This window comes from Helianthus annuus, chromosome 5 (genome assembly GCF_002127325.2).
Source record: "Helianthus annuus cultivar XRQ/B chromosome 5, HanXRQr2.0-SUNRISE, whole genome shotgun sequence".
NCBI classification, from domain to species: domain Eukaryota; kingdom Viridiplantae; phylum Streptophyta; class Magnoliopsida; order Asterales; family Asteraceae; genus Helianthus; species Helianthus annuus.
In genome coordinates this window covers 176,183,150-176,255,238 of record NC_035437.2, presented here as the reverse complement: position 1 = coordinate 176,255,238, position 72,089 = coordinate 176,183,150, and the positions used below count along the sequence as shown (strand labels likewise).

The window sequence follows — 72,089 nt, the reverse complement described above, 5'->3', positions numbered from 1 at the left end:
CGATTATTTCAAGAATGCATGAATACATAATCAAGTTTGTAACTGATTGCAAAATCATGTATTATAAATTCATCCATTAATCATCATAATAAATTCTAAATAGCATTCACAAATTGTATTAAATACAACTCTAAAATATTCATGAATACATAAATTGATAGAAAGAATTCACCAAACTAGATTGTTCCATCCAAGTTTACCAAACATAATATTAAAATAATTTCTTATGAGCAAGGCTTTAAATTGTAAGTACAATTTATGGAAAAACTTGGATAAATATCACCGCAAACAAAAATTAATTTACGATGATGTCAAAATCATTTGCTAAAAAACAATTTGAATTGATTATCATATTAAAATGTTTTTAGTTGATTTTTTTTTACGACTAAGGAACTCAACTCCATCATCAACAGCGAATCATCAATATTGGATTTCATGATCGAATTTGATATAATCAACATTGCTCTGATACCACATGTTGATTATATCTATAAACATGGGTCAAAATATAGAACCTAATCATGTTTATTCAATCATAACGTAAATATAGATACCAAGTTAGAGACACTTACTTGTGGGAGTGGTCATCTTTGAAGACGAAGATAAGGCCATGATTCCCGTTATGGTACCTTAGGTTGATGGATCACCTTAGAGAGAATTTTTTTAGTATTTTAGTATTGGTGTTCTACTCTAGAGTTTTGATCACCACTTGTTATCAATATATAAAGATCAATGAATAATGGTCATGAATGGTGATCCGTTATAAAACTCTATGTTTTCTCTATTAATGGTACCTAAAGGGAAATCATAATTGCCCCTTAATACTAATCAATAATTACAATTACTACCATCAAGTAATTGTTGGGGACTAGTTATGTCATATTGGTAATGTTACCAAATGATCCCTAAGGCCACATCAACGGTAACAGGAACATCATTCTAGTCCAAATTATGTGTCTCTTCGTAATCATCCACAAGAAAATATAACTGGTTCAATTTCTGAAGGTGTTCAAACACGAAGTAAAACTGGGTTGTTAAACTTCTGTCTTCACACAACTTTTCTATCGCAAGATGTTCTAGCTTCCAGCCTTCCACTGAATTAGCTCTACTTGATCCCAGTTGAATATATGCTATGCAAGAAGAACTTAATTAGTTTAGAAAGTTTAAGGTGTGGGAGTTGGTGGAGCTACCATACGGTAGTGCATCCTTTTGCATGTTCGTGTAAAAAAATTTCAGTTTATCAATTAGTGCATCAAGAGATATTGTTGTCAAATCCCTAGTAGTCTTGAGCAGCCGACAGTAATCATCTTAATTCGACGGTAATGTATCTAACAAATTTTCATTTATTTCTTCGTTTGTAAGAACAACACCATAATTCTTCAACTCACTAAGCAGAGAAGAATTGGGGTTATCCAGAACTTAAGTAGGAAAACTAATAAATACTATGATGATTTGATTCTTTGACATGTATCTATATAAACTCTTTTACATGCGACAATATGTGATCGATGATGTTACTATTCATAAAGTTGCTTTTTTGTTATTATTAATTATGAATAATTAATAATTATAAACATAAAATTTGTATTTTTGCTAGTATAGAATTTTATTTAGGTTACCATAAAATTATATTTTAGCCACTAAATTGCAATTAGAAAAATCGATTAAAAGTAACATAGGTAATGATAAAATGATACAAAATGGTCAGAATTTTTTTTTTATCTATGACTATATTATATAGTTCAATAAGAGCTATCTATTAATTGAGCAATAAATTGTCATAGCTAATGTACTTAAATGCTCATTATGGAACAATGTAATTTATTTATATATTAAGTTGGAAATCTGTATATTATACTGGTTAAATAAATTATATATTAAATAGATAATAATGAATATCTATACAACCTAATAAAAGCCTTAATTAGGGGACACATGTCCACCTCCTAGGGCCTCCATACCTCATTTTCCCGCCAAAATTGACATCCCCTCATATTCCTTCATATGACCCGACACGGGATCCACCAAACAATTCGGGTCCTTAATATTCGTTCCTTATTAAACACAATAAACCGACCAACATTCCCTTTCGTCTTCCTTCTCTTATACTCCTTTTAGGGTTTTCTTATATGTCATTCGACTTTCGATTATTCATCTGTTGTAACAACGATTCTTGAAACATCGACGGTATGTACACCTTCTCATCAGATCTAATTTTTATATCTGTAATTTTATTTGTTCTTACATCTGATTTTAGGGTTTTTTTTTCCTTTTTGTACTTTGAATGTTCATAAGGTGTTATATTGATTCTTCGAACATACAAGGTATGTATGTTCTTCCTGTAATACGTAATCTTATATTATGTAATATTTTTTATCTATTCACTAATCATACTGTTTTGTTATTTCCTTTCTATTTTTCGATTCTTCATCAGGTGTTATAGCTATTCTTCGAACAAACAGGTTACTGATTCAGATTTTTTTTTATTATATTAAGTTGTTTTTGATTATATTTTTTTTTAAATTTAAAATGTTTTAATATGTAATCATATGATTTTATTTTTGTAACTGTTGTGTGTAGGTTTTGAATATGCCAGGAACTTCATCAAGGTAATATTTATATCTTATACAATACAATATGTTTTGTACTACACTTTTTAATTATTGTGGTAGATATGTAGATATGTATACAAATTTTTTATATTGGAAATTATGTATATTTTTTTGATTGTTATGATTTGATAAGTTTTTTATATGTCTAACATGTGTATTAGTAATTATTCATGTAAATTTTTAATTTAGCTTATTATACATATCATCTGTATAAATGCATTTTATAGTATTTTTTACATGGTTGTTTTTTAAAATTGTTTACGTTTATTGTAAAATTTCTGTTTGTGTTTAGAATCTATATAATATGTATGTCTATATTGCTGTGTTAGATATGTTTATGTTTATCTGAATGTAATATAATTTTTCTAATTCTAATCAGTAGCAGGGAGCCATCTTTCTGTAGGCATTTGAGTAGAGCCAATGAATTTATTATGGTAATTCATAATTTCTAACATATATCATATTTATTATATATATTATATATATATATATTTTTCCTTTTCTTTATATTCCTTTATTTATTAATTTTTTTTAATTAAAATTTATTTTCAATTGTTTTATTTATAAGGCTCTTCCCTCTCACGCGACGACTAAATTATGGGGTGTCTATATGGCTCCTACTAATGTTCATATAGAAACAGACGACGACCGTAAATTTACTGTTTACATAAGTGAAGCAAAAGGAATCTTTTTCCTTTTCCATGGTTGGTCTGACGTCATTACACATTTAGGAATTAAATCTGGCACTTTTGTAATCTTCACTCCTTTGGATTCTACAACATTCAAGTTAACATATTGTGTAAATGGTGTGAGTTCTATTTGTTTCTGGTCATCCATTGTATCTACAGCTTCTCAATTGACTGTAAGATTAAATTTTAATATATCTATATTTTTCTTATTTTATTATTAAATTTACAGTTTTTCATAATTGTTTACAAGTCTTATGTTTTTTTAAAATTTTTGTTATCATTTATATAGGTGATACCTGATTCTGTCCTTTCCAAGTCTCATGATTATACGGTTGCTGATATAATTTCAACTATGTATTTAGGCAATAAAGAGTTTCATGTTAAGGTTCAAAGTTTTAATGGTAAAGTCTGTTTTACAGCGGGAATTGATGTAATTGTTACTCAATATCAATTGGAGGCCGGTTCTTATTTTTTATTTACAAAATGGTTTGGTCATTCTTTCCATTTAAGAGTATTTGATAAAAATGGTATTGAAATGAACTTTGATCATGTACATGTCGATGATGTAAGTAATTTTTTTCTTTATTCTGTATATTTAAAATTTAAATTTAATACTAGATTATTTGAATGAATAAATCTAAGAAATGTTATATGTAACTTTCAGGTTGATATTGCACCTATTGATTCTATTCAAGATCTGCCTCCCACTGCTGTTGCTGAACAAGCCACTGGACATATTATTCGCTTTGTTCGAATGGCAGCTGACTATTTTGTAAGTTGTAATATCTTTTTAGTAACTACTAAATATTAAATATAATTTTTTTTTGACATAATACATAAATATTATAAGATTGATGTTCTTAGTAATTGAAATTTTTAAATAAAATACAGCGGCTTCCTGATGATGTTTCGAGAAAGGCTAAACTTGATTTGGGTGTTAAAAGTATCACAATCAGACTTTTGCATCTTAATCCTCAGAAGGAATTTCCTAATGGTACTATACGTCAAGAGAGACTCGAAGGTTATTGTTATGCTTTAAGTAGTTGGTCGAGATTCATGAACATTGCTGGCATTAAGGTGGGTGACACGGTTTATTTTTGTTTTGATGAAACTGAACAAGTTTTGAGTGTAGAAAGGGTTGTTTCTCCTGTGAACCATAGTTAGTAGTTATTTGACATTATGGTTTTGTTTTATGTGGTTTTTATATGATATAAATATTAATTACTTATGTCTATACAAATTTATCACAAAATTTATAATTTTAAACTTTAATTTATTACAATTTATATTATTTTACCTATGGTTTGAACAATTAGTTTCTGTTCCCATTATTGAATTGCCCGTTATCCTAATATCAAGTCATATTAAATTTTTACTGTGTATGATTAGAATAGAAAAAGAATGTTAAAAAAGATTGATCCAAATAAACCATAAAGAAATAAATTTTACAATATTAATCCATATTACATATAGAAATCATTGGTTAATAACTGCTGCTAACATCATAGTTAGTAAATATAAATAAACATATTAGCATATTTTACCATGTCTGTTTATGACTCTTTGTTATAAACCTAAATATTTTGATTTAGATTATACTATTAAAAAAAATGTAAATCGGAAAAGTGAATCATATATATGTCTTATTCATACTGTTCGCTCTTATCTATATAAGCTGAATAAAAAATGTTTACCTCATTTCACAACTTCATGGTAAAAAAAATTTTAATTTTCACTGAATTTGTATTGTATGCACCATAATTTATTTAAATATATTGTTTTTAATAGAAGATATGTTTGATTTGTTTCTTTTTTGTTCATTTTTATTTTAATTTTATCTTGTATCTGATTTTCATTGAAGATCTGTTGGTTTTTGATAATTAACATTACTGTTGATTTTCAATATAAAATCTTATCTTTAATTCGCATTCAAACCTGTTTTTGTAGGTTTATAGTATGCCTGTGCCTTCTTCATTAACGTATACATTAAGGTATATGCTTTTTTATTAACGTATTTCATTATAATATCCCTGTGACTTATTCAGTAACTTATATTTCGCGTTCAAACCTGTTTTGTTAAGAAGAAACATTCAGTTGAAAAAAAAATCAGGCAAAGTGTTTTGCTTGGAACATTGAGGCGTCGTTGATGTTGCCAAGGAGTCTAAGGAAATGTTAAGTTATATAATTTTCTTACACTCCTCGGCAATGTCAACGACTCCTAAAAAAAGTTCCTTCGAATATCTCTGACTGATAGCTTCATCGACAAATTGTTTCTTTTTCTCATCACAGATTTCCTCTATATTCCCTTGAATTCCTTAACCGCCCTATTTTCATTATATATTGAAAATTGTTTTTAATATAATGTTTCAATCGTTCACTTGAGAAGCGTTCTCTTTTTTTTGTTCCTCATCAGACATCCAAATACAAGCATCGGTAAGTATATTGCACCTCTTTTTTACATTTGTATATTTTATTATATATAACCACAATTGTCACACCCCGAATTTCCACGTGTCACCGGTGGGCCCGGTGTGGGGTACAGTGACGTAGTTGGCATCGTCATAGACAATCAACACAATATAATAATGCACAGCGGAAGCAGAATAGAAACATTTCAACTTTTAATAAAGTGTAATAATAAATATCACAGTCGTTGAAATGGATCCACAGGCGGATCAAATAAAATAAGATAAAACAGTTCAACAGATAATTGTCGTCCGAGTTTGCGAGACTATTGTGGACGCTCTTTAGGAAACAGCCAGCCTATTTTCGTGTAGTACCTGCACTTAATCTTTTGGAAAAAATACGTCAGTTTACACTGGTAAATACAAATCGACTGACTCATTTTGAAAATGATTGAAAATTTATTTAAATGCACTAGGCATAAATATTTTTATTAACTTGGGATAATTATATAATATAAACTTGTGAACGAATTACATGCACTTATATCTCTGGTGGCCCGGGATCTACTGTCCGGGCTAGAGATTTAATTGACACACCACATTAAAGAGTTATACACGACGGGTGTACGCCTACACCCCGTGCTCTGGTCGTGGCCATCTCGTAAGATAATGCCAAGGATATCCGGGACACGGTCAACAACCCCCCCAAAGCCTTTTAAGTAAGACAAAACTGTTTAAACGAAGTCGCACAAGCTATTCAAGACTGAACACCTATAAGGAGCAGGACTTGTGCGCCCGATCAAGCGGTATTTTAAATACCGTACCCCAAGCCCGTATAGGGAAAATAAGTCAAAATGTATTTACCTGAGCAAGTATAAGTCTCAAACGATAAGTGGTGGTAGCTTTTACCGGGCCTCCTAATCTGGAACAAAGGTTTATAATTAACCTATTAGATTCCTAACGGGTCTTTTATTTAAGCCTAAGCTTTGACCGGTTAGTTTTAGGAATGATACGGTTTACGCACGATTAAGCGAAAGACCGGATAGAATGTGATTTAGACCCGACAAGTTTGAATACTTGTATAATCTGGGTATACTAAATACATTCTGGATTTTGAAATAAAAATGATATCGTTTGACCCGTTTCGGTCAATTTACGCAAACTAGTTACGTAAACCGAACCGAACGCGAAAAGGACGATACGGGTAGTCAAATGATTCAGATGCAAGTTCCCTGAGATAATATGCTTAAAATATGATATTATATCAGTAAGTTATGTTCTATATTGCCCGGGATAATTTTAAACTCAATTTATGCCTTAGAAGGGCATTTTGGTCATTTAAAAGATAATAAAAGGGTAAAATTATAAATCTGGGTTTCGGGTCTGGTTCATACAGTAAATATACTTAATATAACATATTATATCAGTAGGGTATGACCCATATATCAAATTTATCATTTAAAACCAAACTATGCACCGTAGGGGCAATTTAGTAATTTCACAAGGGCTAAAAATGCCAAAACTGGAAACCTGAGTTCAAATTATTATACTTACTGTTATTATATGAAAATATGTAATTTACATCAGTAGGTATAGGTCTTAAATGTTTAAAACAAGTATAACGCTTACTATGCGCTTAAAACGCTAAATATGCGATTTAAGGGCGTTTTCGGGTTTTCACAATAAATCTGAGATTTTTATATTTCCAGAATACTTAAAATAATTTATTTAACATTTAAAATCAGTAGAAAAAGGTTTCGGGTCAAAAGGATGTGTAAAACTCATTTTATGGCCTAAACGGTCAAAACCGACATAACCCGAAATAGCTAGGCGATCTGGGATCCGTTCAGCCAAAAATTTATTAAAAATCATCAAAATTCCCAGAATATTATAATACATCAGTTGGTAAAAAGTTTTGCATCAAAACGTGGCCAGAAACGGGTTCTACGCGAAAAGGGCCGTTTATGTAAATTTATAATATAGTTTTACGCTAATGGCCATAACTCACAATCTGGACCTCCAACTGATCCGAAATTTTCGGTGCAAGTTTATATAATAAAAATAAAGATTTCTACTCTTTCACTTTTCCAAAAATCACGTTTTATATCAAAAAGGGCAAGATAGTCAACTTTATGCATAAATCGGAAACATGCATTCGAATAGGCTAAGCATAGACTTTATTAACAAAAATTCCAGAAAGTTTAACCAAAATAAAAATGGTCAAAAATGCTTTTCAATACAGATCTCGAACATGCATGTATGAATCCGAATCGATAGTCTACGAAATAATCGTTTTACAAGACTTTCGGTTCCGATTCGTGTCTATACTATAGATTGTCGAGTTGATGATGATTAAAACACATTCTTATATGTATTACAAGTTATTTATGATGATCAATCAGATTGCATGTCATCTATATCATTATTCATGTCATTTTTCTCAAAAATCGTTTCTGTTGACTTTTTAGAAATAGGTTTGACTCGACATTTAACATGCATGTAGTGGGAATCAGAGAGTACCCTTTAGAGGGTTTGTTTCCCACATAATTACCAATCTATAACAAGTTTCAATTCGAGAAATGACTGAAAGAAATCCGTTTAATCGGAAAGTCAAAGGTTATGAACACCCAGTTTGACTTTTATCAATAATCACAACAAGAACGGATTAAAGAACGAATTGAAAGCTTACAAAGGTCCTATTGATGCCTAGATAACACTTGGAGGCTGCCTTGACAATCAGATTGCTCCTGGAAATGCTTGAGAGTTTTTTGCAAGTTGTGGGTGTTCTTGTTTCTCTAACTCAAGTGCCCAAAATGTGAGCTTTGATCTGAATTATAAAGGAAATCAGATGTTGTAAGGAGTCTACATGTGTCTATACTTGCATGTCCATCCATTGGTGCATAAGGGAGGTGATATTAGCTGTCAAACACTCAAAATTTCGGACTTAACAGCAGCTGATCGCAATTCTGCACCTGGGGCTGCCAAACTTTAATTAAAATTGGCAGCTTTGGTCCCTGTCTTTGCACGCGAGGTTTCGGCTATTTATTTTGACTCGTAAACCCCCAAATCTGGTTTTTAAGAACCTTGGGACATTTACCAACATGGTAATGTCCTCGGATAACTTTGCGCTCAACCGAAAAGCCCTGAAATTCGACGTTGACGCTTTTAGTCCCTTAAGTACGGTTTTGGCCATAACTTTCTCATATGATAACGAAACTTCATGAAATTTTTACCACATATTCTAGTGAGTATATTTTAGCTTTACAAAGCCTCGGGTCTGCCAAAAGATCACTCAGAGGTATAAATTCAACACGTTGACACTTTTAGCCCCTATAGTTACGGTTTTGGCCATAACTTTCTCATACGTTGACGAAACTTCATGAAATTTTAACCACACATTCTAGTGAGTATATTTTAGCTTTACGAAGCTTCGGGTCTGCCAAAAGTTCACTCAGAGGTATAAATTAAACATGTTGACACTTTTGGCCCCTATAGTTTGCAATACTTCACTTTTGTGCAATTTCCGCGTCGTATGATCCATGAACCATCCGTTTAAGGTTATAAACATTATGTAGGGTTATCATAGAGCCTATTTATCCATTGTTGACACTTTGGACCCTTACGTTCCATAGTTTTCACTGTTTGTCACTTTTAGTCCTCCTAAAGTATGTTTTCACATACCGGAACCTTATGACACGTGTCAAGACATTATTGGACGAAATTTTTCGAGGTGTTACATCCTCACCCCCTTAAAAGAAATCTCGACCCCGAGATTTATTCAAACAAATGGGGATATTTTTCTTTCATCGTGGATTCCACTTCCCACGTGTATTCGGGTCCTCTACGGGCATCCCATTTGACCTTAACAATAGGCACGTGCTTCCTTCGAAGCTTCTTTACCTGTCGATCCTCAATCGACAAAGGTTTTTCAACAAACTTTAGACTTTCGTCTATGTGTATATCTGTATGCGGTATAACCAGTGAATCGTCAGCGAAACACTTCTTCAAATTACAGATGTGAAATACATTATGAATGGCACTAAGCTCTTCAGGCAAATTTAACTTATAAGCGACTGCCCCGACCCGTTCGATTATCTCGAAAGGTCCTATGTATCTCGGGCTCAGCTTGCCTTTCTTCCCAAATCTCATCACACCTTTCCAAGGTGATACCTTAAGCAACACTTTTTCACCCACATCGAAGTGAAAATCTTTGCGCTTAGGATCCGCATAACTTTTCTGCCTATCCCTGGCAGCTTTCAAACGATCACGGATCTGAACAATCTTGTCTGTCGTCTCAAAGACGATATCTGGTCCAGACAACTGGACATCTCCAACTTCTGCCCAACAAATGGGCGATCTACACTTTCTACCGTATAGGGCCTCAAAAGGCGCAGCCTTTATGCTGGAATGGTAGCTATTGTTGTAGGAGAATTCAATCAGTGGTAAGTTCTTATCCCAACTACCACCCAAATCAATCGCACATGCGCGAAGCATGTCTTCCAGAGTTTGAATAGTACGCTCACTCTGACCATCAGTCTGAGGATGATAAGCCGTACTAAAATTCAAACGAGTGCCCAACGACTGTTGGAAACTCTTCCAAAAATGTGACGTATATTTAGTATCTCTATCAGAGATAATAGATATAGGTATACCATGTAGCGCTACTATCTTATCGACGTATAATTGAGCTAACATATCTGAGCTATACGTCTCTTTGATGGGTAGAAAATGAGCTGACTTAGTCAGTCTGTCAACTATGACCCATATGGTATCATTTCCCTTTTTCGTCTTTGGTAACTTGGTGATGAAATCCATCGTCACCATTTCCCATTTCCACTTGGGAATTTCAGGTTGCTGAAGCAAACCTGACGGCTTCTGATGCTCAGCTTTGACTTGCGCACAAGTCAAACATTTGGCCACATACTCGGCCACGGACTTTTTCAAACCAATCCACCAGTAGTTTGATTTCAAATCCTGGTACATCTTATCAGCTCCAGGATGAACGGAATATTTTGAGCTGTGGGCTTCCTGGAGGATAACATCCCGAAGTCCTCCATATACTGGAACCCATATTCGTCCGTTTAGTCGTAGCATTCCATCTTTGTCGTGGGATAACTGCTCCTCAGTTACTCCCAACTTTTCTGCGGGATAGTTAGCTTCCAGCACAGCTTCCTTCTGTGCAGCTAACACCCTTTCATTCAAGTTATTTCTTATTTCAATGCGCTTGGCATTGATTCTGATCGGTTTCACCCTTTCCTTTCTGCTTAAGGCGTCGGCAACCACATTTGCCTTGCCTGGATGGTATCTGATTTCACAGTCATAATCATTTAGAGTTTCCATCCATCGCCTTTGTCGCATGTTCAATTCCTTCTGATTGAACAAGTGCTGAAGACTCTTGTGATCTGAATAAATGATACACTTGGTTCCATACAAGTAATGTCTCCATAGCTTCAATGCAAATACAACCGCACCCAATTCCAAATCGTGGGTGGTGTAGTTCTTCTCGTGCACCTTTAGCTGGCGAGAAGCATAGGCAATGACTTTGCCTTTCTGCATGAGTACACAACCCATGCCCGTATGTGATGCATCACAATACACCACAAATTCATCTATACCATCGGGCAATGTCAACACTGGCGCATTGCTCAGCTTCTGCTTCAGAATGTCAAAGGATTCCTGCTGCTTAGGGCCCCAATCAAACTTAATCTTCTTACGGGTTAACGAAGTTAGGGGCGCAGCAATCCTTGAAAAGCTCTCGATAAATCGCCTATAATATCCTGCCAATCCGAGGAAACTGCGAATCTCAGTAGGAGTCTTCGGTTCCTGCCAGTTCATGACTGCTTCGACTTTAGCGGGATCTACTTGGATACCACGCTCGCTCACTACATGTCCAAGGAATTGGACTTCTCGAAGCCAAAATTCACACTTCGAGAATTTGGCATAAAGCTTCTCTTGATTCAGAAGTTTGAGAATACAACGAAGGTGATTCTCATGTTCAGCTTGGCTCTTCGAGTAGATAAGAATGTCATCAATAAAGACTATGACGAACTTATCTAAATAAGGTTTGCAGACGCGATTCATGAGGTCCATGAACGCGGCTGGTGCGTTAGTGAGCCCAAACGGCATCACTAGGAACTCGTAATGTCCATAACGAGTCCTAAACGCGGTCTTGTGCACATCTTCATCCTTGACCTTCAGCTGGTGGTAACCTGACCTGAGGTCAATCTTGGAGAAATAACTTGCCCCTTGCAACTGATCGAACAGATCGTCGATCCTGGGTAACGGATACCGATTCTTGACAGTGACCTTATTCAGCTCACGGTAGTCGATGCACAGACGCATCGAACCATCCTTCTTTTTAACGAACAAGATTGGTGCTCCCCAAGGAGACGAGCTAGGTCTAATAAAACCTTTAGCTAAAAGCTCATCCAACTGCGTCCTCAACTCCTTCATCTCCGTTGGTGCCAATCTGTATGGTGCTCTTGCTGCAGGTGCAGCACCTGGAATGATATCTATCCGAAACTCTACTTGTCTATCCGGTGGTAAACCGGGTAGCTCTTCAGGAAACACTTCAGGATATTCCGAGATAACAGGAATATCTTCAATCTTCGGCTTCGGCTCATCAATGGTAACTTGTGCCATATAAATGACACATCCCTTCTGCATGCATCTGGATGCTTTGAGCATGGACACTTGCTCAGGCAATCCATGCTGGGTATCTCCTTGAATAGTAAGTGACTCACCAGACGGAGTCTTAACTATTACTTGCTTTCTATTGCACAGAATCTGGGCTTGGTTACTCGACAACCAATCCATGCCTATCACTATATCGAATCCAGCTAGCTTAAAGGGAAGCAAGGATAACGGGAAAGAATGATTCCTAATGGATATAACACATCCATCTAGAACAGTCGAGGCGGTTTCTAAGGTTCCATCGGCTAATTCCACCTCATATTTCACGCTTAAGGTTTTAACAGGAAGGTTTAACAGTTTACAAAACTTATTATCTACAAACGATTTATCAGCTCCTGAATCAAACAAGACTCTAGCAAAAACATCGTTTACAAGAAACGTACCGGTAATGACGTTATCGTCAAGGACTGCTTCCTTTGCGTCCATTCTGAAGACTCTCGCATTAGTCTTCTTTCCTTCCTCGGCCTTCTTCGCAAACTTTGGGCAGTTGGGCCGAATGTGCCCTCTTTCGTTGCAACCAAAGCAAGTTGCATCCTTCATTTTCTTGCAATCCACAGCTTTATGGTCTGTGGACTTGCAGATCCCACATCGTTTCTCCGAAGACTGGGATTTTGTTTCTAACCGACACCTCCCAAAGTGGTGTCTCCTGCAGATCTTGCATCTGGGTTTCTCACCCGACTGTTGATCATTTTTCCTAGACCCCGACCCTTTCCTGTGGTCGTTGTTCCCTCTATGTCGCTTTTCAGATCTTCGTGAGGTGTCATCCTCACGTTTTCGTTTGTTTTCCTCAGAGCTCCTCATAGCTCTCAATCTAACCACGTCTTGAGTGAGGGAGAGGGATAGATCCGCTACGGATCGAAATGTTGTAGGTCTTGAAGCTTTGACACTAGCCTTTATCTCCGGTGCCAGACCCCCAATAAATCGAGCAATCCTACGCGGCTCCGGGGTCACCAAGTAAGGCACTAAACGAGACAGCGTGTTGAACGTAGTAAGATACGTTTGACAATCGAGGTTCTTCATGACTAAGGATACAAAATCCGATTCGATTCGCTCGACCTCGTGCTGCGGACAGAAGTTCTCTTTAATCAGGGCCACAAACTGTTCCCATGACAAACCGTACAGTGTGGCCTTACCGGCAGCTTGTAGGAGTGACCTCCACCATGCTAACGCATCTCCTTTGAATGATTGGGACACGTACTTAACGACGTCCCTATCAGCACACCCGCTGATATCAACTACAGTGTCCATCTCGTCGATCCACGTCATACAATCGACGGCTCCCTTTTCCCCAGTGAAATCTCTGGGCTTGCAGGATACAAAATATTTGTACGTACAGGACCTGCTGTACGTGTCATGCTTCAGCTCAATCTCCTGCTTTGGAACGCTGCTGTGGTTGGAGGAATGATTATCATCCTCAACTTTCTTTGGCTCACTCTTTTTAGACGGCGGCTTACTATGAGCCCCAGAATGAGTCTTAGCCCTGACGTGCGTCACTGAGCGGGTTCTACTCTGAGTACCACTAGATTCTTTGAACTGCCTATCCATAGCCTTGGCGACAGCATTATCTATCAGTGCTTGCAATTCCGCACCGGTAACGTGAATCTTTGCATTATCTGAGCGTTCCCCAGAATGACTGTTGGTTTCTTCCGATTTGGCCATTGTAGCTTTAAACTACAATAAGGACAAGGTCTAATTTAGAACCTAACAGTATTATCGTCCTAGACGATTTATTAACCATGGTATCAAAAACCTTAGCAGTTAATTTAATTAATTTCATTCAGGCTTTTATTAGCAATCAAGGAATGAAAATATATATATCGGCACCATAGGCCTAGTCACAAGGACAATCACTAAATTATAAAATTTAGATTTTTGTAGGACTATAAATTGTATAATTAAACAAATAATCCTTTACTAGACAGAGAGTCATAAACCACAACTGTCTTTATATAACATAGTTATAACCCGTAGGTATCAAGCCATTAATAGACTTGTGTACATATATAATCTGTAGATAATTCTTTACTAGGCAGGGAGTCATAGACCACAACTGCCACTGTATGACATAGTCATAACCCGTAGGTATCAAGTCATTAATAGACTTGTATACAGATAGAATCTGTAGATAATTTATTAAAAGGGTGGCTTGAGTGATTTTACAGATCACGCTTGGCCAGGAATGCTAACATGTTCTCAGATGTTAACAGGGAGTTGAATCCTTTCAACCAGGTTTTACCATCATGGCCAGGCCTGTTAATAAGGCATTCAAGCTAGGTTATACCTTACTAAGATTCTTATAAAATGGCAAATCAAATAAAAATTGATATTTTCCATTATTTTAATATTATTCATGCATATAAATAAAATGATAAATTCAAACTAACCATTTCAAATCTCAAATAAAATACCAGTACATATTTGCCCTAAACGGGACTTTGAAATAACATGAATAACAGGGACAACATGCCCACGCAGGGGCTAAACAACTAACAACAATAACAAAATAAAACAAAGCAAACCCACGCAGGGGTTAACAGAATATCATACCCACGCAGGGGTAGAATAAGATAGATATACCCACGCAGGGGTAGAGTACTGGAATAAATGTCCGCGCAGGGACATGAGTACATGAAATAATAATCGAAGGATTCAACGATCCTTCTTGCTCTTACCCTTGAGCAAATCGAATACCTTCTTAAACATGCCACTGGTGCGTCGGCGATCCTCTCGCATATTGTGCTGAAACTCGCGTCGCATGCTATCAATCCCCTGCAGGATCTCCTGAACCTGCGGTGGCAACATCATAGGCGCCGGTGGTGGTGGCTGGTAGTGCTGCGGCTGCGGCGGCTGGTAAGGCTGCGGCTGCGGTGGCTGCTGGTAACCCGGAGGGTAACCAAAAGTAGATGGGCCAGCAGCCCAAGGGTCTCCAAGTGGACCACTATGCGGGAGTGAGCTGTAGTTCACAGCTTGCCAATAAGGGTCTCCCGTGTAATCATAACCCTGAGGGAATACCTGCTCGAACGGGTTGAACTGAGCGGCACTAGCATAAGCCGGAATCGGCTCTCCAAAATTCTGCGGCGGCAGAGGCGGAATCGGAACAGAAGTAACCTCCGATACGGGATGCTGAGACTCCCCTGTCTCAGACTCCCCGGGTAGAGATGTGTAGCGGCTGCTACTAACACGTGGAGGGGTGCCTATGCGAATCCCTCCGCGCGTAGACATGCGCGCATTCCTCCTAGGCCTCTGAGGCGGAGGAGGTAAAACTGGCGGCGGCGGTGGTGACGGAGTGATCACGTCACGCCACAGGGCCTCAGATAGGTCCTGCGGTAGAGGCGGCTGCTGCTGAAGCTGCTGCGAGTGGTGCTGCGAGTGCACCGGTGAAACCTGGTGAGACTGGATCATTGGAGAGTTGTGGCTGGGGGTGAAATACCAATCTTGCTGCTTAAACCTCTCCTGAAAGCTGTCCCCACCATTGTAGGGTGATCCCCTAAATGGCGACCCATCCGATATCTCAATCGGATGGTTAGGCGTACCTGATGGCGGTAGCGAGGGGTCCGTATCCTCGTCGACGTCCATCTCGTGACCACCAGAAAAGTGGTCCCCCGGTCCAAGTGGGTTATGACCCACTGGCTCATCCCCAAAAGCGTTAGGGTCATACAAACCCTGGTAGACTGGTGCTGGATACTGGTGCGGTGACTGCTGCAATGGTATGTAGGATCCATGCGAACCATGGGGCCCATTCTCCGAGTGGGGCCCAAACGAGTGGGGTAAAGACGGTGAAGTGCTGGCGGATACCGAGTGTCTAGCAGGCTCGGCGAAAGACCTCCAAAGGTCATTGGCGGCTGTGTTGTGCGTGGCGGATGGTGCTCGCCTATGTGAGGGCCCTGCCTCATGGTCGTGAGACGTAGCAAATCCTCCTCGACCTCTCATTCGTGGCGGCATAGTGATCCTGTCAAAAGTCAAACAAGTTGCACAACAAATATATAAGACAAAGCTAAATAATAAAAATAAATTAAACGAAATGTTGAACATTTCCTAAGTTCTTTGTCTAGACTCGAAAATCGAGGAATGTGCAATTGTGTAACTGAGATTAAACACATTAGGATAGTGTTTAATTCACTCAGCGTTGGCTCTGATACCAACCTGTCACACCCCGAATTTCCACGTGTCACCGGTGGGCCCGGTGTGGGGTACAGTGACGTAGTTGGCATCGTCATAGACAATCAACACAATATAATAATGCACAGCGGAAGCAGAATAGAAACATTTCAACTTTTAATAAAGTGTAATAATAAATATCACAGTCGTTGAAATGGATCCACAGGCGGATCAAATAAAATAAGATAAAACAGTTCAACAGATAATTGTCGTCCGAGTTTGCGAGACTATTGTGGACGCTCTTTAGGAAACAGCCAGCCTATTTTCGTGTAGTACCTGCACTTAATCTTTTGGAAAAAATACGTCAGTTTACACTGGTAAATACAAATCGACTGACTCATTTTGAAAATGATTGAAAATTTATTTAAATGCACTAGGCATAAATATTTTTATTAACTTGGGATAATTATATAATATAAACTTGTGAACGAATTACATGCACTTATATCTCTGGTGGCCCGGGATCTACTGTCCGGGCTAGAGATTTAATTGACACACCACATTAAAGAGTTATACACGACGGGTGTACGCCTACACCCCGTGCTCTGGTCGTGGCCATCTCGTAAGATAATGCCAAGGATATCCGGGACACGGTCAACAACCCCCCAAAGCCTTTTAAGTAAGACAAAACTGTTTAAACGAAGTCGCACAAGCTATTCAAGACTGAACACCTATAAGGAGCAGGACTTGTGCGCCCGATCAAGCGGTATTTTAAATACCGTACCCCAAGCCCGTATAGGGAAAATAAGTCAAAATGTATTTACCTGAGCAAGTATAAGTCTCAAACGATAAGTGGTGGTAGCTTTTACCGGGCCTCCTAATCTGGAACAAAGGTTTATAATTAACCTATTAGATTCCTAACGGGTCTTTTATTTAAGCCTAAGCTTTGACCGGTTAGTTTTAGGAATGATACGGTTTACGCACGATTAAGCGAAAGACCGGATAGAATGTGATTTAGACCCGACAAGTTTGAATACTTGTATAATCTGGGTATACTAAATACATTCTGGATTTTGAAATAAAAATGATATCGTTTGACCCGTTTCGGTCAATTTACGCAAACTAGTTACGTAAACCGAACCGAACGCGAAAAGGACGATACGGGTAGTCAAATGATTCAGATGCAAGTTCCCTGAGATAATATGCTTAAAATATGATATTATATCAGTAAGTTATGTTCTATATTGCCCGGGATAATTTTAAACTCAATTTATGCCTTAGAAGGGCATTTTGGTCATTTAAAAGATAATAAAAGGGTAAAATTATAAATCTGGGTTTCGGGTCTGGTTCATACAGTAAATATACTTAATATAACATATTATATCAGTAGGGTATGACCCATATATCAAATTTATCATTTAAAACCAAACTATGCACCGTAGGGGCAATTTAGTAATTTCACAAGGGCTAAAAATGCCAAAACTGGAAACCTGAGTTCAAATTATTATACTTACTGTTATTATATGAAAATATGTAATTTACATCAGTAGGTATAGGTCTTAAATGTTTAAAACAAGTATAACGCTTACTATGCGCTTAAAACGCTAAATATGCGATTTAAGGGCGTTTTCGGGTTTTCACAATAAATCTGAGATTTTTATATTTCCAGAATACTTAAAATAATTTATTTAACATTTAAAATCAGTAGAAAAAGGTTTCGGGTCAAAAGGATGTGTAAAACTCATTTTATGGCCTAAACGGTCAAAACCGACATAACCCGAAATAGCTAGGCGATCTGGGATCCGTTCAGCCAAAAATTTATTAAAAATCATCAAAATTCCCAGAATATTATAATACATCAGTTGGTAAAAAGTTTTGCATCAAAACGTGGCCAGAAACGGGTTCTACGCGAAAAGGGCCGTTTATGTAAATTTATAATATAGTTTTACGCTAATGGCCATAACTCACAATCTGGACCTCCAACTGATCCGAAATTTTCGGTGCAAGTTTATATAATAAAAATAAAGATTTCTACTCTTTCACTTTTCCAAAAATCACGTTTTATATCAAAAAGGGCAAGATAGTCAACTTTATGCATAAATCGGAAACATGCATTCGAATAGGCTAAGCATAGACTTTATTAACAAAAATTCCAGAAAGTTTAACCAAAATAAAAATGGTCAAAAATGCTTTTCAATACAGATCTCGAACATGCATGTATGAATCCGAATCGATAGTCTACGAAATAATCGTTTTACAAGACTTTCGGTTCCGATTCGTGTCTATACTATAGATTGTCGAGTTGATGATGATTAAAACACATTCTTATATGTATTACAAGTTATTTATGATGATCAATCAGATTGCATGTCATCTATATCATTATTCATGTCATTTTTCTCAAAAATCGTTTCTGTTGACTTTTTAGAAATAGGTTTGACTCGACATTTAACATGCATGTAGTGGGAATCAGAGAGTACCCTTTAGAGGGTTTGTTTCCCACATAATTACCAATCTATAACAAGTTTCAATTCGAGAAATGACTGAAAGAAATCCGTTTAATCGGAAAGTCAAAGGTTATGAACACCCAGTTTGACTTTTATCAATAATCACAACAAGAACGGATTAAAGAACGAATTGAAAGCTTACAAAGGTCCTATTGATGCCTAGATAACACTTGGAGGCTGCCTTGACAATCAGATTGCTCCTGGAAATGCTTGAGAGTTTTTTGCAAGTTGTGGGTGTTCTTGTTTCTCTAACTCAAGTGCCCAAAATGTGAGCTTTGATCTGAATTATAAAGGAAATCAGATGTTGTAAGGAGTCTACATGTGTCTATACTTGCATGTCCATCCATTGGTGCATAAGGGAGGTGATATTAGCTGTCAAACACTCAAAATTTCGGACTTAACAGCAGCTGATCGCAATTCTGCACCTGGGGCTGCCAAACTTTAATTAAAATTGGCAGCTTTGGTCCCTGTCTTTGCACGCGAGGTTTCGGCTATTTATTTTGACTCGTAAACCCCCAAATCTGGTTTTTAAGAACCTTGGGACATTTACCAACATGGTAATGTCCTCGGATAACTTTGCGCTCAACCGAAAAGCCCTGAAATTCGACGTTGACGCTTTTAGTCCCTTAAGTACGGTTTTGGCCATAACTTTCTCATATGATAACGAAACTTCATGAAATTTTTACCACATATTCTAGTGAGTATATTTTAGCTTTACAAAGCCTCGGGTCTGCCAAAAGATCACTCAGAGGTATAAATTCAACATGTTGACACTTTTAGCCCCTATAGTTACGGTTTTGGCCATAACTTTCTCATACGTTGACGAAACTTCATGAAATTTTAACCACACATTCTAGTGAGTATATTTTAGCTTTACGAAGCTTCGGGTCTGCCAAAAGTTCACTCAGAGGTATAAATTAAACATGTTGACACTTTTGGCCCCTATAGTTTGCAATACTTCACTTTTGTGCAATTTCCGCGTCGTATGATCCATGAACCATCCGTTTAAGGTTATAAACATTATGTAGGGTTATCATAGAGCCTATTTATCCATTGTTGACACTTTGGACCCTTACGTTCCATAGTTTTCACTGTTTGTCACTTTTAGTCCTCCTAAAGTATGTTTTCACATACCGGAACCTTATGACACGTGTCAAGACATTATTGGACGAAATTTTTCGAGGTGTTACAACAATTATACTTATTTGCTTTTTATGTTCTATTTAACTGACTCGATTATACATTAATTAAAAAAATGTAATCGAAAAAGTGATTAATATATATGTCTTCATCATACTTTTCGCTCTTATCTATATAAGCTGAATAAAATAAGTAAAATAGGTTTATTTATTTTTAGAAACAATATGTAATTATTATGAAGGGTGATTACTATATTATTTAAATATATATAATAATAACCGTACATTGTGTTTATGTTATTAATGATACATTTAAAATCTTCATTTATTTTAAGGAAGAAGTTTCAAATTGATTTTATCAATAATAATTCTTTAATCTATTTTTTTAAATAATATTCAAATTGATACTGTCCATATTCATAATTTTAATATTTTTGGTATTGATTTAGAAGATGTTATTGATTGGTTCTTGATTGCTGTTTGCTGATGCTGATTGTTGATTCTTGATTGTTCAATATTTATCTTTTTTGTTATAATCATTGATTGTTTCCTTATATACCTTTTCATTTTGGTACTATAAATATTATTTCAAAACTTCATTCATTTCCGCATTGTGTCATTCATATTACTGCATTTATTTGGTTACGTTCTAATTTTTCATCTTACAATTCTTATAGAACCATATGATAAACATCTTTGATTTAAAAGAATTTTTTTAAACTTTATCTGTCCTTCGAAAATGTTTCTGCATTTTGTTTGTGTTACTTTGTTTCATTCTTCTTTAGTTATCTTGATTCGTGTATTGAAATACGTTTTATGCCGTCTGATAGATTTAATGGAGAACCATAACATTGCTATGTTGAGAGCTGTTGATGCCTTTCAAGAGCAGTTTTCTGTCAAGGTTAGGGTGATCAGGGTTTGGGAACACCCTGAAAGGAGGAATCCCAGTCAATTATACTCATTTGACATGATTATAATGGACGAAGAGGTATATTTATTTTTTTGACCAATTTATCAATATATATATATGATTTTTTTTTAAATTTTATACCTTATTAAGTATAGTTTTCATACGTTATACAGGGGACAAAGATGGAGGCAGCATGCTTGAATAGAGTTTTACCACAATTTCGCCCGTCATTAGTTGAAAAGAAATGTTTGATTATCAGGAATCCAACTATAGGTTTTAATAACTCTACGTACAGGTATGTTGACAATCAAAATAGGCTATGTTTCCAGGGGACAACCGAAGTTATTCCATGTGAAGATATTGGTGGATCACCGTATGGTTTTGATTTCTTGAGTTTTCCGGACATCTTGAACAGTAATGCTATTTCAAACTCTACAGTTGGTATGTATATTATAATATTTTTTCAAAAGATGTTATTGTTTTTTTCATTAATATTTTTATTTTCATTTTGTATCCTCATCTTATTGATCGATTTTGTATTGTTGTAGATGTTATTGGTTATTTGATTCGATCATTTCCTAAAGAGACTGTTAATAACAAAGCAACTGGAAAGCAAGCTGTTAAGGTTACTATAGAGATATCTGATCTGGAGTAAGCATTTAAATATTTTATTAGAATCCAGTATACATATTATTGTTACAATTGATAGGAAACATATGTTTGTATATTTTTAGCATACTTATATAATGAAACTTATGCAACTTTATTTTTACCAATTTGTTATGAATTTGATTAATTACTTAGGGGTCGGACGGTATTTCTTACTCTGTGGGATCAATACTGTGATAAAGTTTTGTCGTTTTTTGAGAGTATCAAAGGAAAAAATATTCATGCAATCATTATATTGCAGTTTGGCAAGGTCAAGTGGTGGAATGGTTTGTTTTCTTTCTTTAGTAACTTCTATTTATTAAAATCTTACTTATATTATATATTTTTTATTTCTAACTTTCCACTGTTTTTTTCTAGGGGTTGCGTATGTTAACAATTCATACACGGTTAGTCGTCTTTTTTGCAATCATGATTGTCCTGAAGTCGATGAGTTCAGAAACCGGTATGAAAAAAGATTCTACACATTATTTCTTATTTATCTTATCGATTGAATTATTATCAATATCATGATGAATCTATAACTTATTAAAATATACATTATTTTTTTTGTATTAAACAGTTTGTTTGAAAATTCGATTGAAGTCTCTGAATCCACGAGCCTTGGTTCCATGGCAAAATCTGTTGAAGAGGAAATCTTGCAAAGCAAAGATTTTTTAAATATTTGTGATGTCTTTTCGCTTAAGACGGTATCATTTTTTGATAATTGAAAACTTTACCCTACAATTTTACTTTATATATTTTTATGTTGTCATATAAATATGCAGGTTTGCAAGGTCATTGTTCTGGGTAATATACTGGGTGTTTACAAAGATGAAGGATGGTTCTATGAGGGTTGTAATAGATGTAACAAGAAGATCAAAAAAGTTGTTAATCTGAGTGAGGATACCCAGGAATCAGGTTCAGCTGTTACAAAGGAGGTTCTTACCTGTGTATCTGATCGTTGTGCTTTTAAAACTATAACTTCTTCTCTCAAGTAAGTCAATACACCTTTTGAACCCTCAAATTTTCATCAATAATATTTTTTTTGGTTTCAAAATATGGACTTATGATTTCAATAGGTTTAAGATTCAACTTAGAGTTCAAGACCCATCAGCTTCTGTTACACTTACTTTGTTTGATCGTGAAGCACGGAAGTTGTTAGGAAAGTCTGTTGATGATATTCTTACTGCTAACCCTGAATTTGTAAGTTTTATTTTTGTATTCGTATTGGTTATGTTTTATATTTAAAAAGAAATTCATATTTCTTCATAAATGATTAAAATTATACTATTTTTCAGCGTTCTGATTCCATGAAGATTCCTGCTGAAGTAGACGCATTGGTTGGCCAGACTGCTGCTTTTAAAATAGATGTTACTGGCTACGTCTTGAAGTATAACATCCATAAGTATGGTATACTGTCACACCCCCAAAATCCACCCGCGGATGACACCCGCTTTGAGGGCGTGACTGACCAGGATCCAGCCACCAATTATACTGAATAACTAAATTGATAACAAAAGTAATACTTACTAACCATAAGATTAGCAAATATCAAGTTCAGAGTTTAAAGTTTCAAGTTCAGAGTAAAATGTAGCGGAAGCATAATTAACGGTTTTAAACATTGTTCATAAGGTAAACAAGGTAAATGCCCAACACACGGGCAGACGACCACTACACATCCCAAGCAGCTGCTCCAGTCACTGGCCACCTGCAAAGCATGCAGTAAGGGGGTCAACAATAATGCTGAGTGAGTTCACTAGTTGTCCAGTTTTAATTTCCAAAAACTTGTTTCACCAGTTAATTTATCCGTTTATACATGCCATGGGGAGCTACCCCAAAAGTTAGCGACTAAACTGTTTTTCCAATACCGAACACTAGGTAACCGTTTGCGTTTCCGCAGGATGCCCCGATGTCAATGTTCTATCATCATTGACGGATGCCTGAGTACATTAGTTCACGACCGATCCCATACCATGGCACGGTGTGAGGCTGGTAAGACCTAAATAGCGCTATCAACTAATAACCCGTTCGCCTGGCACCGGCGACTAATCGGTATTATGTAGTAGGGACTTGAGTGATAGAGTTGCGTTTAGTGCCGTTGATTGCATTCCGTATAAACAGTAATTAACTAAAAAGGTTTCCCAATACAAGGGAAGATAAAGTAAGTTTGTTCCCAATACTAGGGAAGGAATGTAGACGGTATCCCCCTTACAAGGGGATAGGGTTGTTTTAGTCTCGTGTCCCAAACCACCGGGACGCATGCTTTTAAGTTGTGAACTCACCTTGGGTTGCTCGGTAAGATACGTTACTTGGTTAAGCTTGTTGGTTACCACGTCCTAGCATGGTTACCAAGCATGGGTCAAGTCGGGTACAAGTGAACACGTATACATACAGTAACATGTAGACATACAAACAGTAGCAGATCAGTAAACAGCCCAAACAATAGATGGCCCAACCGTTAAGGCCCAAAACAGCAAAACAGTCAAAGCCCAATACACAAAACAGCCCAGTCGAAACTAAGGTGGTTGCGACTCGCAACCGAGGTTGCGACTCGTAACTGCGGTCTCGGTCCGTCACGTTTTGGTTACGACTCGTAACCGGAGATTGCGACTTAGCAGGTGTGGTTGCGACTCGCAACCAGGTTTGATGGTGCTGATTGCGACTCGCAACTGGGAGGTTTCGACTGGTCATGCGTGGTTTCGAGTAGCAACCAAAGGTTGCGACTCGTAATCCGTGATAACGTGCATGGCAAACTTCTAGAACCTGCAGTGTACTATCCAATGAAATTGCATTTTCATGTAAATGTTGTACTATGCCACTAAACATGTCTGTTGGTCGTTTTGTGCACAAATTTGGATCAAAATCAGCATTTTCAAAATATTTAACACATTCAAACTGTTCTTCATGATGTTCATACCATAATCAAACAACATTCAACCATAAACAACACAAAACCTTGCATAGAACCTCCAATCGGACCCTCATCCTAAACGAACAACAACAATAATCCGAACATGCAATAGTAATCTATCTAAACCCTCATTATAACAACCGAATATCACAACATTTTATAAGCTATCCGAATCATCCAAAATATGTCATTATAACCGACTATCATGAACTTCTAACAAAAACCAAAACAAATCGGATATCATGCATTTTCAACATAGACCAAGCATTTTTAACCATCATTTAGCTACCATCACATTATTAACAATAATCAAGCATCATTTAGTAACAACACAAACAATCGAAGCAACTATAGGGATGTTTATGCTAACCGGTTGTGTGAAGCTCAAAGATCCGAGAGAAGAAAAGGGAAGATCCGATTGCGGTCTTGTTGTGGGTCGATCCGAGAGGGATGAGAAGAGTGGTCTTGGTTGCTAAAACTTTAGGGTTTTTGTGTGAGAGATGAGAGTGTGAGAAGAGAGTGTGTAAAATGGTTAAGGGAGGTGGGGTTGGGTTTATATAATGTACCGAGTTGGGCTAGGGGGGGTTTCCGGGTTGGGTTCTCGGTTACAAGGCCCAAACGGCCCAATCCAAACAACCGGCTCCTTTTGTTGTTCACGGTTCACTCGAGACCGGGTGGTCTCGAGTCGGGTCTCGGGTTTGGTTGTGGTTTCGGGTTCCGGTTCATCTCACATACACACCCACTCTCTTATATCTATATATATATATATACATACGTATAACACACTAGCACAAAGATCACATAGAACATCAAAACAATACACAACTTTTTCATTTAATAGTATACGTACACGCATGTTACATCGAAAGATTGTCCTGGAAATTCCGAAGTGTCACATTATCCCCAAGTTTTAGGAACTTTCGTCCCGAAAGTTAAGGCAGCCACTGTCAAGCTAGTGTAAGTGAAAGCGTTTCAACGGGGTGTCACATCATCCCCCCGTTAGTTTGAAATTTCGTCCCGAAATTCGTTCGTAGCTTCAGTGCTGGGATTTTCGTTAGGGAACAGCTGGGGATACTTGTGCTTCATCTGGTCTTCCCGCTCCCAGGTATACTCTGGGCCACGTCGCGAGTTCCAACGGACTCGTACAAGAGGTATCTGGCTACGTTTGAGGATTTTGATCTCTCGATCAGTGATCTCAATCGGTTCCTCAGTAAAGTGTAGCTGTTCGTCAATCGTTAGTTCCTTAAAAGGAATCACAAGTGTTTCATCCGACAAACACTTCTTCAGGTTGGATACGTGAAAAACGTTGTGTACCGCACTCAGTTCCTCAGGCAGGTTTAATCTATACGCAACCTTACCGATCTTCTCGGTAATTTCGAATGGTCCGATATATCGCGGATTAAGCTTGCCCCGTTTACCAAAGCGAACCACACCCTTCCAGGGTGAGACTTTAAGTAGAACCCGGTCACCGACCTGAAATTCCAATGGTTTCCTACGCTTATCAGCGTAGCTCTTCTGACGGTCACGAGCTGCCGCCATGCGTTGTCTGATCTGGGCAATCTTTTCCGTTGTATCTACCACCATCTCTGGGCCTGTGATTTGACTATCACCGATTTCTGCCCAGCAGAGAGGTGACCGGCATTTACGACCGTACAATGCCTCAAAAGGTGCTGCCTGAATACTAGTGTGGTAACTGTTGTTGTAAGAGAACTCCACTAGCGGTAGATGCTTCTCCCAATTCTTGCCAAAGTCGACCACACACGCTCTAAGCATGTCTTCTAGGGTTTGGATGGTGCGTTCGGACTGTCCATCCGTTTGTGGGTGATAAGCAGTGCTCATATCCAAACGTGAGCCAAAGCATTTGTGCATAGCTTGCCACAGTTCCGAAGTAAATCGAGCGTCTCGGTCGGAAATAATTGAGGTTGGCACTCCGTGCCTCGAAACTACTTCCTTTAAGTAAATCTCCGCCAGGGTAGAAAACTTGTCCGTTTCCTTAATAGCCAGAAAGTGCGCGGACTTGGTCAATCGATCTACGATTACCCAAATAGTATCGTTTCCGCGTTGAGATCTAGGTAACCCTGTAACAAAATCCATGGAAATTTGCTCCCATTTCCATTTCGGGATTTCTGGTTGTTGGAGTAGGCCTGCCGGCTTCTGGTATTCTGTCTTGACTCTCGCGCAAGTCAAGCATTTGCTGACGTATGTTGCTATGTGGGCCTTCATGCCGGGCCACCAGTATGTAGTCTTCAAGTCGTGGTACATCTTGTCCGAACCAGGATGTACCGAGTAGCGGGACTTGTGGGCTTCGTCCATCACGAGTTCACGTAAATCTCCATAGAATGAAACCCAAATGCGCCCTGTTACATAGTAAGCACCATCTTCTTTCTGTTCTAGTTGCTGTCTCGACCCTCGCAGAGACTCAGCCCTGATGTTTTCCGGCTTCAATGCTTCAACTTGAGCATTTCGAATCTGGGTAGGGAGGTTAGACTGGATGGTAAGTTGCAGCGCTCGCACGCGCTTTGGTACGGTGTCCTTTCGGCTGAGGGCGTCTGCCACGACATTGGCTTTGCCCGGATGGTATTTGATGGCGCATTCGTAGTCATTCAAGAGTTCGACCCATCGATGCTGTCGCATGTTCAATTCCTTTTGCCTAAAGATATGCTCGAGACTCCTGTGATCGGTGTAAATAGTGCACTTGGTACCGTACAGGTAATGTCTCCATATCTTAAGAGCAAAGATCACTGCTCCCAGTTCCAAGTCATGCGTCGTGTAGTTCTTTTCATGCGTCTTGAGTTGTCGAGAGGCGTAGGCAATAACTTTCTCGCGTTGCATTAACACGCAACCGAGTCCATGAATAGACGCATCGCAGTAAACCACAAAGTCGTCAGTACCTTCAGGTAGCGAGAGAATAGGAGCGCTACAGAGGTTATCCTTAAGCCTCTGAAAAGCAGATTCCTGTGCTGCATTCCACTTGTAGGCGACGCCTTTCTGAGTAAGAGTCGTGAGGGGTTGTGCAATCTTTGAGAATCCCTGAATGAATCTGCGGTAGTAGCCTGCTAAACCCAAGAATTGGCGAACTTCAGTGGGAGTCTTAGGCGTAGGCCAGTTCTTTATCGATTCGATCTTAGCTGGGTCGACATGAATTCCGTCCTTATTAACTACATGGCCGAGGAAATGGACTTCCCGAAGCCAGAAGTCACATTTAGAGAATTTGGCGTACAACTGCTCGTTGCGAAGGAGTTCCAGAATAAGATGTAGGTGCTGTTCATGCTCTTCATGACTTTTCGAATAAATCAAGATGTCGTCGATAAACACAATCACGAATTTGTCGAGGTAAGGCTTACATACGCGGTTCATAAGATCCATGAACACTGCCGGCGCATTGGTCATTCCAAAAGGCATGACGAGGAACTCGTAATGACCATAACGAGTCCTGAATGCAGTCTTGGAAATATCTTCATTACGAACTCTCAGCTGATGATAGCCTGATCGCAGGTCAATCTTTGAATAGTAGCTCGATCCTTGCAACTGATCGAATAGGTCGTCGATGCGCGGGAGAGGGTAACGATTCTTGATGGTAACCTTGTTCAACTCACGATAGTCGATGCACATTCGGAATGTGCCATCCTTCTTCTTGACAAAGAGCACTGGGGCTCCCCAGGGTGATGAACTAGGACGGATAAATCCTTTATCCAATAGTTCTTGTAGTTGCGTAGAGAGTTCCTTCAGCTCTGCAGGGGCTAAACGGTACGGTGCACGAGCTATGGGTGCTGCTCCGGGAGCTAGCTCGATTTGGAATTCGACCTGACGGTGAGGAGGGAGTCCAGGTAGTTCCTCAGGAAATACCTCGGGATAGTCGCGTACTACAGGAAAATCTTCAATCCTCTTTTCCTCTTCGTGGGTGTTGGTGACAAGTGCTAGGATAGCGGTGTGCCCCTTTTGTAAACACTTCTGGGCTTTTAGAAGCGAGATAATGCCTGTGACCTCTCCACCTTTGTTGCCTTTGACGATGAGGGGTTGACCAGAACGACGAGGTATACGAACTGCTTTCTCTTGACAGAGGATCTCAGCGCGATGTTTGGATAACCAATCCATACCAATGACGACGTCGAAGCTTCCAAGTTTGACAGGGAAAAGATTGATACTAAACGTATGGCCAGACAATTCTAGGGTGCAGTCGTGGATCACATGCGTGGCCTCGATGTTCTTACCATTAGCTATCTCGACGATGTGCTTAGAACTTAATAATGCGGGCGAGTGCTTAAGTTTCTTACTAATGCGAAGGGATACATAACTGGCATCGGCACCAGAATCAAATAACACAGAAACATAACGATCATCAAGTAGGAACTTACCCGCCACGACGTTGGGATCGTTCCTTGCTTCTCCAGCTCCAATCACGAAAGCTCTGCCCCTTGCATTCCCAGCATTGTTGTTTTGCTCATTGTCCCCAGCCCCCTGATTGTTGTTGCGATTCTGATTCAGTTCAGGGCAATCCTTTCGCATGTGCCCTGTTGCCCCGCATTTAAAACATGCCCGGTTGTTTCCCTGCTGCTGCTGCTGTTGGGGTTGTTGCTGATTCTGCCTTGCCGGGAACTGACTTCTACAATCCTTTGCTTCGTGTCCCATCTTGTGGCATCGCTGACACTGACCCTTGTTGCATGCCCCATTGTGGTGCCTGTTACACTTGTTGCACTTAGGGTAGTTTCCCCGGTAGCCACCCTGTTGCTGAGTGCCTTTGTTGTTGTCAGTTTTCCTTTGCTGAGCTGGGGCTTGAGTAGGGTTAGCATCCTTGCCCTGATTTCCATCCCACTTTCGTTTGCCATCACTAGAACTTCCTTCCGCAGCACTGATCCTTTTGGGCAACCTGCCCTCTTCCACAGCCTGATCAGTAAGTTTGTGAGCAAGTCGAACGATCGGCTGAATGGTAGTGTGGTTGGCTGAAGTTACATGGCTTCGGATTTCTGGAGCCAGACCCTTGATGTACAGTTCGATCCTTCGATACATAGGTCGAGACATGTTTGGACAAAGAGCAGCATAGTCGTTGGACAGCTTGGTGTAGGTCTCAATCTCTGACCCAACCATCTTGAGTTCATAGTACTCATTCTCAAGCTTGTGGATGTCATCCCTGTGACAGTACTCTTCCTTGATCATATCCTTGAAATCTTCCCACGCAGTAGCGTTAGCAGTCTCCAAACCAAGCATTTGAATTTGCGCCTTCCACCATGAAAGTGCGCTTCCCTCAAGAGTACCAGTAGCAAACTTCACCCAATTAGCAGGGGGACACTCGCAGACAGCAAAGACAGCTTCGACCTTCTCAATCCAGTGTAGGAGTCCTATGGCACCCTCAGTGCCACTGAACGGAAGAGGCTTGCAGTCCATGAAGGTCTTGAAGGTACAGACACGTGGTTGCACAGGTGCAGGCTGACCTGTTGTGAGGAGTGAAGCGAAATAGGTTTAGAGGCGAAAAGACGATGTGGCGGTAGGATCTAAACATCCTAAAACAACAAGTTTACCTATAGGGTGAGCTGCGAAAGCTGCAGCCACAGTGTTGAGCAGGTTAGTAAACTGAGCCTGAGTCATGTTGACGTTTCCTCGTCCGCGTCCACTCATTGTCTTCATAACCAGAAAACATAGTATGAGTGTGTGATAGCGAGAATAAGATAGAAGAGAGAAGATGTATCTATCTAATCCGGCAAACCAGTACGTATAGTAAAGCAGAAGCATAAGACAAACAAACAAGCAAATATGGGTCCGAGCTATGAGGTCAGATAAGTCGAGCCTTGTACTTGGAGTGTAGTGTCGTCACGAGTCACGGGTTATAGTCTGGTTTTTCTCAAAAAGATTTTTCCCCTTTTTAAAACCAAGTTCACTATAACCAATGGCTCTGATACCAATCTGTCACACCCCCAAAATCCACCCGCGGATGACACCCGCTTTGAGGGCGTGACTGACCAGGATCCAGCCACCAATTATACTGAATAACTAAATTGATAACAAAAGTAATACTTACTAACCATAAGATTAGCAAATATCAAGTTCAGAGTTTAAAGTTTCAAGTTCAGAGTAAAATGTAGCGGGAGCATAATTAACGGTTTTAAACATTGTTCATAAGGTAAACAAGGTAAATGCCCAACACACGGGCAGACGACCACTACACATCCCAAGCAGCTGCTCCAGTCACTGGCCACCTGCAAAGCATGCAGTAAGGGGGTCAACAATAATGCTGAGTGAGTTCACTAGTTGTCCAGTTTTAATTTCCAAAAACTCGTTTCACCAGTTAATTTATCCGTTTATACATGCCATGGGGAGCTACCCCAAAAGTTAGCGACTAAACTGTTTTTCCAATACCGAACACTAGGTAACCGTTTGCGTTTCCGCAGGATGCCCCGATGTCAATGTTCTATCATCATTGACGGATGCCTGAGTACATTAGTTCACGACCGATCCCATACCATGGCACGGTGTGAGGCTGGTAAGACCTAAATAGCGCTATCAACTAATAACCCGTTCGCCTGGCACCGGCGACTAATCGGTATTATGTAGTAGGGACTTGAGTGATAGAGTTGCGTTTAGTGCCGTTGATTGCATTCCGTATAAACAGTAATTAACTAAAAAGGTTTCCCAATACAAGGGAAGATAAAGTAAGTTTGTTCCCAATACTAGGGAAGGAATGTAGACGGTATCCCCCTTACAAGGGGATAGGGTTGTTTTAGTCTCGTGTCCCAAACCACCGGGACGCATGCTTTTAAGTTGTGAACTCACCTTGGGTTGCTCGGTAAGATACGTTACTTGGTTAAGCTCGTTGGTTACCACGTCCTAGCATGGTTACCAAGCATGGGTCAAGTCGGGTACAAGTGAACACGTATACATACAGTAACATGTAGACATACAAACAGTAGCAGATCAGTAAACAGCCCAAACAATAGATGGCCCAACCGTTAAGGCCCAAAACAGCAAAACAGTCAAAGCCCAATACACAAAACAGCCCAGTCGAAACTAAGGTGGTTGCGACTCGCAACCGAGGTTGCGACTCGTAACTGCGGTCTCGGTCCGTCACGTTTTGGTTACGACTCGTAACCGGAGATTGCGACTTAGCAGGTGTGGTTGCGACTCGCAACCAGGTTTGATGGTGCTGATTGCGACTCGCAACTGGGAGGTTTCGACTGGTCATGCGTGGTTTCGAGTAGCAACCAAAGGTTGCGACTCGTAATCCGTGATAACGTGCATGGCAAACTTCTAGAACCTGCAGTGTACTATCCAATGAAATTGCATTTTCATGTAAATGTTGTACTATGCCACTAAACATGTCTGTTGGTCGTTTTGTGCACAAATTTGGATCAAAATCAGCATTTTCAAAATATTTAACACATTCAAACTGTTCTTCATGATGTTCATACCATAATCAAACAACATTCAACCATAAACAACACAAAACCTTGCATAGAACCTCCAATCGGACCCTCATCCTAAACGAACAACAACAATAATCCGAACATGCAATAGTAATCTATCTAAACCCTCATTATAACAACCGAATATCACAACATTTTATAAGCTATCCGAATCATCCAAAATATGTCATTATAACCGACTATCATGAACTTCTAACAAAAACCAAAACAAATCGGATATCATGCATTTTCAACATAGACCAAGCATTTTTAACCATCATTTAGCTACCATCACATTATTAACAATAATCAAGCATCATTTAGTAACAACACAAACAATCGAAGCAACTATAGGGATGTTTATGCTAACCGGTTGTGTGAAGCTCAAAGATCCGAGAGAAGAAAAGGGAAGATCCGATTGCGGTCTTGTTGTGGGTCGATCCGAGAGGGATGAGAAGAGTGGTCTTGGTTGCTAAAACTTTAGGGTTTTTGTGTGAGAGATGAGAGTGTGAGAAGAGAGTGTGTAAAATGGTTAAGGGAGGTGGGGTTGGGTTTATATAATGTACCGAGTTGGGCTAGGGGGGTTTCCGGGTTGGGTTCTCGGTTACAAGGCCCAAACGGCCCAATCCAAACAACCGGCTCCTTTTGTTGTTCACGGTTCACTCGAGACCGGGTGGTCTCGAGTCGGGTCTCGGGTTTGGTTGTGGTTTCGGGTTCCGGTTCATCTCACATACACACCCACTCTCTTATATCTATATATATATATATATACATACGTATAACACACTAGCACAAAGATCACATAGAACATCAAAACAATACACAACTTTTTCATTTAATAGTATACGTACACGCATGTTACATCGAAAGATTGTCCGGGAAATTCCGAAGTGTCACATATACTGAAGCTGACTGTGGATCCTAACGTTATATCTGTACTTCAAGAGAAGCAATCCTCTTCACAGATAAGTGTATGTTGTATAAATTTTCTTACTTTATTGATTTACGTTTAAAATATTTTACTTTCCTGGACTTTATATTTTGTTTGTTTATTTTTATTTTAAAAAATATGCAGTCTTCTCAGAATATGTCTCTCAATATTGATGCTTCAGAATTTGAATCTCAGACATCTGATGGTTTCAAGGTATTCGTGTGAATTTTTGTTTTCTTCGTCTTTGTTTTATTATATATATGTTCAACTATGATATGCGTTTCTAACCTGTTAAATTTGTCTTTTGTTAGAACTCTGCTGCCAAAAGAATCGAAAACAATACTCCTGTCTCTAACATGGCGAGCACCGTTTCACCTGTTTCATTGGATGTTACTGATACTCCTGATTCCATGTTAGCTAAGGATGAAGTGAAGCGAAACTTGGTTCAAGTCTATGATGTTGAAGAAGATTCTCACACATCTGCAACGAAGCTCCAAAAGTCAGGAGATTTTCAGGATTTCAATAGTGCAGAGAAGAGGAACCTCTTAATTCCTAAAGTTGAGAAATAGTTTTTAAGTTTACATAACATTAAGATATTTGGTGACTTTTGAGAAGTTGGTTTTTGTTGATGTCGTCTAAAACAATTGATTGTTTGAATTGGTGGTTTTGTTTTATGGTTTTTATTTGTTTCTTCCGGACAATACATGTTTAGAATTTCGAAAGTTGTGATGTTTGGTTATGAGAAATAATCGTGATTTTAATGTACCTGTTAATTTTATTTCGTTTTTAATGTCTTTTTTTTACATTTCTTTTAACACTGACTAATAGTATATGTGTATTTTGTATGTGGTTTTTATTATAACTAATCATGTAAGTTGAACATGTATTATGTTAACATATATCGAAATTTTCCAATCTTTAAAAAAAAAGAAATAAGATTATTTTAAATATATTTTTTAGAATCATATATGGTGTCCACTATTAGTTACTAATAATATTTTAGTTAAATATGTTAAGGTGTGATAATTATAGAAAGCATACCTTTCGGATATATAATTTTGCTACATTCCATATCTATTTATGATCCAACTAATAAGTTATGTAAAAAACGTCTAATTACCTTAAATGCATCTTTCATAAATTTAGGGAACAAAATAATGCAATATTTCTTAATTACTATCAATTAAATTTATATCCATATTTAAGGTTATTTCCTTTTCACTACTTGAATACACTCTCATATATTGTTATTTATATGTACATCATTTGTTATCACAACAAAGAACATCATCATCTAATTTGACAAAGTATGCAAAAGTGTTCTATTATACTTACCGGTTTCACGTGATATAAGGTACGTGTTCTATCCTCATTATACATTTACTTTATCAATCTTTATATATTATATATAACTTATGTGCAACTATACATGACAAGTAATTACATTTTTCATTTTAGAAAATGTCTCACATTCGTAAAGGTTCATCCGCATCAAGTCCCGGTTTACGTAACATAAATGTGACTTCAGAAAATCCTTTGTCTGATATATCTAACGGTATGTTCTTAATTTTTTTTTTTTTGAGATATTATTAATTCAATTATCTTTTCAATTCATTTCATTGTTTTACTAATTCATATATCATCTCAGTTGATATATGCAGCAACACTGACAAACCTGAATCTGTTCAAAGAACAAAAGCTAGAAGAATACATTCCAACAGTAAAAGATTCAATACAACCTCATCGCAGACTCAATCCACACTAAATTATTCAACTCATAATAATAAAGAAAATTTAAGTTCATCCACATCTACCATGTATAACAGATCATTTTGTAGCCGTGGTATAAACATCAATTTTTCTTCTGCTTTATCATATTCGGATATTCATAATACAAATCTTCCTTTTTCAACATATCCTTCACATGATATTTCCAATGGTATTTTCAAATCTATATTACTTACTTTATTACAAAATTTCTATTTATATAAATTTAACTAATGTATATGTCATTTTAGTTTCTATACGTAATGTAGACAAGGATGAGGCTGCAAAAAGAAGGTTGGCTAGACGTATATATTTGAATAGCAAAAGATTGAATAAAAATTCAACACAGACTCAATCGACATTAACTTCTTATACTACAAATAAAGAGAATATTAGTCCGAACACTACTTTTACGTTGAATAGATCATCTTTTAGCGTCCTCTCAAGTATCAATGTCTCTTCCGGTTCATCTAAATTCACTTCAGGTAAGACGCGAGTAATGTTGTTTTTATCATATTATGAAATAAGATTTTTTTTTCTTCTATCATCAAGTGTTTTAAAAAGCATAACAAATTTATTTCTATATAATTATACTAATTCATGTCATTTAAGTACATTAATTTTCTTTTAGTTAACAATATTATTATCAAACTTTTTAATATATAGTTAACGAAGTTATATATTTTTTTAAGTTTGTTTTTTATTATATGATTTTATATCATTTGTTATAATAATTTTTATAGGAAACATTGCATCTTCCAGTGGTATTCCAAGAAACATTACCAGCAACTCAGCATCAGACATGATACCTTCTTCATCATCTACAATTCCACTAAATACTGTTATAGCATCAGACGAACCTTCACCATTGATAAGAATGTCATCAGGAAAGCGTAAATTAGTAAGAAAACGACGAAACTTAACACCTATACCTATTATTGATTTGACAACAGATGATGATAACGAGTTTGCTGATATCATTGATCAACATTTAAAAGGTGTTTCAAAAGGTAAAGTTAATCCTCTTTTACTTATTACTGCTTCACATGTTTATTTTCATATTGTTTTTTAACAACATAGATTTATTATTTTTAATAACATTAATCTTTTAACTGAAATAAAAAAATGTACAGACTACTTGGATCATGGTGACCAGATAATCGTTTGTCGAACGTGTAGCGCAAAGCTATGGAAAGCAGAGGTGGATAGGGGAGAACAGAAGCGAAATAAACCTAACTATCTCCTTTGCTGTTCATACAGTAAAGTTTTGTTACCTGATTTTAAGCAGCCTCCTGAAGTTTTGAAAGATCTATATGTTGGCGTCAGTGCGAAGAGCAAATTCTTTTTAAAAAACATTCGGCGTTATAATTCTATGTTCTCATTTACATCTATGGGAGGAAGGATTGACAAAACTATCAACCGTGGAAATGCACCTTATGTGTTTCGATTAAGTGGTCAAAATTATCATACTATTGGGAGTCTATTACCTGAAGATGGAAATGAGCCAAAATTCAGCCAGTTGTATATATACGACACAGATAATGAAATATTTAATCGACAAAATGCTGTTGGGTATGTATTAATTTCATAGTCTTTATAATTACCTATATTTGTCGATTTATTTTATATGATATTAATGTTAGTAATACATATAAAATCGCTGTTAATCCATACATTTTGTTAATTTTATAGGGGCTCAAACACTTCTTTTACAATAGCTGAGTCAGCTTTTGATGTTCAGATCATTGAGGAACTTACACTTATGTTAGACACTAACAACGCTTTGGTTAAAATTTATCGACAAGCTAGAAATTGTTTAAATGAAAACCCTTACATCGACTTGAAGCTTTGTCTAATTGGTAAAAGATCCAAAGATGGTAGGACATATAACCTTCCTGAAGCTTCTGAAGTTGCTGCATTAGTTATTGGAGATCTGACTCAAGCTGTTGAGAATCGTGATATAGTAGTGAAAAGAAGATCTGGTCGGATTGAGCGCATAAGTGAATTACATCCTTCTTATCTTTCTCTACAATACCCTCTTCTATTTCCATACGGAGAAGATATGTACAGGGTTGACATTCTTCATAGAGGTCTCAATCCAGACACGAACAGCAAACGTGCAATGTGTACTATGCGTGAGTTCTTTGCTTATAGATTACAAGATCGTGTCGATAAGTTTTCTTTGATTCATAATGCAAAAAGACTTTTCCAACAATTTGTTGTTGATGCTTACACTATGATTGAGAGTGAAAGGTTGTTTTACATACGGCGACAACAAACTCATTTGAGGTCAGAAACTGTTCAGAATATTCAGAATGCAAGTAATGCTGGAAAAAAAGATATGTCAAAAATTGGAACACGTATATTTATTCCATCTTCCTTTACTGGCGGTTCTCGATATATGATGCAAAATTACTTAGATGCAATGTCTTTGTGCAAATGGTTTGGGTATCCAGATTTTTTCATCACTATTACGTGTAATCCAAAATGGCCGGAGGTGCAAAGGTTTTTAAAAGATACGACGATAAGGCCTGAAGATAGACCGGACATTTTGTGTCGAATTTTCAAGATAAAACTAGATTCCATAACAAAAGAATTGAAAGAAGGCAAGTTGCTCGGTAGAGTTAATTCTGGTATGTTTATTTATACGATAACATTTAAAGACTACTGTTTTTAAATAACGTTACTTTATATTTTATTACTATTATTATTATTAATCTATATTTAATGTTGATAATATAAGTTACTTTATTTTTTTTTCTAATTTATTATATTTTTGTTGTTGTACTCTGTAGTTGTCTATACTGTTGAGTTTCAAAAACGCGGACTTCCTCATGCACACATATGTGTATTCATGCATCCTGACAGCAAGATTCTATCTGTTGACCAACTAGATCCAATCATTTCTGCCGAAATTCCAGACATAGCCGAGGATCCAGAGTTATATAAACTTGTGGCAGACTACATGATTCATGGTCCGTGTGGTCCTCTCAATATGAATTGTCCTTGCATGATCGATCGTAAGTGTTCCAAAAAGTTTCCTAAGAAATTTGTTAACGAAACATGTTTGGATAAAAAAGGATTTCCAGTTTATCGTAGAAGGGATTCTGGCCTATCTGTTGTTAAATCACGTGTGAACGTAGACAATAGATATGTTGTTCCATATAGTAAAGTGCTGTTAAAAAGATACCAGGCGCATATTAACGTTGAATGGTGCAATCAAGTTGGTTCTATCAAATATTTGTTCAAGTACATTAACAAAGGCCCAGATAGAACTACTCTTAGAGTTGTTGAAAGTGGTAATCAGGATGAGCAGGAACCTGTAGTCGATGAGATAGAAAAGTATTACGATTGCCGGTATATTTCTGCATGCGAATCTGTTTGGAGGATCTTTTCCTATGATATTCATTATCGATATCCAGCAGTTATTCGATTGCCGTTCCATTTACCTGGTCAGCAAAACGTAGTATATGGCGCAGACGATGACATTGACGAGGTTCTTAACAAACCATCTGTTGCTTCTACTATGTTCTTATCTTGGATGAAGTGTAACGAAAAATTACCTGAGGCACGTAATCTTACTTATGTTGAGTTTCCATCAAAGTTTGTTTTTAAATTAAGAACTCGCAGTTGGGATATAAGGAAACGTCATCCTTCAATCGGTAGGATTCATTCGGTGTTTCCTTCAGCTGGTGAAGCGTACTACCTCAGAATATTATTGAACAAAGTAAAGGGACCAAAATCTTTTGAAGATATTCGTACTGTAAATGGTACTTTGTATCCAACTTTCAGGGACGCATGCTATGCGCTAGGGCTTTTGGATGATGATAACGAGTACATTGAAGCTATCAAAGAAGCTAATTTGTATGGAAGTGCTACTTATCTACGGACGTTATTTGGAACAATGCTGATGTCTGGTAGTTTGTCTAGACCTGATTTTGTATGGGAGAAAACATGGACGTATTTATCGGATGACATTTTATATAGACAAGAAAAACATTTGAATGTTGATGGTATGTCTTTTTTTTAAATTTTGCATGTTATCTAATATTCAATTAATATATTTATTAAATTAATTATTTTTTGTTGATATTTTTTTTTATCTGAATGAAATAAAAAGAACTTCATTTGTACAAATTTTTTTTTTATTTACACTTCAATTTCATTTATATCATATTTACCAAAATATACTTTAATATTTGACAGTAATAAAGAATTATTGTATTATTAAATACATCTTCAATTTTGTTTGCAGATTTAAATTATTCTGACGAAGAAATAAAGAATTTGGCGTTGTTAGAGATTGAGAAGTTCTTACTTCGTAATAATTCATCTCTGAGGAACTATTCAAATATGCCTTATCCTGATGATGAGTCTATTTCTTCGTCTAACAATCGATTGATCAACGAGGAGTTATCTTATTTCGAAAATACCATGGAAGATGAGTTGAATAATATGTTACTACTTTTAACAGATGAGCAACGTAATGTTTTTGATCAGATTATGGAATCTGTTAGAACAAACAAAGGTGGTGTCTTTTTTGTTTACGGATATGGTGGCACCGGTAAGACCTTTCTTTGGAAGACATTGTCGGCAGCAATTCGAAGTAAGTCTGAAATTGTTTTAAATGTTGCTTCAAGCGGTATAGCTTCTTTGCTACTTTCTGGAGGTCGAACAGCCCATTCTCGATTTTCCATCCCTCTGAATCTAAATGAGGATTCTCTTTGCCGCATGAAGCCTGGATCTGAACTTGCGTGTCTTTTAAAAAAAAACACAACTTATTATATGGGATGAGGCTCCAATGATTCATAAACATGCCTTTGAAGCATTGGATAGAACCTTAAAAGATATATTGATGCCTGATTGTTCAAATAGCGAAGCTTTACCATTTGGAGGAAAGGTAATTGTATTTGGTGGTGACTTTAGACAGATTCTTCCTGTTGTTCCTAATGGCTCTAGACAAGATATCGTGAATGCTTCCCTGAGTTCGTCATATATATGGAATAAATGCAAGTTACTAACGCTAACAAAAAACATGAGGCTCACTGTTGGCATGAATCATGGTGATATTGACAAGACAAAAGAGTTTGCTAAATGGCTTTTGGATATTGGCGAGGGAAAACTTGGTGGTCGCAACGACGGAGAAGCTGTTATTGATATACCTCAAGAATTGTTGATTACTGAATCCACTAACCCTATTGGTAATCTGATCAACTTTGTGTATCCTTCGATACTTGAATCGTTCAATGATCCAAATTATTTTCAGGAAAGAGCCATACTTGCTCCTAAGAACGACGTTGTTCACGAGATAAATGGTACCTTATTAGCAATGTTTCCTGGTGATCATAAAGAGTATCTAAGTTCAGATTCCATCTGCCAATCTGAGAATGTAACTGACCATATTCGACACAATGTTTACCCCCCCGATGTTCTAAATGGTCTTAAGGTTTCAGGAATGCCGAATCATAAATTGGTTTTAAAAGTTGGTGTTCCTATCATGCTGTTACGTAACCTTGATCAGAAAAACGGTCTGTGCAATGGTACAAGATTACAAGTCGTAAAACTTGGTGATCGGATTATTGAAGCCAAAGTGATTTCTGGTAATAATATTGGTACTAGAACTTTTATACCAAGGATCAATCTATCCCCCTCTGACAAACGAATACCTTTCAAGCTTCAAAGAAGGCAATTCCCGATAGCTGTGTGTTTTGCAATGACGATAAATAAAAGTCAGGGACAGTCGTTATCTAAGGTTGGTTTGTTTCTAAAGCAGCCTGTTTTCACTCACGGACAACTATATGTTGCAGTTTCAAGAGTCAAAAGCATGGATGGTTTAAGGATGTTAATATTAGATGTTGAGGGGAACGTTACTAATAAGACTACAAATGTTGTATACAAAGAGATATTCTCAAATTTATAGTTTTGATTTATAGTTTCATTATTTTAATATTAATATCCAACTGTCATATTATTTATTCCTTTACTCCGAGATTTATATTTCCATTTTACTTTATATTTTTTTATACATTTCATTTGTAATATATATCACATACAACTTATAAAAATAATCTTAACCACATATAAACAAACACAAGTTAGTTTGTAAATAGATATATTTAGACATTGAAAACCAACAAGTACTTATGCACGATACCAACTGTTAATTACATTCAAAATTATGGTACTTTGTTGGATGATATAATAGTAGTTGTCTTTAACCATAAACTACCTACTAACAAAATAAAACATCATAACCATAGAAAGTTTGTCCAAAAAAGAGTAAACCAAATAACATGATCACAAAACAGTCATCATTTGTTCAACACAAACACCTTCATCATTAGATTACCTGTTAACATGCATTAACCCCATCCACATTTGACAAGATCAGGAGATTTGATGAACTTACAAATGTGAAATGCAGTCTATCACCCAAACAAAGTCCATTCTCCTTCATGAACATCGGCCAACCTTCGATTGCATACCTTACAGCATTTCCATTCTTTTGGCACCTAACATTCATTTTGATTGTTTTTCCCTTCATGTTCCTCACGTTTAACTTATGAGATTTATTTCGGAATCCGGCTGCTCTTACAACATTAGCAGGCATTCTCTGCATGCAAATCCGTATTTAAGAACTCATTCAGCCATATTCATGTTAAAATATTTCAGTCTATGATTTTTATGTCAAAAATACATACCATGCGGTTTTCTCCTTTCATTGTGAAATCATATTTTCCAATTTTCTCAACAGTAGTTGTTTTTGCAACAACTTTTCCTTCAACCTCCACTATCTTCAATCCATGATCATCCCTATTTCTTTTTTCCTTTACCTTTGTTTTGAACACATACATTATATTTAGAATAAAATCTAAGTTAATAATAAATGTTGATCACTACATATTGTTTATTTATGATAAACGTACCATCCGTTTCCGAGTTATCTCTCCATCTGTTGAGACCTTTTCCATTTCAAATTCTGTCCTGCATATCAGCTCCTTACTGACCTCCGCATGACAATATGCCTCTACATGTTTTCCTTTCTTCGTAACCTATTAAGATAAAACAAAAAAACCTATTAAGACAATATGCCTCTACATGTTTTCCTCTACATGTTGAGACCTTTTCCATTTCAAATTCTACCTTTGAGTTTTCTTTTCCAGCAATGTTCTTAATCACTTCCTGTTTTTTACTACTTTCATGAATCTGTGTATCATATTTAATAAAATTACAACATCTGATTGTAATGTGTTTTAATCTACTTAAATATAAGGTTATTACCTCAGAAATCATCTCATCTGTGGAGTCATCATCATCATCACCGAAGCTCTGTTATACAATAAGATATTAGCAAAAGAGACGTAATTATTAGTAAACTGTTATAGTTTAAGTTGATAATACTTACAAACTGGACGGTTTTGTAGTATGTGTCTTTAGGTATCTCCATCACAGACTCATCTTCACTTTCTTCTTTTTTCTTCAAAACAACTTCAACTCCTCGACGATAAATCTTTATCTCAAATTTGTTGCTGTCCGTCTTCATCAACAACATTATATCATCATCTTTTATCCCAAGATCATCAAATAGTTTCGGACAACCTTTCGTAAAAACATAATTATCATTTATTTTGTCCGTCTCAACTTTCCAAATCTGACCTGCTGCACATATGTTATAATAATCGTTGACTGGCGTGTAAGAGTAACATTTTGTAACATAAGCTTCGGGAATCACCTGAAAAGTTTAGTAGCATTTTACTCTCAAATATATATCTATATCATTTATTTTACAACTATAAAGGAAAATATATTAATATATAGTTGTATACTTACTATTATCTTTAAAATGCCGTGACGGTTTACTGTTACGAAAGATTCACCACATATGTTGTTGACGAAACAATCAATGTGAATATCTTTATCTTTCATTATCCTTAAGCGCAACAATGTCTGTTTTTTCAACTGAAGATCCCTTACGACATTTTTCCAACCATCAGTTATAACCGATTCCCCGCTTATACTTCTCAAATAAACTGTCCAACTTCTTTCACTTTCATGATGTATCACTACTTTAGTTCTTTGCCAATAATCACCGTATACACTCTTAACAAAGTCAATTGGCAGTACCTGTTGTTAAATTTATGTTAAAGATATTAACTAACACAAATTAGATTTACTTTATTTTCTAACAATTGTAACATACCAGTTTCATCGAGTAATCATCATCTAACACAGTTATGCATGAGGAACTCATCTTTATATACCTGTAACCAATGATGTATATATTTGTTTACAATATAGTATAATACAATATACAATATACATATAAACAATAACAAAGCAACTGTTATCTCATCATCTAACCATAATTTTTTTCACAATAGCATTCACAAACTATATCAACCAAATAAGTATAGTAACCTAAATTTTATACTTTCAAAGACAAACAATTAAATGTAATCCGTTTTAGATAAACATAAGGTACACAATAAATAACATTGTTATTCAAGTTTTTTAATGTTATAACCTAATCAATGATCCAAAATACAATGTTAATCAAGAATTTTTAATTTTCACAATAAGATGCACAAAATATATCAACCAAATCATCTTATTAACAGAAATTATATATTTTCAAACACATGCAATACGATCTAATTTATTTTAGATACACATAAGATACACAACATTTAATTTCATAAAACTGAAAAACCTGATTTCATGTGTAAACCGTCAACAATCACCGGAAATACTTCGGTGAAGTCACTTAACCCGGAAATTGGCGTTCAACTCAGATGATAATAAGTGTGTGAATCAAAGAGGAGATTTCCGATAAAATGATCGGAAAATATGGATGTAAACTTACTTTACCAAATTTCTTCTTCACCGTCGGTTTAGGTTTCTTGAGACAAGTGAATGTTGATTGAAGGTGATGGAGTGTTGCAGGATCTTTGATATGATATGTGATGATTATAGTTTATATTTTATTTTTAATTTAAGTATCGATTTTAATTTTTGACATATATCCGTTATTTATGTAATAATATTAAACTAATGTTTTTTATTTTACCCATTATGTATTTGAATATCATACAAAAATATATATTCACTAATTAGTACTAATATTTCGTAAAACCTTTTATTATGTTAAATTTTTATTACTAGCAATATTTTGTAAATCTTTTGCTATTTTTAAAACACATTTACAATAATTACATTAATTTCTATACTTTTGTACAATATTGAGTTTATTATTATTTACATAAATAGTTATAAGAATTTTTGATTCTATAGTATCTTAAATTTTATTTCCAATTTTCTCATATAAATACATGCTGATATTTTTTTCTTTCATTCTATGTGTTGCTATTAGTATTCGATTGTTAGTATTCTTTCTCAACTGTCGTGTTTGGGTGAAGATGTATCGTCATGGTCCGTATTTCATCATAACTCTACTTGATCCACTATCCCTTCAACAGGTACATAACTTTATAAACTATTTATTAGTATTGTTTGATGTTTGATATTTTATTCTAAAGAAATTTTCCATAAATTTTTTTTTTTGGTTTTCAGGCTATACCTATATGTATGAGTAGATTTATATGGACGAATAAGTTACAATCCTCAACTGTTAGCCTTAAATTTGATGAAAAGCATTCATGGCGTGTTCGCATCAAATTATTAGAAGATGTATTCTACTTCACGGATGGATGGCCTGAGGTTTTAAATTACTTTGGCCATGGATATTTCTTTATTATTTTCAACTATCTTGGTGATCGTACTTTTAAGTTCAAGCTTTTCTGTCATGATCCAAATCAAGAGTGGGGGAAACCGTTTTGTAAAATTATTCAAAATCCTTTACAAACTCCAATGGTACGTACTTTTATTATAGATTTATATTGTTTTTTTCTCGATTTATGTAAAACATAATACTCATACATTTTATAATAATTAATTTCTTTACAGGTTATACCAGATACTTTTCTTTCAGAACATTTTGATTATCCTTTACCGGATAACAAGGTTATACTTAACGTATCCGAGATTCATAAATGGGAAGTCCGTATTAGAAAGATTGGTCCAAATTATTGTTTTGCTGATGGTTGGTTTAAATTTATTGAAGATCTCAGGTTAAATCCTGGCGATATTTTGTGTTTTAAAATAAACGACGTGAAAGATTTTAATATTACCATATTCAATAAGCACGGTCGTCAAGTTTTGTTAAACAACACTCCTTTGATTGAGCAAGAATATGAACATATCACCAATGTTGAAGGTTATCGACAAGTTAGTGACGATCCTAACTATCCTTTTTTTGCAATGACAGTATCTAATGAATTGGTATTCTACTATGCTTTTTTATGTTTAATTTTTTTTTTATTTTTAGTTTTTTTCATTTAATAACATTAACATATTTTTAATGTGCTTACAAAATGTAGATCCTTCCCAAATTGATTACTGACATAAGTGGTTTAAATGAGTTTTCTGAAGTAAACATCAAAGTTGTTAAAGGAAATACTTGGGTTAAGAATCTTCGTACACACAATATTGATGGTCAAATAAGGTTTGTCAATCAATTTATTATCTTATTTATTATTTAACTTTCACTGTATTCGTATATGAATTAGTAACATTTTTTTTCATATTTTATCTAACATAGGTACGGTGTTGTTGGATGGCATGATATAATTGAAGCTGAACATATTTCCTTAGGTGACGATTGTTTCTTCAACTGGTCGAAAGCGAATTCCAAGTTATTGGTTACGAAACTCCAGCAAGCATAAGTGCTATAGTAATAGGCTTTCACTTTTTATTTAAAATCCGAAAAAACAATTACCTTACAATAACTTTTCGATCACCCTTTATTTACGTTTCCGGTACAATGCGTTTGTTATTTTATCTATTTTAAAATCAGATTGCCATTATAACCAGAAAATCAAATCGTATCAACTTCAAATTTCAATAGTACGTTCATGCATACAGTTTTTTTATCATCAGTATAATCGTATTTTTTTCAAAAAAAAAAAAAAAACATATCATTTCTCAACACCGCGAAATTCGCGGGTATTAGCACTAGTTTTGGAATATAATATGATATTTAATGTTTGCAACTAAAAATATTTGAAATCTTTTTTATGTCGTTGGATAATAGTTGTAAGAAAGGAAATGAAATCAAAAACCATTTTGAGTTTCATAAAGGTTTAAAAAACTTTCTAAAATTTTTAATTTAACTATTTTGGGTGAAATAAGAATAACAGGAACATCCTTTTATTGTGCCTACAAAATTGTAACACGTGACACTGTAAGATACAACCAAAATATAGATTATAAAATTGTTAATCAACAATAACTTTTAACAATGTTTTTATTGGAAGACCAATCAATAAAATAAAATCCCATCATATTATAATGACTAAATTTTAAAGTTTATGTAGACTTGGTTTGTACTGTATTGTTTAATATCTATTATATATCTACATCGATCAGTTAATTATAAAAATTATATCTTTCATACTTTAACCAAAATAAGTTTTAAGACTACAAGGTATGGTGATAGACCATCCTTGGAGGATGATCCGCTACGTAGGCGGCACGTCACATTCCTCTCTAAGATGGTCCATCCTCCAAAACTAGAGGGCATGGTAGGATGGTCCTAGTCATAGTCCTCCACCACTTTTTATGTTTTTTTTATTTTTTTTAGTATTCTATTTTTTTTTAACATTTAACAAATATACTAACAAAATATTTTCATTAATATTAAACCCACATTACATAAATATAAAAAAAACATAAAAAAAAAACAAAGACTTAATAAAAATAAACATAGAGTTAAATAATTTGATGTTTTTTCATGATGTCGTGTTGTAATTTTTTCAACATCGAACGTTTCGGCTCAGGTTCGTCCTCGACATTCATCGTTATTATTTTCCATTCCTTGAGCCGAATTTTTTCATCGGAAATTCGGATTTTCTCATTCGCCAATCGGACCTTTAAAAAATTACGAACCTTTTATCGGGTTGTCAGAAGTGCCAATGAAAGCCTTAGCTAAGGCTTCTTTTTCGATTGGGATCCACTTAGTCGCCTTCGGTTTCGACGGTTGATCACCCACCACTTGTTTGCCTTTGTTTCGTTTTCCTTTCCCTTTAGGCGGTTGGGTTTCGGGAACAATCTCCACATCGTCTTCGGGTTCGGATTGGGTCGGGATCGGTTGAGGTTGAACGGGTGGTGTGGGGATCGGTTGAGGTTGAACGGGTGGGAAGTTCCAAGCACCCCGCATCATCATTTGTTGAAGGGCTTGATTTTGGGAGATTTGAGCGAATTGGTTTGGCGAGTGTTGGAATGAAGCAAACGCGTTCGATGAATATTGCGAGAATTGGTTCGGTTCTAGCGTTGGATAATATCCCGGAATCGAAAAAACATTAGGTTGGGTCGGATTGTTGGGAGTATTCGGGTTGTTCGAAGTGTTCGGGTTCTCCGGGTTGTTGAACGGATCCATGAAAATTATGTGGAAGAAGGTTTATAGAATAGTGGAAGAAGGTGTATAAAAATTATGTGAGAAAGAGGTGAAATTTTGGGGTTAATTTGGTGATTGAAAGTGAAAATGGAAGTTAAATTTATATATTTTAAAAATATGACCGTTTGGCATTTTTCAAATTATGGAAATTTTGTTTTTTTTTTTTTATTTTAACGGTCAAAAGTTACTTGGGGGCCCCACTTTTTTGGACCGTCTCCAACGGCAGAGAAGGGACGGAGAGGCCGGGACGGGATGGGGGCGGCACGGTGTGCCCAGCGGCGCCGGACCGCGACGAACCGGGGCCGAACCTCATACCGACTAGCCTAAGAAGCTAATAATATAAACAAAATTTTATGAAACTTCAAATCAACTTTAAACACAAAGAATTTATAAAAAAAGGTAATTCATTTATTTTAAACTTTTACATGAAACTGAAAATCCACATAATGTTCCATTTAATTGTTATAAATAATTATGAATTCAAGACAATCACGATAATCCATAGAGTTTCAGTAAATTTGAAAAAAAATGAGAATTGTTTAAAAAAGTTGTTGTGCTGAGGTAAAGAATAAGATACAAATACTTGGGCAGCATGAGAAGATCCTGGAAAACTTTCGTTCTAAATTCTCAATCAGATAGGGTGCACATATAACGCATAGACACATTTACAAGTATTTTATAGTTATTTAGGAGAAAAACATGTCATATATATTTTATTAAAACACATTACTTTTTTTATAAAGTTGGAGTTATTTATAAGTAATTAACTATAGAAGACATTACACAAATGGACAATGAGACTAAATTATGGAGTTATGGTGATGTTTACAGTTAAAGCATAACAATCTCAAAAGTCACTCTACATTTTGTGAAGTACAATGAATGTGGTCATACCCAAGTTTATATGAATGTAGTCATACACCCAAGTTTATCTTAGTCCTACCTTCATTTTCAACTTATGCCATATTCGTTTCTTTTGTTCACCGTGAAAATTATAATGTTTATTTTTTATTAAGAAGCTATTGCTTGCTGAAATTCAACAAAGTTGGAACATAAGTGTCATTTTTTACCCATTTGGTTTACAGATGTAGCACTCAATTTTAAATGAGTGTGTATATATATTAGTTAATAAAATGTAGTTGGTATTTATGGATGATGATAACTATAAGTTAACTACAAGGTTTACCAAGTTGATTTAGAAGGATTAAGAGATAATTCAATGGTTTGAATTTGAAAGATGGGACATAAGGTAGATTAACAACCCACCCTAGTTCTCATTTAAACTAATGGATCGGTCCCTCCCTCTCTTCTCATAATGATTAAAAGTGGAGGGAGAAATCCAGGATAGAGAATATGATCATGAGAGGGAGAATCTGAGAAGTGTTGGGCAGTGGCTAGTGACGAGGTGCGTGATTATTGGAAGTTAAGGATTAATGTTGTACGTTTAATATTATATATTTGATGTTTAAAAGTTAATTGATTGTTGATTGAAGTTAAGCGAGCAGTTGACGGTAAAGTTTGCTTCACAATTGACGTTTATTTACGATTAAAGTTGATGTGCATGTTTGATGATAAAATGTGGTTTGATGATAATTATCGAACGTTTTATTTGGACTGTTAACTCGTCATTTGATCAAACTATGACTCACTTTGTGTAGCTGGCTTTTTAGCATGTATATCATGTTGACATGTTAAAGCTTTGATAGAAAGATCCCGAGGAGTCACTTAGCGTAGCTAGCTCTCCTACTTATTGAACTGGCACCCTATGGACCCTAAATGACCCATTATGTTTTTATTTGATCGTTTTAGGTCAATTTGAAGACTTGATGTAATTGATACGTGATTTTCTGCTAACTAATTAATGATTATTATCAGTTTAAAAACTATGTTTTAATATAAATTTAACTATGAGATCGCCCGTATTTAAAGCCTTACATACAATTGCATAATGGGTAAGCCTTACATACAATTGCATAATAGGATTCCTTGACTAAAACATACCCACAAAAAGTAATTTTGAACAACATAATCAAAAATAGCAATCAACTTTTGTTCACCTTCTTATACACACACTAGCACACGTGTGCGCAAGTACATGTCTATATGCCTATGGATGTGCATGCATATGAATTGTTACATGTTTGTCATTATCCATTTAAGAATTCTTATTATCAATAACACCATAAGATCGATAATTTTCTTTTTTTTTTAGTATGAAGGGTTAGGAGAATATACGTAATAATGTATTTAAGTTATAACTATTTACCTTTCATTCAGATCTTTTTATTTTATTGGTTGTTTATTGATCTTAGTGAGCTATAAATTTTAAGGGTTTAATCTGGTTGCGGGTATAACTTTTTTTAGAAGGAGTGGATCAACCGGTTACCTTGCCCGCCTCTAGGCGTACCCGCTCAGGTTCGAATCCGCCGGCCCGCAATGCGGTACCTCCCGGTCGGTCTGGCCTAAACTCCATGCAGGAACCCCACTGGCCCAGGATCGAATCCGTAACCTGTGTTCGTACCTCTTACCGGCTAAGCTGGTAGTCATTGGCCAAAAAAATGATATATCTATTATGTTTTCAATCATATCATTCAACATTTAATCATTTGGGTTTCATAAAAATGATAAATATTTGAGGTGGTGTTTCAAGTGGAGTCCAACGCTTCTTCAACAAATAGAATGGATATTTTCTCCTTTCCAAAGTGGATTTCTCTTTCAGTACCTAAACTTTTCTTTTAAAGTACACAAAGATCCTATGTAGTTACAATTTTAATAATATTTTGTTAAAACAATTAAAATACTAAAAATATATAACAATAATAACTAACCGAGAGTAAATGTAAGTTCAATTATAGATCATGTTAACAAACCCGTATGGTAGGAGACTTGGGTTTTCCAATGGAGACTCAAGTTCAGGATCGATCCCCCCACTTGTGGCCTAGTGGTAGGAGACTTGGGTTTTCCAATGGAGACTCAAGTTCAATTCCCACTTGTGTCATGTTGCTGTGGATATTGGGCAATGATGGTGACAAACCCACCGAGGGGGGTTCAATCCTGAGCCGCACCCCGGTATTCATCCGGTTGTTACTTCAGCGAGGCTTCTCGTGTGGAGGCAGTACGGTTTCCGGGGGAATGTCGTAACCAAGTCTGGCCAACCCATCGCGGGCCCGGTTAAGACAACGTAAGTCTGGACAGACTTGGCTAGGGCCGTCGATTAGGCGGTGTGACATTGGGTCACTCAAAAAGAAAGTCACCGTTCAAAAAAAAAAAAAAAAAAAACAAACAAATCTGGAACATCTATACCTAATAATAAGAATTGGTTGTGTCACTGTGTCATAATTCTTTGAGACTAAGATTTTTTTCCGCTTCTTTTATTTCATCTTTTGTATTTTATCTCTTATTTTTGTTAAAGGTAAATTACATTTTTCGTCCTTTATTTCACCTTTTGTATTTTATCTCTTATTTTCGCCATTTAACTTCAATAATTACAGTTACAATCCTTTATACATTAATCACATTGCTCCCTAGGTCCTTTGGCCCTAACACAGTTCAGTTTTCTAGTAAAATCAAGTCATGTGCATTGCACATGAGGGTAAATTCGTCTTTTAACTCTCCTAAGGATTGTTCAGGTAATTACTCTTTACCTCTCTCTCTCTGTCTCTTTGAACTCTAAAAAAAACCCCTAGCCGCCTATAACCGCCACTACCACCTATGATCACCACCAGATCCGGCTGACCCTACCAAATCCGACAACCACCGCACCACCCCAACCATCAACATCATGGTCTTCGTCTTTTCTCTCCCTCTCTCTTATTTCTTTCGATGCCCTAAACAGTAAACAACACAAGAAGTCAGAATCCCCTCAATTTGTTGCTAGTAATATCAAGTAAAATTGAAGTCCAGATTCTTCATTTCAATGCCTTAAATACCACAAAATTAGCAAAATCCCATCAACTTATTTCTAATAAAATCCATGAGCTAGGAAACAAGACTCATGAAATTAACCAAAATCAAAGTATCGTATACGCGGGTTAGCTGGCAGACCCTTTACAAGGTTATCATTGTCGACCGACCTTAAAATCCTAGATCCAAAGCCGCCGTCGGAGATATGATTGTTTCCACTCATATTTACCACCAGGCACCGATTTCAATCACCAACAAACATTATCTCTGCAGCTGTTATGCCATATCAAAGCCATAATCAGTTGCTAAACATATCAGAAAAACCATCAGAGACCACAAGTCACAACCACCACCGATCTACCATATTACTCATTGTCACCGCCTTGAAACTTGAACCATCGTTCCAGATTGGCGTTCTGGTTAGCGATTGGGGTTCCGACAAGGGTTTCCATGTTGTTATAGTTCCGGAAAAGTGATTAGCATTCTGGTCAGCTTTTGAAGATTTATAGATCTAGAAGGGAAGGGAGTGGTGGTTGTGGTGGTGGTTGGCGGCAAGTGGTGGTAGGTTGTGTGGTGAAAGTGGTTACAAAAACTTGCAAGAGATGGATGGGGGTTGAGAGTAGGATGATTTTGTATATATGTATTGTTTTGGTTTTATTTATTAAGAAATATTTTAAATAAAAGCATGAAATGACCAGAATACCCTTAAGTGAATACACTTACCAGGTTAGTGCAAAAGGACGTAGAGTGTAATGATATTTACAAATAAAGGATTCTGACTGTGATTATTGAAGTTAAAGAGTATCCATTGCAATCTGATACAAACATAAAGGATGAAAAGTGTAATTTACCCTTTTGTAAATATATCGTTAGCAAAATATCGTTTTATATTTCATAAATCATCATTACTAATTACTTATTATTTGATTAAGATTTTCCCCCTTTTTCTCTTATTTAACCATTCGTATTTTATCTCTTATTTTTGTAAATACATGGTATCTCAAAATATTGTTTATAATTCATAAATCTTCACTACTAATTACTTATTATTCCAACCCGTGTAATACATAGGTTGCTAACCTTTTTAGTGATAAATCAATGCTTATAATTTGATGTATTTAAATTGAAATATGATATGTATACACATATTTATCTATAATATAATTGATTCCCCACGTTGCGAGAATTGGTTTTCTCAATATGATTTATGCGTACTGATTTTTTTTTCAATTGCTTGTTGATCATATAAATTAAATAAGCACAAAAATGTATTATATTTAACATGAATCATTTTCAAAAAAAAATACGTCAAAATGTAAACAAAATTGAATTTATACCAATACGTACATAGAAATAAGAATGACTCATTTTCGGGAAAAAAATTACATCGAAACGTAAACCAAATTGAATTTATACCAATAGGTACATCGAAATAAGCACGTGAAGCTCGAAGGGGTCAAAATGTCATTCCATCAAAACGTAAACCAACTTGAATTTGTATCAACACGTACATAAACGTCAAAACATACACTAACTAAAATGTCAATAAAAATAAGCACCAAAACGTATTATATTTGATACAACTCATGAAATGTAAAGTAACTCGAATTTATACTATCTAGTAAAATTGTATTATATTTTATAAAACTCATTTCCAAACAAAACTTACGTCAAAACGTACACCAACTGAACGTGTCCATAAAAATAAGCACGAAAGCGTATTATACTTTTGTGACTCATTTTTGAAAAAAAAAATACATCGAAACGTAAATCAATTTAAATTTATACCAAACCATATATAAATTTAAGCATGTAAAACTCGAGAGAAGTCAAAATGACATTTTACAAAATTTTTAAAAAGTTGAAAGGTTTTAGTTGTCAATAATAAAAGCTCGAGGTGATGAGTTTCAAAATAAAAAAAAGGTCAAATGTACTTTAGCTTACTAGTCATCCTTTTATATATATATAATAACTAGTCTAAGTTCCCGTGTGTTACATGGGTGGCTAAACAGGAAAACTAAGTCCTTTAAAACTGTAAAGTAAAAATTGTAATATTATATACGTTGAATTATTAACGAAAATGTTAGAGAGTGCAAGAAATAATTGAAATACATGAATACGACAAAAAAAAATCACAACTCATTGAAGATTTCTTTATAAACAACTCGTTGAATTATTAACCATGTTGTGTTTTTATACTATTTATAAAGTGGAGAACCCGCGCGTTGCAGCGGAGTCGCCAAATTATAGTGTTGTACTCGTTTTTCGTTAGTTTATCAATCGTTTTCTTTCAAGTTAGGTTATGCATCACTTAAAGAAATTTGCAATACCATGAGGAATGATGAACTGCAACCATGAGTTCTAAATGGAACAAAAAGTAGCACCAAACACTAAAAAAGCCACAACTCTTCCGGTATTCGATTACATTAACTTATCAAAAAATCACTAAGAGGAAAAATGAAGGCAAAGTTATTCTTTCAGGCTTATGTAGAACATGACCAAAGATTTTATAATAATGGAAAAGCTTATAAACTGCTAAATTATACCTTTAAAAATGAGTTCAAGCAAAAGACGGAACTTGTCCAACAAAGTCATGTTAACTCCAAGCTTTCTCATATGTCTTTTTATTGTCGGAGACTAAAAGGGGTAACAAAACAAACAAAGCCATGTTAGTTGTTCAACTGAAGTGAATAGCCATCTAATTTGAAGTAGCCTCAACATCTTCATTTTCTTGAAAACTTATGCAGTACAACAGTGATGATTTCAATTTGGCTTCAATTGCCTCTAGTCTCTAGGATAAGGAAGATTAAGCACTCAAGAAGATATAAAATTTCAACAATGGGTTTAGACAAAGAGCATAGTTTGGTTCGAGTTCAAATGGATCGACCTGTTACACTTTTTGTTGGAAAGGCTTATTTTTATAAAATCAATGGTGTTCTAGAGGTGGGATAAAAAAGCATATACATTAATTATGCACTAAAAACACACTGGTAATTTCAAAAGTTTTATTTATATAAAATAACTGTCATCTGCTTAAATATATCTTCATATGAATGGTTGACCATGCCTTGAGGTCCTATAAGTCAATGTCACAGAGGCATATACATTCGCAAAGAGGAGATCATGTTAGTAACAAAATATCATTAACCAAAAGAGTATGCTCACAAAACATCATTTTGAAAAATTACACACTATCATACCTCCAAATGTGGCGAGTGCTTTTGCTGCTATCTCAATCAACTTATCCTACCTTCCATGTGCTGTTCAACTAAAGAATCAGGATCAAATAATCATAATTCAGAAACAGTTTTCTAACCGCGTCATTAAAAAGCACATTTAACACATAGAAACCCAAAATGATTTCATAGCCTTAGAGACTCGAGCATACTTTTTGTCGTTAAATAATAAAAATAACACAACGACAATTGTAAGCCTATGATCTTTAACTGACGCTGTCACACCCCAACCGATGGCAGAATCATCGGGGCATGGCACTGAGCGAAACAGATTGTCCAGAAGTTTCCATAACAATTATTATCACTATTCAATTTGTATAATACGTCCCATACGTACCTTAAATAGTAAACAAATTATTACAGATAACATCAAGTCAAATATTCTGTTCCGACAACTCAGATTTTAAATATAAAAATTGTTCAATGCCTTTAGAGACTCGATCTGCAAGATCTACAGACAACTATGCTCTAGACGCTTATTCTAAGCTCGCCTTCCTAGCAGATAAGCATCCTAATTGCCTGTCACATACGTTAAAATAAAGTCAATACATAAAATGTAAAGGTGAGCATACAAGTTTAATAATAGCATAATAGAGTTCGAAATAGTTTACGCATAACCAGCACGTACACAGAGGAAAACGAATCATGTTAATTATCGACATGGATCTATCAATACCAATGACTGCGAGTTGACTGCCCGAGGTAGTTCGCAATACATGATTACCACCGTAATCCATGCAAGTAATGGTCCTTAACAACCCCCGTGTGAACGGGTGCTGAGTCCATACTATAGTACTATCTCGTTAAGGCAGGTAGACAACATTCCACGTGTAAACATAACAACAAGCATTCATTTAGTCACGTAATACATGCAGAACGGTTAGCGTTTAAATAATTGAGTAGTGTGTTCGATTGTGATTTAGATAAGTAACGTATGTAACACCCAAAAGTGCTAAAGCAAAAAGGGTTCGAGTATACTCACAGCGATGGATGGATTGAAGGGAGCGCTTGAAAGTAGGTTTAGCCTAGATAGTTTGATAGTATAACGATGAGTAACGCGTAAAACGAATACAAGTGTTGATGGGTCGAACAGCCTGGTCGATCGAACGGTAGGTTCGATCGGACGGGTTGTTCGTTCGGTTTGACAGTCCGTTCGGACAGCCTGTTCGGCCGCCGGTAGGCTCGATCGGTTGGGTTGTTCGAGTGGATTGTTTCTTCCTTTGAGTAGGATGTGTTTGTGTATGATGGCTTGTCCTTTTGAAGTTTTCGTTGTAGTATTTGAGAACATTGAAGTGTCCTTACCTTTCAGGTCGATCGATCGAACGGGCCTTTCGATCGGCCGGCTTAACCGATCGGTTAGGTACCTCAGTAATAAGTCCTCAGCAGGATGTCACCTGATCGGACGACATGTTCGATTGGGTGGCACTCCAATACGTCGAACGAGTTGAAAATCGATTAAGTGTTGAAGCATAGTATCTCATGATCCGAAGAGTAATTCAAATCAAACCGTAGTTCAATCGAACAGCACTTCGTTCAACACTAGACTTCATGAAATTGTTAAAGTATGGGGCCATGTGCTAGCCGATCGGCTGACCTGGTCAATCGGTTGACATGTCCGATCGGTTGGGCTGTTCGTTCGAACAGCCTGTTCGATCGGTCAGCATCCTGACCTGGTCGGCCTGTTCGTCTAACACTTGGCTGTGCTGATTGTTTGACGTTATATCGAGGTATTTTGACAACGAGTTGAACCATGGAACCTTCGTTCTTACTTGTTTCCCCTGCTCGGACAGGAACCACCCAAGTCCGGCCGGTGAACGGTTCGGAACGGAGTTTATAGTTTAACCCGAAATCCGTGAACCTCGTAGTTAGAATCCGAATCTTGAACCACACAACTATTAGAATGATTAGTGAGTTGGCTCAAGCTCTGTTTCTACCGGTTTGAAGGCATTGAATGTAAAAGGGTTGAAAGAAAGTTGGAAAATCCTTCTTTCAATCCTTCTCACCGTGTAAATGTTCAGATCTGTGATGGATCCTTGTTTGTTTATGTGGAAATCAGTTAGATCCAAGCTATTCTTGGTGGATTGAGGCCAAAACATGAAGGTCTTCAAGAACACCATGATGACATCATCCTAGGATGCTTGAATCTTGATGATTTCACGGTTAGAAGTTAAGATTTGAAAGATAGAAAGGTGTAGGAGTATGTATAGATCAAGAAAGTACAAGATTTAGGATGAAATCTTACCGGGATTGAGAGAAATCTGAGGAAAAGTGAAGAGCACGAGCTGGTCGGTCAGAGAGTTTCCAAAAGTGGAAAGAATGACAATGACAGGGCTATTTATAGGCTTCCCAAAGAGGAAAGGGCTGGCCGATCGGCCAGGCATCCCGATCGGACAGTCCGTCCGATCGGCTGGGCTGTTCGATCAGCTAGAAGCCTGATCGATCAACAGCCTGTTTCGAGCGTTTGGTGCGACGATTTCTGATATTTCGATTTTGATTGAAGATGATACGAATACAATAGAGTTTCCTATCCAAATTACTTTTAATCCCAACCACTATATCTACATACAAGCATCTATATTTCACACTATCTTTTCGCCACCATTTATCATAATTCGATTTCGATTGAGTTCGATTGAGTTTCGAGTTTCGATTCGATTAATCACCACACATAACATAAAGTAAACACGCACAAGTAACACATAAGGCACACACACACGTATAACAACACCAAAGTTTGCACAATTCGAGTTTCGAGTTCGAAGATGATTCGATAGCTTGATTATTGATTGATTGACTTTATCGCATTGTTACTTCCTACTATTCAGAGTCGTAAAGCGTTTCGCGTCGATAAACATTCGATTACCTCGATTCCTTTGATTAATAACACTTACTCCACATAATACAACTAATAAAACATAAAATAGACTAATTACAGTCAAAGAAGTCGATCTTGACTTTGACTTTGACTTTGACATTCGAAAACACAGGGTGTTACAGACGCACAGCAAATCATATGAACAATTACAACAAACAAATTTAGGTGAGGCAAGCCAAAAATGGAAGCCACATAAAAAGACATTTTAAACATTAAAATACACTCTCACATCACTCAAGGCCTCAAGCAGACATGATAATCAATAGTACCTGAGTGAACATAGATTTTGGTTACAAATACTGAACCAAAGCCAAATCAATATAGTACTCTATTTTGATTCACTATGAAAAAGACTTTTCCTAAACAGTACCTGAGTGAACAAAGGGTTCCAAAAATTATTTGCTTAAATAAGCAGGAAGGTACAAGACTTAGAAATATGTTGGTTACAAATACTGAACCAAAGTCAAGTCAATTACAGGAAAAGTTGAGCTCGAGCTCGGCTCGTAAAATCTTAGAGCCAGTGTGAGCCCAATCAAGCCAGCTTGTTAATTTTTTATTAATTTTTTTTACAAATATTTATAACATTAAAAAATTAACACACATTTCTAAAATAGACACACACACATATACATATAAGTCATCAAGTGAGCCATGAGCCAAGCCCCTTCGCTCGAGCTCGGCTCGATTACAAAACGGGCTGGCTCGGTTCGGCTAGAAAACAAAAATAGGTTTTTTCGAGCCAGCTTTTTTCAAACGGGTCTCAAGCCGCGAGCTTTTTGAACACCCTATATTATAGGCCCAACAAATTTTAAAAAAAGCAAAGGAACAGTTAATTTTGGATGTTATACACGCAAGGGCCATTGGTGCTTATAATAGAATGATAGATTATTCTGAAGTGAAAGACATGAAACTTGCCATTTACTTCACATGAACCGTTTATACATAAAAGAAAAGGCAAAAGCTGGTAAATTGTTAAGATTACTGTAACGCCCCAAAAACTCGAATGTTTATATTCGCTATATGTCCTTATATGATATATCGTGAAATAAATAACTAGGCTATTTAACCTAGTTATGTGTATGTGTAACACCACAAAACTTGCATGTTTACATTTGCCATATGTTTTAAATGATAAAACTTAAAATAAGATGACTAGGCTACCTAACCTAGTTACATAGTTAGTCAAAACAAATAAGGAATGAAATTGGGACAATTATGAGCAAATAACAAACATGAGGGGCTGAAATTAAAGATTTGAGATGAAGTTTTGGTTAAGTGCAAAAGTCAGTAGTTGTATGTGTTTGGTGTGTGTGTGTGTCGACACCAACAAGAGAGAAGAAGGGGAGAATGCTCAAAAGATGCAATTTCATCAAATTGAAAAGGGAATTCAGCCCAAATCTAATGCATGTACATGAATTCTTGATCATCTAGCCCTATAAATCACTTGGTAAGTTGTAGATTCTTATTTGATAATCTTTTTGGAAATGGGTTATGATCAAATCCATGAATTCGTATGAAACTAAGCATGATTAAGTATTAGAAGCATCAACTAGAACTTATTTTGTATGTAATTTCAAGTAAATTGATGTTTAAGATGAAAACCCACTAGTTGGGTGATGAAGATGACATGGGTGTTTCACCCATGCCTAAGTCTTGTTCAAATCATGATGTAGTGTGAGGCATTAGATAAATTCTTGTTAGATGAATTGTGTATATTATAGAGTATGTATGATATTTGGTTGAATTTGATGAATGAAGATAAGAACTTGGAAGATTATGCATGAGTTAGTTGTACATTGTGCATTGAATGGTGTACGCACACCAAGTGTTTGATGAAATGACTAGGTGAAGATAGGAAGGGAAATTGTATGCAAGAATTGAGTAACTTGGCATAGGATGTGATAATGTAGTATTGATAGTTAAGATTAGCATGAGATACGTGTTTTGAATGAAATACATATGGGTAGTAGTTAATGATGTGATTTAGTAAAAGTATGCTTTAGGAACTAGTACTCAAAGCTTGAAAGGTGGTGCACACCATGAGGCGGATTAGTGGCATAATGGTAATGTAGAATGAACGTGTACTAAATGTAGAAGTTGTGGACTACTAGATAAATATGATGTTACGATTACATGAAAATGATTTTGTGAATATAGGGTATGAAATTAAGTGATCATGTAGTTGTATGTACCACATGGCGTGAAAGTGAAATGTGTATGTTGTGATTACAATAATCTATCATATCAAGATAAATGTGTGTGTATGTTCATAAGTTGAAAATAAGTAAGCATGACCATTGACTTTTTGGAAAGGTCAACGAATATGCGAGTCACATGATTAAACGTATGAATGTGTTTATGAGATTTTAAAGAATTATGTATATGTGTTAGGACAATTATGCATGGGTATGCATGATGATAAATTTGATTAAGAGAATGTAAACAATGTGGTTGTCGGTTTATGTCGTATGCATGTTAATGTTTGACTAATGAAAGTCTATATAATTAAGAGTTAGAAATGGATGTGATATGAACAAACGTGCATACTAACTATGATGTGGACATAATGACTTGAAAGTATAGGGATCATGTGGAAATGGACTCAAGCAAGAAAGGCAAACGGGTCAAAAGGAGGCAAGGGAACGGACGCAAAAAGGTAAGTGATTTCTGTAATCGCTTCTTAGTTGTTTATGTAAAGTTATGTGCTAGTTAGTTAAGTAAGTTAATTGAGGACCAATACGGATGTGTGGTATGAAACCAATGATTTCTGTTAAGTAGATGTAACGGGTCAAAATGCAGTCTTGATGTTAAAACGAAAGTGTTGATTGATGAAAACATGAACGGGTCGAATAAACCGTGAATGAATAATAAGCCGATAGCGCATAAGTTAAGAATTTCCTTAATCCGGATGTGGGATTTTGAGTTCATATGGTAGAGAACCAATTTACAAGCATGTAGGAAGAAACGGGAGGTTAAACGGATAAACGGGTTGAAAGTTATGCGAGTTTTAGTGCGCGCGAACGACGAAACAACACAGCAGGAAAAACCAACATTTGAGAGGCCGTCGCCGACGCCCTCTGGAAATGTCAGTTTTGCTGACGGGTTATCTTGCTGTCTACGGAGGTTTAGGCTACGGGCAAATGCAAGGGCCGTCGCCGACGCCCCCTAGGGCCGTTGCCGACGCCCTTCCCATGTCCAAAAAGCTGAAAATTAGTTATTTATGTTATATATGCATCGTAGGCTTCGGTATATTATCCGTGGTTTATGGCAAGCCTTTTAAACATGATTTCGAGTGTTCCCTCGACACTTATGAGTTGCAAACTCAAGTCTAAGCACCATGTAATTCATGTATGGATATATATGAGGCATGTAAGATCTTGGACGTGTACATATTAGTGTATGTACATATGTAGATGTGTATTTAAGTATATATGAAGGTACGTATGAGTGTATGCAAGTAAGTAGAGGTATAGTAAAGCATGTATGTACGTAGATGTGTATTTTAGGTATATATGAAGATACGTATGTGTATATGAACGTATGTAGAGACGTAGTAATGTATGTGTGTATGTAGATATGTAATTGGTATATATGAAGGTATGTATGAGTATATGCATGTATGTAGAGATGTAGAAAGGTAAGTACGTATGTAGATGTGTATGTATACATGTAAAAATGTACGTGTGCATGATTTAGATACGTTGGGTAATATGATATTAATAGTGTGCCTTGTGAATGATAAGTAATGCAGGTACATTATTGAAGCCTCACCAGAATATGGATACGCAGTTGAAATGCTTAAAGATAGAATGATAACGCAATAGGAAGTGTACGAGTTGGAATCTTGTTTATGTATTGTGTACTAATGTGATGAATGTATGTGGTGAGTGCAGGTTGTACGGGTCACCGAGGATCATCAAGGAATAAAGATCGAGGACCGAGTCACATGAAGGATTGTACGGGGTTGTCTAAGGATGTAATTTGTTATACATAAGTTATGATTTATTCTATAATTGAGTCAGTTTGATGTATTCAATATAAAAGAGTTATTTTAAAAGTGAACTTTCAAGTAAGACATAAGGTTTATATTGAAAGAAATTTTATGGCATGAACTTCCGCTGCGACTTTTGTTAATTACGTGTTAGGGTCTTACAAGTTGGTATCAGAGCCCGGTTTGAGGGAAATCAGGTATGAGGAGACAAATACTTGAACTCAAACATGTGTGCTCTTATGATAAGGAACCCGTACAATCCAAGACTCGATCAAGATCTAAGGGTAGAAGCCAAGGTAAGTATGTGCTTAAGTATGTATTGGAAGATAACTAACAATATGCTATGTGTAAGTTAAGCATGGATGCTTGGAAAGAATGATCTGCGAATGCGGTCTAGCACCGGCACCAAGGTATGTAATACGACATATCGACCCAGGTACATATATTTAATATATGTAAGTACATGTAATGGCAAAACCTATCAATGAAAGGAGAATTTTGAATGAAAAATAATGATAAGAACGGTAATGAAGTTTTGGAAATGTTACACGTGCCGAAACCTAATTCTTCGGACATAAGGTGAAAATTACACGAAGACACGAAACTAGTATGTGGATTGTGTACCTGGCCAGTACACAAGAAACATATGACGATCGTGAGCCCGTGATAATTGTTACAGGTGTGTCCGTTAGAATTAGGAAGTAGGTGGGCGTGAGGATAAAAGGGGAAAGTAAGACTTTCAGGGTTTCGAAAGTACCAAATATACAAGAGAAGCATGAATGATATGTTAGAATCCGTGAGACGGATTCGAAACATGAAAGGAAGGAAAGTATGAATGATATGTTAGAATCCGCGAGACGGATTCGAAGCATGGAAGTAATGAAGTATGAATGACCTGTTTGAATCCGTGAGACGGATTCAAGGAATGGAAGGCATGAAAGGAATGTTTGAATCCGTGAAACGGATTCAAGAAAATAAAATATAGAAATAATATGTCTAAATCCGTGAGACGGATTCAACATATGTAAGAAATGAAAGGTGTGAATGCTATGTTTGAATCCATTAGATGGATTCAAATCATAGGATGAAAAAGTTTGAACTCGTAAGTAAGTACGAATCAAATAAGTAAGAATTAACGGTTTGACTTCAAAAAGTCAAACTGCAAAAGTTGACGAATGAGTCATACGGGTTAAATGGTAACTGCCATTTAAACTCAATATATTTAATGTTTTGATTTGTAAGTTTTATACTTGTAGGCGAGCATAATGTTTGGCACGCAAACTTAAATTTTGACGAAGGAAATAAGTTTTGAACATATTATGTGTTAGATGCGTTAGTAATCAATCCTTAGGAATCGTAATGGATGACGGGCTACGACCCGGACAATGATTTAAGTATGAACGAGAAGGATAAGTTTTATTAAGAATGCCTAAATAATGTAATGAATGTTTTTGCAAGTAAGCATGAATGGAAAGTAATACGAAAGTGTACCTCAATACATATACGATAATTAAGAAATGTCGGTTAGCCTTGAAAAGTCAAACTATGAAGGTTGATGAAATAAGTAACTAGAATGAAAGAGTTTCGTGTGAGAAATGAAATGTACTAACCATTAAATTGTTGATAAAAATGTTAGAACCCTTGATGTGATGAAACCAATCAAAGTGGTGGAATGAAGCGTACAAGTGGAGGCACACCACATGGATGAATGAAATCTAGCCTGGTACGGCTAGCACTCACGAAGAATGTGGACAGATCTAAATTACGGATCGCTGTAGTACGGAATGAAATCGAGGTAAGTAAAGTGTTTTAATTTATGATGGGTAAGTATGAATTAGTAAATTGAAAACGCCCTGCAAATTGAATGGTGGAAGGAGTATGGTATAGTATGGAATGTTTGATCCCTTATAGTTGACATATGAAGAGAACTATGTCAGTAAGAATTAGATTTTATAAGTTTTGAACGAAAATTTCGGGTATTGGTTAAACTCTCGTAAGAAGAACCTGCATGATGCGCTTGCTTAGGCAACTTAAGTGATGCCTGAATTGAGAAGAATAGTAATGTAGGATAACTGAGGTGAGTTGAAGGTAACGTAAGGGTACGTAGAGTACAAATAACTATAGGAAAACGTAGAATGACGCTAACTTTGGAGTTAAGCGTATATATGTGACTATGAAATAGTAGTTTTGTTGTGGTAACAAAACAATAGTTAAATATTATACAGTGCACGTAGAGAATGTAATTTTAAGAAATGAGATGAAGGTATTAGATCCGTCATGAACGGATCATATGAATGTATGTATGACTACAGGTTGAAGAAGCATGTATATTGACCCGTTATCAACAGGTCAAGGAAATGAGGATGTTATGTAAAGGTATGGTATGGAAAGTATAGACTGTTAGAAAGGAGTCACAAGCGTTTTTGTGTTGTAGAAAACTTCTCGGATGGATTAATTTTAAAGTAAGACTAGAATTGGTCTAGTAAGAATTAGAAAGGTTTCGGGGACGAAACCTCCTTTAAGGGGGGTAGACTTGTAACGCCCCAAAAACTCGAATGTTTATATTCGCTATATGTCCTTATATGATATATCGTGAAATAAATAACTAGGCTATTTAAACTAGTTAAGTGTATGTGTAACACCCCAAAACTTGAATGTTTACATTTGCCATATGTTTTAAATGATAAAACTTAAAATAAGATGACTAGGCTACCTAACCTAGTTACATAGTTAGTCAAAACAAATAAGGAATGAAATTGGGACAATTATGAGCAAATAACAAACATGAGGGGCTGAAATTAAAGATTTGAGATGAAGTTTTGGTTAAGTGCAAAAGTCAGTAGTTGTATGTGTTTGGTGTGTGTGTGTGTCGACACCAACAAGAGAGAAGAAGGGGAGAATGCTCAAAAGATACAATTTCATCAAATTGAAAAGGGAATTCAGCCCAAATCTAATGCATGTACATGAATTCTTGATCATCTAGCCCTATAAATCACTTGGTAAGTTGTAGATTCTTATTTGATAATCTTTTTGGAAATGGGTTATGATCAAATCCATGAATTCGTATGAAACTAAGCATGATTAGGTATTAGAAGCATCAACTAGAACTTATTTTGTATGTAATTTCAAGTAAATTGATGTTTAAGATGAAAACCCACTAGTTGGGTGATGAAGATGACATGGGTGTTTCACCCATGCCCAAGTCTTGTTCAAATCATGATGTAGTGTGAGGCATTAGATAAATTCTTGTTAGATGAATTGTGTATATTATAGAGTATGTATGATATTTGGTTGAATTTGATGAATGAAGATAAGAACTTGGAAGATTATGCATGAGTTAGTTGTACATTGTGCATTGAATGGTGTACGCACACCAAGTGTTTGATGAAATGACTAGGTGAAGATAGGAAGGGAAATTGTATGCAAGAATTGAGTAACTTGGCATAGGATGTGATAATGTAGTATTGATAGTTAAGATTAGCATGAGATACGTGTTTTGAATGAAATACATATGGGTAGTAGTTAATGATGTGATTTAGTAAAAGTATGCTTTAGGAACAAGTACTCAAAGCTTGAAAGCTGGTGCACACCATGAGGCGGATTAGTGGCATAATGGTAATGTAGAATGAACGTGTACTAAATGTAGAAGTTGTGGACTACTAGATAAATATTATGTTACGATTACATGAAAATGATTTTGTGAACATAGGGTATGAAATTAAGTGATCATGTAGTTGTATGTACCACATGGCATGAAAGTGAAATGTGTATGTTGTGATTACAATAATCTATCATATCAAGATAAATGTGTGTGTATGTTCATAAGTTGGAAATAAGTAAGCATGACCATTGACTTTTCGGAAAGGTCAACGAATATGCGAGTCACATGATTAAACGTATGAATGTGTTTATGAGATTTTAAAGAATTATGTATATGTGTTAGGACAATTATGCATGGGTATGCATGATGATAAATTTGATTAAGAGAATGTAAACAATGTGGTTGTCGGTTTATGTCGTATGCATGTTAATGATTGACTAATGACAGTCTATATAATTAAGAGTTAGAAATGGATGTGATATGAACAAACGTGCATACTAACTATGATGTGGACATAATGACTTGAAAGTATAGGGATCATGTGGAAATGGACTCAAGCAAGAAAGGCAAACGGGTCAAAAGGAGGCAAGGGAACGGACGCAAAAAGGTAAGTGATTTCTGTAATCGCTTCTTAGTTGTTTATGTAAAGTTATGTGCTAGTTAGTTAAGTAAGTTAATTTAGGACCAATACGGATGTGTGGTATGAAACCAATGATTTCTGTTAAGTAGATGTAACGGGTCAAAATGTAGTCTTGATGTTAAAACGAAAGTGTTGATTGATGAAAACATGAACGGGTCGAATAAACCGTGAATGAATAATAAGCCGATAGCGCATAAGTTAAGAATTTCCTTAATCCGGATGTGGGATTTTGAGTCCATAGGGTAGAGAACCAATTTACAAGCATGTAGGAAGAAACGGGAGGTTAAACGGATAAATGGGTTGAAAGTTATGCGAGTTTTAGTGCGCGCGAACGACGAAACAACACAGCAGGAAAAACCAGCATTTGAGAGGCCATCGCCGACGCCCATATGGGCTGTCGCCGACGCCCTCTGGAAATGTCAGTTTTGCTGACGGGTTATCTTGCTGTCTACGGAGGTTTAGGCTACGGGCAAATGCAAGGGCCGTCGCCGACGCCCTTCCCATGTCCAAAAATCTGAAAATTAGTTATTTATGTTATATATGCATCGTAGGCTTCGATATATTATCCGTGGTTTATGGCAAGCCTGTTAAACATGATTTCGAGTGTTCCCTCGACACTTATGAGTTGCAAACTCAAGTCTAAGCACCATGTAATTCATGTATGGATATATATGAGGCATGTAAGATCTTGGACGTGTACATATTAGTGTATGTACATATGTAGATGTGTATTTAAGTATATATGAAGGTACGTATGAGTGTATGCAAGTAAGTAGAGGTATAGTAAAGCATGTATGTACGTAGATGTGTATTTTAGGTATATATGAAGATACGTATGTGTATATGAACGTATGTAGAGACGTAGTAATGTATGTGTGTATGTAGATATGTAATTGGTATATATGAAGGTATGTATGAGTATATGCATGTATGTAGAGATGTAGAAAGGTAAGTACGTATGTAGATGTGTATGTATACATGTAAAAATGTACGTGTGCATGATTTAGATACGTTGGGTAATATGATATTAATAGTGTGCCTTGTGAATGATAAGTAATGCAGGTACATTATTGAAGCCTCACCAGAATATGGATACGCAGTTGAAATGCTTAAAGATAGAATGATAACGCAATAGGAAGTGTACGAGTTGGAATCTTGTTTATGTATTGTGTACTAATGTGATGAATGTATGTGGTGAGTGCAGGTTGTACGGGTCACCGAGGATCATCAAGGAATAAAGATCAAGGACCGAGTCACATGAAGGATTGTACGGGGTTGTCTAAGGATGTAATTTGTTATACATAAGTTATGATTTATTCTATAATTGAGTCAGTTTGATGTATTCAATATAAAAGAGTTATTTTAAAAGTGAACTTTCAAGTAAGACATAAGGTTTATAATGAAAGAAATTTTATGGCATGAACTTCCGCTGCGACTTTTGTTAATTACGTGTTAGGGTCTTACAATTACCAGTCTGATTATCTGATATGATCTTGACCAGCAATTGTTCAAAGATGTTTCACCGACTTGCCTTTGATATGCAAGCAGAAGCAAGTGTAAAGTTGAGATATTAAGAAATTCCTATTAAGCTATGCAGGGAGTGGGCAAGTACCTTCACAAGTAGCAATTAAGCTCCTAAGATGCTGACTATTTCTTACGACCTCCTCCGTCAGCTTCTCCACCACTGTACCTTTCTGGATTCAAGGAACAAAATTCAAATAAAAGAAAAATAGAAATACACGAAAAACATAACGATGAACTCACCTCGGGATCATCCAAGAGACGAAGGGCACCAGAATCATGTTTCAAGAGGTCTACGACCCTCTCGTTATATATTTCGATAGCCGAATGGCTTGTTTTCTCCACTAAAAGTAAAAAAACCATCCATGGTCTGAGCACAGAGTATATAACCCAACTACTGCGTTTCTAGCTCATGAAACGCATACACAAACCGTTCCGTCTCGTCTCATCTGGTCTCTCCAATCCACTATTGACTAAAAATGCATCACTATTTATTATGATGCAGTTGCAACCATATTAACACATTAGTTACTCAAAATAAACAAAAATGGTTTTCAAGTCACCCAATCCAACCCGGCCTGTTTAAACATATACCAAAGAGACCATTTTTTACTCCAAGCACTCCTGATAAATTCAGTTCTATAAGAAAACTCGTATACCTGCCAATCCCAACCATCCATGACATCCAGGGCTGAAAAACCATAACGAAGCTGCCATTTTAGTATCAAATGTTATAGAAAAGTAAGAACATTCAATAGTGAAGATTTCGAGTACCTTTTTAATTGTAAAACCAAAAAAACAAATTTAACAAAGGACTAAAAATAGTGATTAGTCCGGACATGCGCATTGGTGCATCATCCCGACGTAAATCGGACAAAACCTCTTTGTCACTTTCATATCCACAAGTTCCATGATCAGAAAAAGTTTCACCAAAAGAACTTGAAGAAGTCTCAATTAATGGCTGAAATTTAATTTGTAATTACAATAAAATCATATTAAAAATACTTACATCAAGAACAACAATCTGATTAGTATCAGAAGTCTAAATTAATGGCGTATTGGTCATGAACCACGGCTGCTTAGAAGACGCCTTTGTCGTTTTCTTCCCCTATTTTCACTTTGTTTTGATAACGCCCTCAAACAATCTTTCCGGTCACTGAAATTATACAAATTCACAAAGCAATTGTCAGGCTTCAAACATAAAAGCAACACATGCAATGTAGATTCAAACAGAATACCCAACTCTGCATCATCACATGATTAGAATTCCCAAAATTAATCATAAACAAAACCTTTTAAATATTGTACTAATTTAATTTAACCCCAATTCCACTTTTATGGCAAAAGAAAAAGAACCATGTATGAGATATACTTTTACAATCGGGTATGGAATTGCGATTATCAACCCCCCCCCCCACACACACACAAACATTCATTCTGTAGCTTTGAATCCCTCAGCAGCTGTATCTCCACCAGCAATCTTTAGAATTAAAATTGTGTATTCAGGTTATTTCAATTTTATAATTTCTTATAATCTCTAAACAATTACCAACAAACACAAAATCATAATAATTCAAAGCCAAATGACAATCCAATCCCAATTTCTCATCTTACAATTATCACTTCACAGCAAATTGATCTACAATTTTTATATGTTAACCACAGGAGCAATATACCCATCAATTACATCTCGTAAATAGCAGTAATCAACAAACTTAAAGTTTAAGAATCTAATTGGGGCTTCAAAGTTCAGAAAACCCAAAACAACAAAACCTAAAATCCAAACAAAATAAAAGAAGTTCAATAACCCAAAAATAAATCAAAACACAAATATCGATAAACATCAATAATTTTTCAGAAAAAAAATCGTCAATTCAACACGAAATCAAACCTGGATGAACATTCAAACATGAATTGAAGATTCATTCGCCTTGTGAGAAGAAACATGTCTCCTGACACGATTAAAATCGTTGAATGCCTACACTCACCATTAATTTCACAACTCCCACAAATCTATATGCATATTAATGATTAGTTCCACATACATACATACATACATACATACATACATACATACATACATACATACATACATACATACATACATACATACATACATACATACATACATACATACATACATACATACATACATACATACATACATACATACATACATACATACATACATACATACATACATACATACATACATACATGGACAAAATGAAAAAAAAGAACAGAAAAATATTGTAGAATCAAAGAATTTTAAGAGTAAACATACATGGAGCAGATTCGACTGGTTTTGAATTAGGGTTTCTGAGAATTGCCTGGATGAGAATCGGACAAAGACGCCATCTGAACTGAAGTAATAAGAAAATATGCAATTGAAGATTTCGAATGAAAATGAGAATCGGCCGATGCTCTAATCGGATTACATCATAAAAATCAAAGAAAACATACCTAGATGAGAGTTCCAATGATTGAGTTTTAGGGATTTCTGAATTGGGTATGGCCAAGTACAATCGCTACAGATAAAGCCGTAGATGAGATTTAGGGTTTGTAAAATGAATGTGGGTGAAAGATGATAGCCTGCAGAAATCAATTTGATTAGGTTTTGAGATTTAAAGAGAAATCAATTTGCCTTCAACTGATTGAGAGAATTGATTAGGTTACCAAATTGAAGAAGAGCGTAGATAGGAAGAGGGAAATTGGCGCTCAAATATCAATTCTCTGGCCAAAGAGCATTGCCACATCAAGTCAAAAAGTCAACATTATTTTGCTTTAGTATAAGAGATAGATAATTCGTATATGATAAATACGTGTATGTTACTTAAACAGTTTGTATTTTAATTTTACCACAACGTGTTTTTCGTGAACTCATTATTTTTTTATATAAGGGAAGAGTTCAATCAAAACATAATTATTTATAAGAATATCGACAACGAAATAAATCATTTGTTTTTCAGTCTTAAAATTCTTTGAAATATTAGCATATTGAAGTACACTATTTATTTATATTTATTGAAATTATATATATATATATGTGTATATATATATGTATATATACGTATGGAAAGATTAACGTACAATAGGCCCTTAATGTGACAACTCACAATTTCAGGTTACTACTTTAACCTAACCACAGTTAACTTAGACATACAATCATAGTACTGCATTTAACTAGGGTTAGTTAAATGAGTCTACTTTGGTAATTCAGGGAATTACCGGAACACAAACACAAGAACGTTGGTGATTAACTCGAATAATAATTATAAACATACGGTTATACGAAACTTATGTGCTGCATGACAAATACGTGAATTATATGCTTTAAGGTTAGCATCTTCATATTTTCACCTCGCAACTGGTATCGTATGTTTTATCTATGTACATTATGTTAAATTATATGTGATTGTTGTTGTTTGTATTTTATGTGAATTTTCTATATAAGAGAACCGAGTCACATATTCTGGCCGAGGTTGCGCGTTCTCCTTCTAGTTGGGCAGCCATCGGCCCAAGTCTCCCAAGTCTTTAAGAGCCTGAACTAGTGTCAAGTGGGCTCGGCCCACTCGTGAAACATGGTTGTACGCTTAATGTTAATTAGGGGTTCCGTTATCTCTTAATCTTCAAACTAGCAACCCTAGAAGATCACTCCCTTTGTTCTTTCAACGGCAGATTACTCCCAATCGAAGCCCTACTCCTTTTCATCAAAGCTTGTCATTCTTGTCTAGCAATACACACCTTTTGGTTAGTTATCATTCTCTCAGTTGAGCTTCTTATTGTCGTGATTGAGCATGTGATGTGTGAGTGGTGATTTAGGTTAGGAACATGATAATAAAAAAAAAATCTATGATGTATTTATTGTGACACCTGAACTGCGTGACGTAGCTAATGACCTAGGGTTGTTTATATATGAAACGATGGTGATGAGCATTGGTTTCACTTTGTATGATTTGATGATTAATACGATTGTGCGGCTTGACATTATTATGATCCCGTGATTTAGCGATGTCATGTTAGTCGTTTTAACGTGATTTTTTTATTAGGATGCCTAACACTGTTGATGATTGTAGCTAGTCAATAAGAATAGTGATGATGTTGTCGGTTGTGTGAGGTTGACGATTTAAACAAATAATGTGATGAGATGTATTATGAGTATAAGCATGGGGTTCATGATAAGAACTGAGTTGTTCTAGGAACCTTAAAAATTTGGTTATTGTTCAATTAAGGATGTCACTGTTGAATTTGTATGATCGATCAAATGATACTAAATACATGAAATCTGCGCATGATATGAATAAGAAAGATCTGGAAACAAAATGTTTGAATGTACAGCTATGTATAAATGAAATATGATGACTGTTGTTTGAAAGCTTGAATCTATGTTTTCATGGTGAGTACAATATTATATGCACAAGGTACAACCGATTAATGCATGCTTTTATATTTAGGAGACGATGATGTGTCATGTGTTTGATAGAATAAAAAGAATGTTTGTCTTATCTGCCTTGATGTTAGAATAGTTGTTTTGCCATTTGAAAATTGGATGCTCTGTTGTATAACATGTACAAATAAACTAGCATAGGGTACAACTCCCCTTTTGTCAAATCTAAGATTTAATGGAATTTGTCTTTTCTGTTGATTGTGATTATATGGAGTCACACACTCCGATCACCCATTAATGAAGGGCCCCACTGTGTTCTTTTGTTCTAGACGTACACTAGTAGGATCATGCCTTTGATTCTCTTTTATTTTCAATCGCACACCTGAATTAAGTTGTATTAAGTTGTTATATAAGAATTCATGTCCCTATAACTTATATCATTTGGAAATAGGTGTTATGTGTGAACTACTCATTATTTATACGCTACTGTGAAGTACGTGTTATACGTGATTACTTGATACTTGTGTACAATACGTGAACTACTTGTATACGGTCCTAACAAGTGGTAACCGTTATAGGACTCTGTTGACCAAGTTTAGGATAAACATTATTATCTTACCGAGCAAGCCTAAGGTGAGTTCATCTCTCTTGAGCATGCGTCCTGGTGGTTGGGACAGTCAGTGGGTATCCCAGGGAGGGATAAGTCTTTTGAGTAAAAAC

At 36.1% G+C, this 72,089-nt stretch overlaps 4 protein-coding genes across 4 annotated transcripts; 3 read left to right on the top strand and 1 right to left on the bottom strand.

Moving 5' to 3' along the window:
- The first annotated feature begins 20,978 nt into the window (after window positions 1-20,978).
- Window positions 20,979-33,506, top strand: LOC110944215 (replication protein A 70 kDa DNA-binding subunit A-like). Its single transcript, XM_022185927.1, has 12 exons — window positions 20,979-21,131; window positions 21,227-21,494; window positions 21,602-21,704; window positions 21,858-21,988; window positions 22,080-22,164; window positions 22,282-22,408; window positions 22,487-22,695; window positions 22,781-22,904; window positions 23,000-23,111; window positions 32,877-32,977; window positions 33,082-33,150; window positions 33,249-33,506. Exons 1-12 carry the CDS (start codon window positions 20,979-20,981, stop codon window positions 33,504-33,506), a joined length of 1,740 nt encoding a protein of 579 aa, XP_022041619.1.
- An 892-nt stretch (window positions 33,507-34,398) lies between these two features.
- On the top strand, window positions 34,399-39,498 carry LOC110944216. The gene is made up of 7 exons (XM_022185928.1): window positions 34,399-34,492; window positions 34,956-35,189; window positions 35,448-35,714; window positions 35,838-36,276; window positions 36,397-37,337; window positions 37,500-38,717; window positions 38,960-39,498. Exons 1-7 carry the CDS (start codon window positions 34,399-34,401, stop codon window positions 39,496-39,498), a joined length of 3,732 nt encoding a protein of 1,243 aa, XP_022041620.1.
- A 7-nt stretch (window positions 39,499-39,505) lies between these two features.
- Window positions 39,506-40,624, top strand: LOC110944218 (ATP-dependent DNA helicase PIF1-like). The gene has a single exon (XM_035990075.1). It carries the CDS (start codon window positions 39,506-39,508, stop codon window positions 40,622-40,624), a length of 1,119 nt encoding a protein of 372 aa, XP_035845968.1.
- Window positions 40,625-46,699: 6,075 nt separating this feature from the next.
- LOC110944219 (sporozoite surface protein 2-like) lies at window positions 46,700-47,197 on the bottom strand. Its single transcript, XM_022185930.1, has one exon. The coding sequence runs from the start codon at window positions 47,195-47,197 to the stop codon at window positions 46,700-46,702; it is 498 nt and encodes a 165-aa protein (XP_022041622.1).
- Between the last annotated feature and the right edge of the window lie 24,892 nt (window positions 47,198-72,089).

Coding starts and splice junctions, on each gene's coding strand:
- LOC110944215 (XM_022185927.1), top strand. CDS start 20,979: ATGGAGAACCATAACATTGCTATGTTGAGAGCTGTTGATGCCTTTCAA. Junction 21,132..21,226: donor TGATTATAATGGACGAAGAG/GTATATTTATTT, acceptor TACGTTATACAG/GGGACAAAGATGGAGGCAGC. Junction 21,705..21,857: donor ATAGAGATATCTGATCTGGA/GTAAGCATTTAA, acceptor TTAATTACTTAG/GGGTCGGACGGTATTTCTTA.
- LOC110944218 (XM_035990075.1), top strand. CDS start 39,506: ATGATTCATAAACATGCCTTTGAAGCATTGGATAGAACCTTAAAAGAT.
- LOC110944216 (XM_022185928.1), top strand. CDS start 34,399: ATGTCTCACATTCGTAAAGGTTCATCCGCATCAAGTCCCGGTTTACGT. Junction 35,715..35,837: donor TTTAAAAGGTGTTTCAAAAG/GTAAAGTTAATC, acceptor AAAAATGTACAG/ACTACTTGGATCATGGTGAC. Junction 37,338..37,499: donor GCTCGGTAGAGTTAATTCTG/GTATGTTTATTT, acceptor TGTACTCTGTAG/TTGTCTATACTGTTGAGTTT.
- LOC110944219 (XM_022185930.1), bottom strand. CDS start 47,197: ATGGATCCGTTCAACAACCCGGAGAACCCGAACACTTCGAACAACCCG.